The following is a 55,802-nucleotide window of genomic DNA, read 5'->3' as shown; positions in this document are numbered from 1 at the left end:
ATAATGAGTCTGCTTCTACACCTGCAAAGAAAGATATAAAAAGAACAAAACATACCGATAAGGTACAAACAACCAACGCATTGATACAATCATGGAAAAATACAGGGTGTTTAATAAGGGATGTATACAACATGGCAGCAACGAGTTCTGCTCTGCTCCACCCCGCCCCTCATATAGGGTAGTTCATTGTTATTGTTTTGAGGCGGGTTTTTCGCGCATGCGCGCCGGACTGGTAGGCAAAAGGCGAACACAATGGCGGACGCAAACAGAGAAACTGACGAGTTCTCCGCGTATTTTTCTTCTTTAGATAACGTACTACAAGATCGTTTTAAGAGTAAGTTGATGGTTGATGGTATCAGATTGCCAGATCCACACAGCAAAAGCCTGAAGGGATGGAGCGAGTCTGTGAAATGCTGCCAAGGGTTTCGTACCGCGACATATACAGCTGCCTTATAAACACGCACGCCAGTACAGACAGAGAGCACGAAAGCCATGAAACCACTGGACGGCTACAATTATTTTAAATCGGGAAAAAGGCTCCAGCAACGCCCGCGACGCCATGAGGGATTAATCGGTCAGAAAATGGATGGATGGATGGATGTTGTTCACACATGTTTGTGCAACAGCACAAAGCGGCGTCGGACACAGGCCGCGTCTCAGCAGAGGCCCGGTAGGTTAAAAAAAAAAAATTTCACTACGGATTATTTAGGTGTTTTTGTCTTGTTAAAATGGGTGGCGGTGTCGGCGACATTGCAGCGTAAACACAGAAGTACTAGCGCCGGGGCGTAATGGGGCGTAATGGCAGCAGCAGCTGCTGTAGCCCCTGCTGCTAGCTGCTGCTAGCCGCCCCGCCCCGGCCCGTGTAGCCGGCGGCGCCGGCCCGGCTACACGGGCCGGCGCCGCCGGCTACACGGGCCGGGGCGCCGGCTACACGGGGCGCCGGCCCGTGTAGCCGGCCCGTGTAGCCGGCGGCGCCGGCCCGTGTAGTGTTTACGCAGCAGCCGCTGGCTGCTGCCGCAGCCCGTGAACTGGCAGAGCAGCCGCTGCCTGCTCCGCCGCTGCTGCTTGGCTGCTGCTGCTACCGCTTCTCCGGGCCGTGTAGTGTTTACGCAGCAGCCATTGTCTGAAGCAGCAGCAGCCGTTGCTGCTTCAGACAACGGCTGCTGCTGCTACCGCTTCTCCGGCCCGTGTAGCGATCTGTGTACCCTCCGCCGCTATTTAAGTAGAACAATGACTAGAGCAGAATTAAGTTGTATTTACCGGAGATGAAGTGTAGACTGCATATTCTGTCGTGGTATGATCGCTCCCCCAGTCCATTGGGATTATCTGCCTGCGCTCTTTTCATTGAAAATATCCATTTCTTTCTTCGTCCTTCCTCCTTCGGTAAACGACAGAAACGTACATCCAACGATTTGGAATGCCTCTCTGTGCAACCGGGAGCACAACAAGTCGTAGGCATTGCTTAGATTCCATAAATAAACGAAGTAAAAGTACGCTCTAAATCACCCGTTTTGTCATGTAGTAGACGAGAACAGTACTGTTTTCTGCCTACCAGCAGGACCCGGATGTAGCGCTGACGTCACGCGGGACGTCACACGTGAACTACCCTATAGCGTGGTGCAATTCACTCGCCATACCAAGGCAGGTTATCCGTGGCACTATCCATCCACCATACCAAGGCAGGTTATCCGTGGCACTATCTACCCGGCATACTCCTAACAGCAAACTTGCCGCGTTGACGTCAGGCTGCGTGGGGGGGAGGATTTAGTTGACGCCGGAGGTACTTGGTTCCAGAAGGTAAAGCGAGCACAGCTTCGTTATAGTCACTTTTCACATGTATTTATTGACTTAAAGCGTAACTAATTTTGTCTCAAATTAGATTGACATATTTAAACATGAAAAATGTGACATTCTGGTTCATTTTTGTCCTAAAAAATGTTGGCTTTTAATATTTCGTTTTAGCTATTGGTTTTCCTTAGCTAACCTAGCTAGCTTATGTGATTACAAAGCAAGAACTTTGCTACAAGAATATAGCCATTAAAGGTACTTTGTACTAAGTAATTTCTATAAAAAAATTAAGAAAGTGAGATTTTTTACTTACATTTCGTCTGATTCATGACAAACTGGGGCTAGCTACCGACAGTTTAGCTAAGTCTGACTTTCAGATTTAAAGGAAGAAACAGCTTTCAGTAAATTAGGCAAAAATGACTCAAATGAAGTGTATTGTGACTAAAAAGATGGTTTGAAACCTAGAAGAGTAGATATTAAGACAGTTTATGGTTGGACATGGAGCTCATGTTGAAGCCCCTGCATTGCTATTGTATTAGTAATTTTAATTTGTCAATAGCTGTATGTGAAACTAAACTACAATAAAATAAATTTAAAATGATGTTAGGTTAGGATTTTGTATGTCGGTTTAAGATATGACATATATAAGATAACATAAGATATGTTTTCAATATGCCATAACATGTAACATTTGAAATTTTTGGAAAAGTACCAAATAACAAAACAAAAATACTCAGATAAAAAAAAAAAATACTATCATAACAAATAAAAAAAAGAAAAACAAAAAAAAAAAAACCTATATACTATATGCTGTTCTTATTGTTTAGGATAAATTAGCTTGTATAATCCTTTTAATCAGGCTAAAAATCAATGTTGTAGAATATTTCCATCAAAAATAGCAGCAAAGAATATTTTATAACAAAACAATTTGACGTTCATCTTTTTTTTTTTTTTTTTTAAATAAAACATTATGTTTAAATCCATAAATTGGATATAAATTATTTATATTTTCCGAATAGCAGGGCACGGCAGGCTTCAGTGATGCTCGGGTTAATAGTTCAGGTGAGACGTCGCAGACTCAACAAGAGGAAGTGTTGTGCAAACCCTAAGAGCATTTTTGCATTCCTGAAGATCAGGGAATATTCAGCATGAGCTCACATATCAAACCCATTGATTTTATTATATAGGTACTTAAAAATGTTATCTGGTAGATTTTAAGCAATTGTACTTATCTTTATGTAAATCAAGTATGGTTTAGTTAGACCAAAACTTCTGCAGTATAGCCGCCTTTGTGTTGCTAACAGGAGAAGAAAAAATAGTAATACATGATTCTGGATGTGTTGGATTATCGTCGGACGTTCCTAAAACTGGAGCTCAAAATAGGTGAATAAAAGCTGTTTAGAGGGGAAAACAGTCAGAAGCCAATCAAGTGACTGGAGAAGAAACGGCAGCCGTAGACTCGCCGACAGTAACGCACCAGTACTTTACTGATAAGGTATTATCAGAATAGTAGATTGGACAAAATGTCTATTATAGGGCTTTTAGCTATTCTGTTTGATCAACAGGAAACATTTTAAATGAATTACGGCACTGAATATTTCACCCTTATATTCTAAGTTAGTACCATGTTTTTCGGACTCTAAGGCACACCTAAAATCTTTAGATTTTGTCAAATAGTGATGGTGCACCTTATAATTCGGTGTGCCTTACATATGAGTACTGTACTTGTTGTGCTTACTGATTGATTTTATGTAGTACAATGCGCTCTAAAATCTGTTAAAATGTGTAAGTACAACTCTGGTTAGCAACAAAGCCGCTTTGCTCAATGAACATTCGCAGCATTACGGTACACTGTGTCACTACATAGACATCATATACGTAGACGCGTCGTTGGGCGGGTTCTGCCTCTGCTGCGATGCGTCAGAGCGTCTGCCATGTTAAATGTGGCAAATCTGCAGTTACTCAGTCACTTAAACAGCATCAGAGGCAAGGCAAGGCAATGCAAGGCAAGGCAAATTTATTTATATAGCACAATTCAGTACAAGACAATACAAAGTGCTTTACATGATTAAGATATACCAAAATAATAAAATGTAGATAGAAAATAGAATAAAAGCAAGTAGGGATAGAATGTAGTAACAAAAAAGAACATTAAAAACAGTAAAACTGTTTAACTAGAACAGTCAAAGGCAATTTTAAACAGATGTGTTTTTAATCTTGATTTAAAAGAACTCAGGCTTTCCACACTTTTACAGTTTTCTGGAAGTTTGTTCCAGATAAGCGGAGCATAGGAACTAAATGCTGCTTCTCCATGTTTAGTTCTGGTTCTGGTTCTGGTTCTGCAGAGCAGGCTGGAGCCAGAAGACCTTAGTGGTCTGGAGGGTTGATACACTGATAACAAGTCTGTGATGTATTTAGGTGCTAAGCCATTTAAGGATTTATAGACTAACAGAAGTATTTTAAAGTCTATTCTCTGAGATATAGGGAGCCAGTGTAAGGACTTTAGAACTGGGGTTATGTGCTCTACTTTCTTAGTCTTAGTGAGGACGCGGGCAGCAGCGTTCTGGATCAGCTGCAGCTGTCTGACCCACTTTTTAGGAAGTCCTGTGAAAACTCCGTTGCAGTAATCAATTCTACTAAATATAAACGCATGGATTAGTTTTTCCAGATCCTGCTGAGACATCAGTCCTTTAATCCTAGAAATTTTCTTCAGGTGATTAAAGGCTGACCTTGTAATTGTCTTTAGATGCTTTTGGAGGTCCAGGTCTGAGTCCATCACTGGACCCAGATTTCGGGCCTGATTAGTGGTTTTTAGTTGAAGCGACTGAAGCTGTGTGCTAACCTTTGATCTCTCCTCTATTGGTCCAAAAATTATTACTTCTGTTTTGTTTTTATTCAACTGAAGAAAATTTTGGCACATCCACGTATTGATTTCTTCTAGGCATTTACTCAGTGGCTGAATTGGTTCATAGTCACCTGGTGACATGGTGATGTAGAGCTGTGTGTCGTCTGCATAGTTATGGTAGCTGATGTTGTTATTTTTTATTATCTGAGCTAGAGGGAGCATGTAGATATTGAAGAGGAGGGGACCCAGGATGGACCCTTGGGGAACCCCACATGTGATTTTTGTCATCTCTGATGTAAAGTTACCTACTGATACAAAAAAGTCCCTGTCCTTTAAGTAGGATTTAAACCAGTGGAGAGCTGTAGCAGAGAGGCCGACCCAGTTCTCCAGGCGCTCTAACAGAATGGAGTGATGGACAGTATCAAATGCTGCACTGAGGTCCAATAGAACCAGCACGGTGGTTCTTCCACAGTCTCTATTTATTTGGATGTCATTAAACACCTTGATCAGGGCCGTCTCTGTACTGTGGTGAGCACGGAAACCTGACTGGAAAACATCAAAGCGGCTGGCCGTAGTTAAGAAGGTGTTTAATTGTTGAAATACAACTTTTTCAATGATCTTACTGATAAAGGGGAGGTTTGAGATGGGCCTGTAGTTCTGGAGTAGAAGTTTGTCTAAATTGTTCTTTTTCAGCAGTGGTTTGATAATTGCTGTTTTTAGGGACTGGGGGGAAAACACCTGACAGAAGAGACGCGTTTATTATCTGAGTCAAATCAGACGCTATGACAGGCAAAACTTTTTTAAAGAACGCTGCGGGGAGAACATCAAGGCAGCTTGAGGAGGAACTTAGCTGCTGAATGATCTGCTCTAAGCTTTTGGAGTTTATTTGGCTGAATTGGGACATTTGGTCAAAATTTGGTCAGAGGGACTTTAATCTCAGAATATACTTTGTATTCGTAATATTTTTTATTTTTGTAATATTACAAGTTTATTTTTGTAGCCCTTTAGCTTCATCCTCCTGAATTTATTCTCGTAAAGAATAAAAATAATTAAAAAAAAATTTCTAACCTGGCCCTATTACTCCAGGAGTGAAATAATTCTGCAAACTGCGACTATTCTGGAAATGTTCCCTCTTAATTCTCATAATATGACGTTTTTCTCATAACATTACCACTTTTTTTATTTTTTTTTACTTTATTGTCCTAGGTCTTTTTTTCTCATATTAGTAATTTTACCTCTTTAATACTCCCCCAAAAAATCTGTTCTTAAAGTTTCACATGTGACTTGGTTCTATGAAATAATGAAGACCACAATGTTTAGATTTAACAAATTGATCCTTATATTCATAACACATATACACACACACAGCGTGGCAACACTATGAAAAAGCTGTGCAAGAGGTATGTACGTATGTATGTATGTATGTATATATATATATATATATATATATATATTAGGGCTGGGCAAGTTAACGCGTTAATTTCGCGTTAATTCATTAGACTATTAACGGCGATATTTATTTTATCGCGCATTAACGCATGTTGCTCACATCATGCTTTCAGTCAGTGTCAGTCAGCACACGCGCTGACTGCAGCGCGCTGTCTCACGGCAGCACTCTCTCGCTCCCCCTCCCCTCTCGTACATGGCTCAGCGGCGCCAGCCAATCAGCACGCAGGCTCAGCCTGGCCCGCGCACTCAGCTCTCACACAAACTTAATACACAAACAGCTGAGAGAGACCGCAGCAGCGAAAAAACATGAACAGAGGAAGTAGCACCGTTCGGCTTTATTTTAATACCGTAAATGAAATCAAGCTGTATGTTTTGTAAAAAGCCGGTTCATTTAAGTGGAAACACAACAAATTTATCTAAGCACGTGAAAAAACATGAAAACGTCGAGCCACAGAAACGGAGAGAGGAGACGAAACTTCTCTCACTGCCCCGACAGACCCACAGACTGACGTCACTGACTGAGGCGTTTCAGTCCTCCAGGGAACATCCAGGTAGATCAGTGGATGGATGGATGGATGGATGGATGGATGGATGTTACTGGAGCCCACACATAACATGTAATTAAGACCTTGAAAGAACCCAGTACATATATTAAAAAGTGTTATTTAAGATAAGATAACATTAGTTAATCCTTTTTTTATCCCACGACGGGGAAATTTATAGGATTAAAGCAACAGGCAGGTGCATACAACACAGACAAAATTACATAAGGATTGAAATATATAAGAGGTGGATTAGCGAAAAAAACACTGAACATAACATTATTATTATTATTATTATTATTATTATTAAATTGTAATAATAAAATAAAAACCACAAAACCCAAAAGGTCAACAGTTTCATGATACATCAAGCTTAGGGACTGGCTAATATACAGCAGGTCAAAAAAGGCCATATTTTGGCTGCAGTGCTTGTTCTCTTATGAAGAAAAGATCAACTAGTGCACTAAATTCAATAGATGGGTTGAAAATATCCAGTATAAAATAAGTGGTACAAATGTTACAACACTTTTGTTCATATGGCAGCAGAACATTAAAATAAAAGTGCTCTTTACACTACTTTTGAATTCATTCTTGGAGTTTGTAAATACAATGCGATTAATCGCGATTAATCACGATTAATCAGGGCGATTAATCGCGATTAAATATTTTAATCGTTGCCCAGCCCTAATATATATATATATACATAAAAACATCTTGCACAGCTTTTTCATAGTGTTGCCACTCTGCAGCTTTATAATCTGTTGCGGCTTATGGTTCGAAAAATACGGCATTTCCATTTTTATTTTAAAATAATAACATTTCGATTTAATTTGCGCTTCACATAGCCTTCTCTATGTGAAGGCTATGTGAGACAAACAATATATTAATATCCGTTTTGTTGTTTTTGGAGGAAACACAAGTGGCTCATTATTAAGTTACTTTTCTTTGCCGTCTGATTTGTAGCATCAAAGCCTCTTTTCTTTATCTCACCGCAGCACAGAGGAGTTGGTGGGAAAAGTCACTTAAAGGTTTTTTTTTTTTTTTTTTTAGACATTATGTTGCTTTGCGAAAACGTTCCAGTTTAATGGCTAGAACTTATTTTCATTTGTCTTTTGTGGCTCGGCCATATTGCTTGATACCTGCTCAAGTGAGTCACGGGAAAAGCAAAAGCAAATAATAAAGACATTGTTTCCTCCTTGACTGGTCACACCGAGCAACTCACATTCGTGGGCACGCCGTGCACAACAGAAACATTGTACACCATCCCTTTCAAAGTCACTCCTTAGCCTAGGGTCACAGTGTCTTTTTATGGTAGCATCCAGTTCTATCAGGGATCATTTAATTCTGCAGCATGATTGATACCGGCGCAGGTTAAATGTGAGGGGGAAAAGGTCTGTTCTATTAGGAAATCAGTGGTTAGTGGAGACCTCCCACTTGAATATTATTTTCTACTTGGTGTGTGTTTGTGTGTATAAAGACTTGTTTGTGTCACTCATTTTTTTTTTTTTTTTTTTTGCGTGTGCTTATGTTCAGGTGATAGAAGCCGTTGCAGAGGACCATGCGCAGGCTGAATTAAATAACCTAGATAATTTAAAAAGCATTGACAGTGCAATTTGTCCATTCAGTGTTATTACTCTGACCCCTATTAGTGTCAATGGGCAGGTTCATTTTAGCCTAGATGGCATGTCGTGATGTTATCTCCCCAGTGCAGCGGAAGTGGTGTAAAACAAAGAAAGAAAGCCCCTTAATGGTAATTTCCAAGGCATTACGTTAGATTACGGTGACCGATGGGCATTATGAGGCAGTAATGCTTCACGCTATTATTCCCACAAAAATCATTTAGCAGTAAAAATTGCAGATGAGGAAGTAATTATAAACTGGTGAGTTAAAAAGGGGAGTGCCGCTGCATTAAAAATGTCCATTCTATTAACCTTTTTCAACAAAATGTTTTTAATCTCAGCTAACAGGCGGAGAGTGGCCCGGTGAGACCTTTCCTGCCTGGAAGCAGCTCGATGAATCCTAAAACAGACTGCGGGACTGCTCCCCCCTTCGCTGATGTAAGTTTCAACTTTTCACAGCACAGGATAAGAGAAATACCACTCTTAATCTGCAATGCTTTCCTTTTCTATTCAGATATTGTAAGAATTACTAGTCATTGTGATAATTGTGTTATGTATTTATTTATTTTATTTATGTATTTATTGGACCATGAGTCCGGAATAAAGTTATCTATCTATCTATCTATCTATCTATCTATCTATCTATCTATCTATCTATCTATCTATCTATCTATCTATCTGTCTGTCTGTCTGTCTGTCTGTCTGTCTGTCTGTCTGTCTGTCTGTCTGTCTGTCTGTCTGTCTGTCTGTCTGTCTGTCTGTCTGTCTGTCTGTCTGTCTGTCTATCTATCTATCTATCTATCTATCTATCTATCTATCTATCTATCTATCTATCTATCTATCTATCTATCTATCTATCTATCTATCTATCCATCCATCCATCCATCCATCCCTTCATCTGTCCATCCATTCATCCATCCATCCATCTATCTATCTATCTATCTATCTATCTATCTATCTATCTATCTATCTATCTATCTATCTATCTATCTATCTATCTATCTATCTATCTATCTATCTATCTATCTATCTATCTATCTATCTATCTATCTATCTATCTATCTATCCATCCATCCCTTCATCTGTCCATCCATTCATCCATCCATCCCTTCATCCATCCATCCATCCATCCATCTATCTATCTATCTATCTATCTATCTATCTATCTATCTATCTATCTATCTATCTATCTATCTATCTATCTATCTATCTATCTATCTATCTATCTATCTATCTATCTATCTATCTATCTATCCATTCATCCATCCATCCCTTCATCCATCCATCCCTCTATCTATCTATCTATCTATCTATCTATCTATCTATCTATCTATCTATCTATCTATCTATCTATCTATCTATCTATCTATCTATCTATCTATCTATCTATCTATCCATCCATCCATCCATCCATCCATCCATCCATTACTAAAATAAAACGTTATCAAAGATATTTATTCTCTGGAATCAGTTTCTGTGTACAGTTCTATTTCAAATCACTATTTATTTATTTATTTATTTTATTTTAAACGTTTTTTGGCCAATATTTGCGTATATGCCTGCGCATATCGGCCGATACCGATTCATTAACGTATTCAGCAGCCATGTGAAGCGCATACGTTACCACTCCATCCCTGGCAGAGAGTGGCTGGTAATATTGTAAGACTGGGTGACAACAACAACAACACATAAAGGTAATTACCAATCACTACATGTACAGCAACTAAATTTACATCACATAATGTTCGTACACTGCAGTGGTGGTCAGTCTTTTTTCTTCTACGTCTCCCCGTTGAAGTAAAGAAGCTCTTTTCTCGCTGCAACAAAAACCAGGTGCTGCCATAAGAGTCGTGACGCTATGTTTTCTGTGTACCTTTCAAACCGCGGTCTGAAGCTGATTGTTAATATTAGCTGGTTTAAAATCCAGTTTTGACACTTCTGTGACGTTTGTTATCATTTTCAGTTTTATCATGTAAAGGGAGGAAGAAACAAAAATATCGGCCTTAAGAATCGGCCCCAAAAAAAATCGTCAGCACATATTGGCTATTGGTTAGACTAAGGTCAGGATAATCTGTATCGACCTTTAAAATTCATATCTGTCAATCTCTATTTAATACCATAAGTTTCAGTCTCCACAGATTTATATATTTTTTTTCTTTTGCTTTGAGCTACCATGTTGCTGCTTTTATCAGTACATTTCTTGAACCTGAGGCTGATTTTAAAATATAAGAGCAAAACTGGTCAAGGGGAGGAAAAAAGAAAAAACGTCAGAACTAAAACACTAAAGGCACTTCTAAAATGTACTTCAAAGATTGAACTATTTCAGCTAATTCAAAAAGTGAAACAAATTATAAAGATTCATTACAAGCAGGCGTTTATCACTGCCCGTTTTGATAAGCCTGTCTTTCAGCTCACAGGGATCAAAATTGGGTTTCTCTGAAAATTAGAATGTTACATAAGAATAATAGGGGGGAAAATATTTCATTTCAGAAACTCAAGCCTCCTGAAAAGTGTGTCCCTGATATTTAGGCACGCTGCTTGGTCAGAGGGGGATTGTCATGAATTACGAGGTGGCATGGAGGCAACCCTGCTGAGGTGTTGAGAGTGGCCTTCTGCTTGTCTGCTTTGTTGGCTCTGTTGCTTTGTCATTAGTGTTAACAGGTTCCACGCCCTTTAGGAAAATCACATCTGCTGCTCCATAAAGCTTGTTGTCAGATGGAAGACTAAGGGGCTCTAAAATTTACTGTTAACACAAGTGTACTTACTTTGCAGCTGAGAAATTCAGTGGCCCAAAAGTAGTAGATGCCATGGACTAGAAGTAAGCAACTTGGATTTATTTTTTTTTATTTTTTTTGCCTATTCAGTCTTCTTCACAACTATAGAAATTTGATTTGTAAATGAAGGCATTGTTTACTACTTTCATTTGAAAAGCTCCGTGAACAGCCAGCTTCTTTATCGGTGACCTCTTGAAGCTCAACCTTGCTATGGCGGGTTGTCAGTGACTGCCTGCCGGACAACTGTGAAGGCAGGAGTGAGGTGAAGTCCCCGTGATGTATGTAGGCCATGTCCAAATGATTCCTTCCCTCAATGTTCGAAATATACCAGTGGGTGGGAAATAAATCTATGTATACAAGTTTCACATTTTGAATTAAGTTATAATATATTGAGGTGCACCAATATCTACTGATTGTAAAAGCTATGTGAGAATCAGTAAGTAACCGGGAAAAAACCCAACAAAGACCTGAGAGAAACATCATCCTTCATCTGATCATCTGAAGCACGTTTCAAACACAAGGCCCGCGGGCTGAATCTGGCCCATCGAGGCAATTTTCCCGGCCTTTAAGAGCCAAAAAAGGCATACTATGTCATAAAGTAGAGGCATATATCCCTTTAAATTGTATAAAGTAGCTGAAACCGTGCCTCCTGTAGCCAAAGTAGATTTTTTTTTACTGTGTAGTAACAGCATCCTGCCACTAGATGTCAGTTTTTCTACAACACAGTAAAACAATCCAGAAATGTCCAAAAAGACAAATAGAGAAGCAGAATTATGAGTTTACTGTGAAATGTTTTACATTTTTATGTGAACTGGAATGAAATTATGAAATCAAAAGTGTCATCTATACAGGTGCAACCGGCCCTTTTAATGACTACATATAGCCTTCTCTTTTTCTGGTTATTCTATAATCTGATGTGGAAAAAGACTTAGGACGTTTACACAAAATATTATTATTTGTTAATATATTACAAGACAAACAATATATTAATATCCGTTTTGTTGTTTTTGGAGGAAATAAAGTGGCTCATTATTGAGTTACTTTTCTTTGCCGTCTGATTTTCACGCATTGTAGGATCAAAGCCTCTTTTCTTTATCTCACCGCAGCGCAGAGGAGTTGGTGGGAAAAGTGGCGCAGTATAGAAATGAGTTCGACACCCCTGATCTAAACCTTAGTATAGTGCTTTATATGTACAAAGAAGTCAGTAAAAAGCTTAAAGATTTCACAGCCATACCTTATATTTGATCTATTTCTCCTATTTAGAAGTTCTCGTTAGTGAACATTTCTGACCTTGAATCTGTGTTAGTTTCTCTGGTGAAGCTTGACGACCCAGCAGTGGAGCAGGAGCTCTTTCTGTCCAGCTCTCGTAGTCAAACAGAAGGTGGAGCACCCATCTTGCTACAGCTGCTGGAGTTTAAAACTCATCTGCAGGAGGTCGTCGAGGAGCTGCATATTCGAAGGGTAACGTAGCCAACTGCAACCTTTGTTCACCGACGAAGAAAACGCTTTAAATCTTTCTGCTCAACTACTTTTTCCACTACATAACAATCTGCGACAAGTCTGACGGCTAATGGGTGACTGCAAAGACGCAAGCACATCCCTCGTTGTGCTCTTTCTTTTAATACTATGACAAAAATTCCCAACTGGATATGTCAATTACACAGGAAAAAAAAAAAAGTTTAAATGAATCTTTGAAACGTGCCTGTCTTTTTGAATGTACAATCTTAAAAAAACTGCTTATTTGGTTATTTGTTTTTCATCTAACCTTTATTTATACAGGTATTCTCATTGAGATCCAAGATCTAATTTTCAGGAGTTTATTAAAACAAAACATCAACGAAACTATACAAACACAGTAACAATACAAGCAAACAAAAAATGCAACTCAATTAAATGAGCTAATAAAATAGGATTACTGTTCACGAAGTAGTGGCGCAGCACCGAGGCTAAGATATTCAGGAAACTGGTTTCATATCATTCTTAAAGCAAATGCCTCTGGCTGTCTAAGAAGAGGCCAGTTGGGTTTCATACATTTAAAAACAGGATTGGGGTCACGTTTCGCCATTTAGCCCTTGACAACATATAGAGTAAATTTGCTTGTATAAAACATAAATAAAGCTTTCCCTCCCTTTGGCAAACACTTCCAACATAAGAGTACTTAAAGCTTAAAGGAGCAAAGATGGGATGTTGGTCATTTGTTGCCATTTGGATTTTATTGTTATTGTCCTGTTAACGCGGACAAAAACATTATTGCATCTTATCGTCCTCAGGCTAAATCACACTTTGTGGTGGAGCTGCTGAGGGCGGAGGTGGTGCAACATTCCTGAGCGGGTCAAATTCCAGGGAGCTTCTTGAGATGCTGTGCGATCCGCTGCTCTCTCACTACAAATAAAAAAAAAAAAACACAAAACAATTATTGTTGAGTTGCTTTTTAATGGTGATAGTTTGTGACAATAGGAAATTGCTTTGGAATATTTTTTTTTTTGCAAGAGTGAGATTGAAATGAAGACAGTGCTGTGATCCGTGTCCTGAGAAACATAAGGAGAAACTTTGGGATTTCTTACAACTAAACTTTAAAACGTACAAATATAAACGTTAGCTCTTCCTGTTTTATTGCCCACTAAAAAGCAACCAATTATAACAGCAATTACATAACAAAAAGGATTTATAATGCAGATAATGATGTAGATGGAAAATGATGCTGATCAGGTACTTTTTTGAGTTTTATGTTTGAATAAAAAATAAAGAGAATGAATAAATTGAACATAAATGAATTATATAATTTGGGTAAATAAAAAATATTTAAAGGTCACATTTTGATTTATGAGGATTGAGTCCAATGGCTTTATAAAACATTTCAGTTTGTTTTTCACAGTCTTTTTGCTTTTACTGTAATTATTCCCCATCCCCAAAAAATAACAGCTTTATATTCTGTGCTTTCCTATTGTTTTTTTTCTTCTTTTTACTGCAGTGCCATGCTGGTGGCATAGTTTAATAGGAACTTATAAACCAAATTTACAGAGCCAAGCAGCTCCCACATGCTCATAAAAAGTGCCGCATATATACAGAGAGCTATTGACTTCTACCTGCCTTCTCCTAAGGAAGAGGGAGGATAGGGATGGCGTTCCACAAATATAACCTCCCCTTTAATGCTCCTCTCTCACAGGGCGCTTCTACAAAAAGATACGCTGGGCTGAACCAGAGAAACTTTTGCAGTTTAACTCCAGAGAGTTATTAAGCCAAAGATCGGGAGAGAACACATACTTGTTTTATGCTTTGTCTGCATGGACTGCAGTCACCGAGCCTTAATCCCGTTTGAATTTACTAACCAGTCATCTAATTTAGTAGGTGCTTTCATTTAGTAAACCCGTATCCACAGAGCCAGTGAAATGGTTACATGCACTTGCCAGGGGCATGACTATCATATTAATATCTTGCCTTTAAAGATGCAGTAGAAAAAGAAAAAAAAAGAAAATCCGCAACAAATTCAAATTTGTGCTACCAATTTATTTATTTATTTTTTAAAATCACAGAAGCAGATTCTTGTTTAACCCTTCTACACTTAAAAAAGAGCAATCATGTATATTTAAAAATGTAAAATTAATAGAACTTTCATGCCTGTGATGAGTTCATGTAAAGAATCCAGCATCAGCAGAAGCAGCAAAACGGTAAATGGCAACCCGAGTTTGAATCCCGGTTCCGTCAGGAAGGCCTGCCAAGTCTGTGTGCAAGTTTTAATGACTTGCTGTGGCGACCCTTGAATAAGGGAGCAGCCGACTGGGCTCGCAGGGCCATAGATAATAAATAGCATGTGATATATGTGCATTGTGCCAATTCCAGATGGTGTGGGTTATTTAGCAAAGCACACACACATAGGATGTGAACTTTAACCCACAAAACGTGTCTTTTCGCAGGTCACTCCAAATGGCCTTGCAGGACCGTACATTTAGTCAAATCAAAGTGTAAACCTCGCAGTTCGAAGCCCAGGGTTTGAATTTCCACAGGCTAATATAACTATTAGAGAAGAAATCTGACCTGAGAATATTTAATACAAAATCTTAGTTTGTGCATCTTGAAGTTGCCCTGCAGAAACTAACTCTTAATCAAGTATTTCAGAGGTTGCTAAGTAATGTAAGAGAGGAAATATCATTTGACGTTTTCCTGAACTGCTTTTGTTTGCCGGGTAGATGTTGTCTCGAGCCTCTGACACTTGTTTTTCTAAACAGTTTTTTTTTTTTTTAGCATCAGGTTCAGTAACAAATATTGTTTTTAATGGTACAGGATGCAGAGACGCGGTTTGAGGATGAGATCAGTAAGCTTGTGCTGGAGAAACAGGAGCTGGAGTGGGAAAAGGTACAGTTTACGTCTAAAAAAAAAAAAAAAAAAAATACATCCGCTCTACACAGTTAGCTTTTAGAAGATTACATTGAATGATATGAAATGACATGATTCCACATAAATCAAGTTTCAAGTCTTTCCGTCTTTGTGCAACAGGAATCCCTTCAACATCAAATAGAGACCATGACAAAACAGCACACAGAATCACTCGGCTCTGTGAAGAAGACGGTCTGTGTTTTGTTTTTTTAAATCTGCACAGACCTTTATAATCACAATAACAATTCAAAACTCCCCTGAATGATTTCTCACTCTCCTTGTAGTTTCAAGTCAAATTACAGCACACTGAGGAGGAGAAGGTAGGACAAGCTTATTTTGTCTCTGAATCATTTTTGGGAGAGAAAGCGCATTTCATTCAGTTAATGCTAAAGTGGGGTAATAAATTCGCTTGTGTCAGGCACACAGTCTCGGTCCTTGGAGGGGATTCTTCCGTGCGGCGCTTTGGTATTTATTGCTGTTTTTGACATTCACAATAATAATATCACATTTCAGGGGAAATACCAGGTCAGTGCAGAGCTAAAGGACAAGGAGATTAACAATTTAAAGGAAGAGCTGAAGTCATTACAGGTATTAAGAAGTTCAACATTCTGTTTGTTCTTTCCTCCTCTTATTTTCATTCTGTAAGCAGAGGCCTCAATTTTCCTATTTCCTCTTTATTTGTATTAGAATAAAACATATTCATATTTAGCTCAACGGGACAAGTAAATAAAAAAAAAAAGTCATGCTTGATCAGATTCAAGGACAAAGGTCTGATTGGAGGGCAGTTTGTCTGCAGGGTTGACAACACGGAGGTGATATACGGCCATCCACACGGCCGGCTGCACCTTAACAACCCGGCTTTGTTACAGAGACAATACAGACTGTTTTTGATCTTCTGTCTGGGAGACGACGTAGTGGGATGTGGCCCGAATGATTGTTGCGCCCTGGTCCGATACATTTCTTTAATTTGAAACGTTCTCACACGGGTAACAAGCAGGAATTAGGGTACTTTAGTCGTGATGGAACGTAACCATGTGTGAATGTTTCAGTTTGCTCTAAATTATTCAACATTGTTGTTTTTTTCTTTAAATAGGCATACAGTAAAAATAAACAAATGACACTGGTATATCTACATCTAAAAGAATTTAGATTCATTCTTTTGGTACGTTATAAGTACCGGGGTAGACAGACTGATCTGAAACTTAAGAGAAGTTGAAATGACAACAAAAAACACAAAATTGGAGAGCAGTAGGAGAACTCAGCAGAGTGAGAGAAATAGACCCTGATGTCCTCCAGCAGCCTAAGCCTATAGCAGCATAACTATAGAGATAGCTCAGGGTAACATGAGCCACTCTTAACTATAAGATTTGTCAAAAAGGAAAGTTTTAAGCCTAGTCTTAAAAGTAGACGGGGTGTCTGCCTCACGGACAAAAACTGGGAGTTGGTTCCACAGGAGAGGAGCCTGAATTCTATTATTTGGGTTAAAAATCTATTTAACTGTAAGAAAACACGTCAAATGCAGTTGATCATATAATGCTATTTGATAAAACAATATCTAAGGAAGTGCACCCAATAGCGTAGATTAATTTATCTTGCAATATTTTCGTATCCCGAGCAAGAAGAAGCTCACAGGAACAGCTCCCCCTTAACATAAAGAAACCTAAAAGGCTTAGTATGAGCTGCAATTTGCCGCCACTGGTGGAGATTTAGAAGACAGGTGGAAGTCAAACACAGCAGCACTTTCTATGGTGGAGAAAAACAATTAATGGCAGCAGTAGGTCAATGGATAGTCTAATTCATGTGTAAAAGTGGAAAAGAGAGAGAGAAAGAAAGCAAACACTGGGTCAGTACTTTCCATGAAAACAAAACATCAGTCAATCATCAAAAGCAATGCAAAAAAGCAAACAGTTTATAGATTTTGTTTATGCGACCTAGATTAATCTATCCATCTCTGTATGATAAACACATACGGTAAATATCTTTTCTAGGTTTAGAACATACGCAAAATATTCAGTGGTTTGTAATCATTTTGGATTTAGTCTGACAGGTTTCTGCTCCCGAAACATCTGAGTGACTGTATTCGTTAAACTGAACCATTAGAGATATTATCCACAGTTAGAATAATTTTGGTCTGAAGCCTAGCAACAGTTTCAAGGATAGCATAGTTTACCAAATATACCCCTTAAAGTCCTATTTATATCCAAACGCTTCAGGTCATCATTTGAAGTTGCTGTAAATCACAGTATATGACTAATGCACTGATCCACCATGCCCCCTGTAACATGCATGGAGAAGGCAGTCTTTAAAGTTCACGTCCCATGTTTCCTGAAACTCTTAAAGTAGTTTTAATGCCTGAGCCAAACCACACCGTGAGGAGGAATGAAACTAGATATTAACATTTTCTAAGGCTATTTGTACTCTCATGCAGTCATGGGTTAAAACCTCAAAATGCAAACCTTTTTGTGTGTTTTGTGTTCTGCAAATGAATGACATTATCTTAATCTTTATCTTTTGAATACTTCTCACCGAAAGCAGTTTAAGGACCACTAATTTGACTCTTCCTCAAGCTCATTCATACTTCAGTTTTGCTCTAAAAGTTATTCTGTATCCTTTTTTTTTTTTTTTGTTAAAAAGACAAAGTTTAGTTTAATCCGCTCTCTTTTTCTTTTAACGCAGTTGCTGAAATACAACTTGGAGAAGAAATCGAGTGAGCTGGTAAGGAGGGATCCTCCATTTATACAAACTGTTGACAGGTGATTGTTGGGAGGGAGGAGAATTAAACGAGGAAGACGAGGGACCGGTGCTAAGGAGCCTCTGGTTCAGAGGGAGGAGTTCATCACAAGTAACAGAGAGGGAGTGTGCGACACTTTGAACCGCTACCACACCAGAGAAAATATCTCTATTAAAATATTTTATAACTGGTCCGCGCTCAGTTTAACCTCTTGGCAGCAGAATCAGAGGGAGTTCAGCAGAGCTGCTTGATTGGAGAGTTGGAGAGGGGGATGAAAGTGAAGGGAGGTAAAATGAGAAAGGCGAAAAGAAAAAAAAAAACTCAGCTTGATACAGACAATCAAAGTATGATGGCAGTTTGAAGAGCGATAAAGTGCTCTGAAGCATGTGCAGAGTTGATTCTTTCATGGCTCTGAAACCCTTAACCACTGGGTCTATTAAATGAGGATCATCGGAAATATTTGAAAGCTTCTTCTTCTGTTGGATTCTGCGTCTAACAGAATCAAGCACAATTTTTCCCCGTGTTTTTGTGCCTGCCTGAAAAAATCCCTTTACAGACTCAGACTTTGCTCTGAGAGCTTTTAATGCAGCTTAGAATGATCTAAAATACATCAGAAGATAAAAACCAAACAACTACCAAAGCATTAAAAATATAAAGTGATCAGAATTTTATATATTCAATTGTCTGTCCGTCCATATGTGGGTGGAACGGTATTTATATTTGAACATTTTACATACAGCACTTTCAGCTGAACAAATTCGACATTTCTTTAAACTTTCTTTAAACTTTCTTTAAACTTGTACACATTCCTAAACATCTGTAGTGCCATGCAGAAGTGTCCAGTTTGGATTTTTACCCATTTTGTTAGGTTCCAACCTGTAATTTTAATGTTTTTTAATCTCATTTTATGTTATAGATTTGTACAAAATTCACTTAGTTGGGGAAGTGAAATCAGAAAAATGCATATTAAAAATAAATATATTGAGCATGTACTATGAAGCCTCTAAAAAGCTCTGCCTCGGATTATAACCCACCCCGGATTATAAAGTGCATTACATATTCTTCCCAAGTGTGTAATATCACCCGTACGCAGCTCTCTCCTGAGAGGGAGACTATCCGTCTTCTTATTTAGACATTATATTCAGGCAGTCTTGTAGACAGCTCAGGGGTCCTATCAGATAGTGACACAGTGTACCGTGATGCTCTGAATATCCATTGAGCGAAACGGCTTCATTGCTACCACAGTCATACTTACACATTTTAATGTGTTGGTATGGCCTAGTCAAAGTCCAAACCTTAAGCCTATTGGAAATCTGTGGTTAGATTGCTGTTCACAAGTGAAAACCATATGACATGAAGGAGCTGGAGCGTTTTTTTCTTGAGGAATGGCGAGATGTGGCGAGCTCAAAGAGGCGTATCCACAGCCGCTTGCAGCTGGAAATGCTGCAAAATGTGTGTCTCTAAAATATTGACTTTGAAGTTGTGAACAGTTGCACACGCTGACGTTTTCTGTTGTTTGCTTCGGAAGAATAGGAACTAATCTTTCTTCAAAGCTGTAAGCGTGTTCAGTAAATTAAATGATGCAAGCTCTCAAACAGTCTACTGGATAGCTGCAGATGTGGAACCTGTCACCAGTTCTGGGTCCAGAGTAGTCCATCTGTCGGGAGATGTTCCCAACCAGCTGCTGTTTATGATGCATTCATGTACAACATGTGCGCTGTGTTGTCTATATTATTTTTTTTTCCAAGTAATTCCTTGGTTTTATAATGATTATATTGAAAAAAAAAACAATTTGTTAGTTTTATACTAGACACATTTTGAAAAATGCAAGAAGTTATTGATAAAATTGAATTATCAGAAAATGTTACCACCCCTTTTTCAATGTTGAGCTCAGTAAAATATATTTTGACATTTTTCTTTGTTTCTCTTGTCATAAATGCTCTGAAACTGTACAGAGTCATGTTTTAACATAAAGTCTTGATAAAGTATGGAAATTCAGATAATAAATTCTGTGCTTGTGAAAGGCAAATGTATATTTGCATCAAAGACTTGTCAGATGTGGATGTAGGAGTCCTCAAAACACAAAATTCCTACACCCTAAAAGGAGGCCAAAAATATTACAATGTATCAAGCAATAATTAAAAAAATTGAGTAAAAATACATTTTTATTACAATTTTAGTGTTTTTAGTGATTAACCAACTTTAAGCTGTTGCTGATTAAGTCTCCCCACTACTGAGGGAAACAATGTGCAGAAACTAGAAAAGGTTTCATATTTCTTTTGTTTCTTTTTTGCATCATGTGAGCCTCTTTATTCCCTCTGGCATTTTTTTTTTTCAAACTTTGGGTCCTTCACAGGAACAGAAGCTGGCCCTGCAGAGTCGGACAAAGGACAACCACCTGAAACAACTGGCAGAGGTGGAGAAAAGGTTCAGCGCCCTGTCCAAACAGTGCGCCATGGTCAAGCAGGCTCATGATAAACTGGAGCAGAATGGTAACAGATAACTGGATGAAAATAGATGCAAGACAGTATTAATATTATTATTGAATTGAGGTCCATAAATGTCATTATTGAATGTTTGAATTGGTGCTTTAATTATTGGCCAGTGGTCATTTTGTGGAAGATTTCAGGTAAAAAATTGTTACCCATTTTGAACATATTTCTCTTGTCATTTAAAAAATGCAGTTCCAGCATTTATTATAACCTGGAGCTGTCAACTTATTGGAGCTAAAGCATCCTAGAGGATGTAAATAAACATGTTATGTTTTATTTTCCATTATAATAGCGGCTGACGAGGTCTTTTTTATTAACAGACTGGTGATGTGTATCATACATGCTAAATAAATTAGTAGGGCTGGGCAATATATCGAGATTTTAAAGAGATATAAGATGAGATTATATTGTTTATGTTGAGATGGTCTATGCCGCGTTAGCATTATGCTTTTATGTATTTCAGCAGCTAATTTTTCAGCCTTTTCTCAGATATATCTACCACTGTTTTTTTTTTAAATGTGCCTGTGTTACATTTAGGATGAAGCTTTCACTCAGATGCCTTTTTATAATTACTTTATAAAAAGAAAAACATATTGAGTTTATATATCGGCATTCAGCCTAAAAATATCGAGATTTTTTTTATCGCCCAGCCCTATAAATTAGGTTGTAAAATTAAATGCAGGATGAGTTGGCTTGAGACAATCAGCCCCACATTAGAGCTACAGCTGGACTCTATAGTAATTAATCTGTGCACTGTTTGATAAAGTGCTGAAATAAAGCACAGAGATGTTGAAAGTACATGATGACCAGAAGATGGGGTTTTATTTGGCTCGATGGTATTCCAGCAGCACACTGATTTCCACACAAGTTTTCTGACTCGCCATTCTTTATACTTAATCTACATCATTATTTCACAATTTAGGTTATAAGCAGAGGTCATTGTCAAGCTTGTTTAAATGCTCCTTTGGGAATATTTTGAGAACCTGGGAAATATTCCCTCTGTTTGGCAGCAATGTTTAACACATGTAACCCGAGCAGGAATTCCCACTCTGCTGAAACCAGATAAGACTGATCCGTCACATCATTTTCCTGCCCTTTAACGATCCTTCTCTACTCACATTTATATGGTATATCTTTCAGTTAGTCTATTTTGACAAGTTATGTCCTATGATATTAGAAGTTTTATGTTTTCTCTTAGCATTAATACACATATAAGTCCACAAGGCAGGTTGTGATCTCCAAAGAAGCACTTTTACAATCCCTTTCTATAAATGATAACCTATGTGCTCCTTAGCATATTGTCTCTTCTTCTTGTCCTAATTCAGTGTTGCCAGACTGCTTGCCTGTGTCCTGCAGTCAGGTTTGACGTTGATCTAATATTTTGTTTCTTAAAGTTGATGAAGCTATGAAGATAAATAACAAGTTGACGTCTGCCTGTCAAAAACAAGAAGAGATGGTTGTTTCACTTAAGAAGGTATGGAGACAAGAAGGTAAATATTTAAATTTACATTTAAAGCGTATTCTATTTTTACAACCAAACTGCCTTACAATGACAGTTTAATTTAGTTTGGTTTATTTATATAGCAGTAGTTTACAACGAATGTCAAGAGGCACTTTATGAGAAAGACAGGCCCAATTTTAATGCAAATCAATCCATTAAAACCAATCCAAACTTATAATTAGATTCTGATGCAACAAAACATAGTCCAGTTCAATTTTCATTATAATTAGAATACCTTAATTACATTACACTTCCTTTGAACTCAGTAGATCATACCATGTTTCTTATAATAAGAAACATGGTAAAAAGTTACTTCCCTAATGAAGCAAATTGTTTCAAAATCATTGACATTGCAACAACCCCTCTGAGCAAGCATGTGGCGACAGTGGAAAGCAGTGCCTCCTCTTTAAACAGGAAGAAACCTCCAACAGAACCAGACTACCTGTCACAGCCGAGAGGCCGAGAGGTCAGAGCAGGGACATAAAAAAAAAAACACAAGTTGTACTTTTCCAGGAATACTCTCTATCTATGTGTAAGAAAAGCTAAACATAATGTCTCAACCCTGGAAAAAACATAATTAAATGCAGCAGAAGCAGGCCAGGTGTACCTTTTAGTGTAAAGAGACTGGACACCAAATAGAAATCCATCCATGTCTGAGAAAATGTCTTAAAAAGCTATTTCAACTGTTTGTAAAAATATTTTTGCAGCAGGACATTTGAATAATTTGTTTGCTTTGTCTGGTACTTTCTCAGGAGTTGGAGGAAGTCAGAAACAAGCTCATCAAGGAAAAGATGAAATCAGTCAGACATGAAAAGACCCAAAGTCCTTTAGGGAGGGAACAGCACGTACAGGAGCTGCAACAAAAACTCAACGCGGTAAAATGGTCATCAATAAAGCTGCGATTTTAATAATCAAACACAAATTTGACAAAGATGTTTTGTTGAAAACTTTGAGCTTATCCTTGTTTTTGTTTTTATTTATTTTATTAGGAGACTGAAATAAACAAAAAACTCAGAGAGGAGTATGTTGCTGAACGAGCAGAAAAGCAGGTAAGAAAGAATAAACATTACAAACCTATTTTCTGTTTTGACAAACTGGAAAATGTTGTCAAACAAATAAAAAATAATGAAAAAAAGCAGAAAATCAAATTTCTTTGCTGATAGTATTAATCAGACATTTCCTGTTTCGTTTTATACACTTAAATTAATTTATCAATACATGTTTTCATTACCATTCAGTGCTAAAGGTGAGTGGAGCCCAGGCACTTTAGTTGAGTTTATCTACAAAAAGCCTAGTCAAGAAAAAAATCAAGCAGATGTGCTCAAGTTTTGGACAAATTTCTAAAAAAAAAAAAAAGAAAAAAAAGTAACAAAAACACCAAACATGAAAAAACAACAACACTAGAATGACTCAAAATACTTACACAAAATGTGAAAACAAAAGTAAAAAAAATTAGCAACAGGAAAGCAGGAAGTAAACTGAACTCTGGTCACAAAAAGAACAAGACGTCAACATTAAAACAGTAACTAAGGTCTACCTTAATGCCAGTTTGCTTAATTAGTAAAACAGTGTTAAATAATGCCGAATCAAGCCTGACCCACTGCAATACCTCGCAGTAAAGCAGCAGCTTGGCGTAATCTGAGATCAACCGTTAATTAAATAAAACATTCTACAGCAACTTTAAGAGTCTCATATCATAACTCTGTGGTCATATCAAAGCAATCGGCAGGTTTAGTGTCCGCTTCAGTGAACAACAATGTTCACACTGTATTCCCAGTGACGTTCCGGTCTATTCCCTCTTGGAATCATATTTTTTCGTGCTTTTATTTTCACTGGATCTTGGGCCTTTCTTCATTGGGAGATGCTAATAGCCGTTAGCCACTTCCTTGTTTTATCCTCTGCTGCGCATGCGCAGTACATACTTCTGTTAAAATAAATAAATAAATGCGAAAGGCGTTACTTACTTACAAATTGAGCAAAAACAGCATTAAACACCAAAATAACAACTAATACTAAAGTAATACTAATAGGATGTGATAATGTTTCATAAAAACTTTGTATGCAACCAGAGTGAGCTACTAATGCACCTTTAAAGTTTACTAAATAGAACAAATGCTGCCCTGAAACGTCACAGAAGACTTTTATCAACAAATAAAGTTCATTTGATGAGACAAAACACTAAGTATGTTGAGGCCATATAAAAAACATCACCGTTTTATGTGTCCCAAAGTTGCTCTGATTTAGGTTTCTGGAATCTGTTGCCATGTTTTGTGTCTCTGTGTTTAGAGGTTCATGAGGTCCCTGCAGCACAACCAGCAGCTGCTGCTGAGTCAGACGCAGACAGTGAGGAGAATCGAGCAGCAGCTAGAGAGTCAAACGATGGTATTTCAGGTTAGACCTTTACAGTTTGCTCTGGTTTATATGTTTTATTTATATTAAACATTTATTTACACAAGATGTGAATAATTTCATTTCAGACTTCCTTGATATTAAATACTGCCTATTGACATACAGGCTTAGATCCCAATGGTTCATGTAATCATATAGATTTGAATAATGGTTTTGTCAAATGTGGAGGGGGGTAAACCTGCATTTAAATTATTCTAATGTATATATATATATATATATATATATATATATATATATATATAATCAGTCTCAGGAACAACACAGAGATGGCGTGTGACGTCATACCATACTCAGTCTAAAAAGATACCTTTAGTTCTTCACATTGATATTTTTTTGTTCTTTCTTTTAGGGCTGGACAATATAGAAGAAAAGCATATCGATAAAGTAGAAATCATATTGATCGATATCGATAATTATCAACAAATTCAAAACATATATTTTAAGAGCAGCCATGGCCATTTTATGCTGTTGCTTAGCAACCTATTTTTAGATACAGAACAGACAAACACTGAATTCAAACTCAACCCTTAATTAAACCAACATTTTACCAAAACTGCAAGTATTTAAAAAATGAAAAAAGAACGCTTGCTCTATGAACTCTTTGAAGGGGCTTGGGGGCAGAGCGTTCCTGGGTCTGCGTTTGTGATTGGTTGGGAGGATGTAATGACTGTAATATTAACCTACATGATAGGCTAGAATGTAAAATGAAGGAAAACTGTTATTCTATTGAACCTTTTATTGACACTTTTTTTTTTCTATCATTGATATATATGTCAATCGATCGATAGATTATTGTTATTGAATTATCGTCCAGCCCTACTTTCTATCTAAAAATATGAAATTTTGCTTACTGCTCCTTTAAGCACCACGAGGATTTGGTCCTGATATGAAACTAATTTGGTCCAGATATGATCTCCAAATGACATCCAACAATTTGGGAGCTTAAAATGCAAATAAAAGTCAAACCAATCTTTTATTTATTTATTTTTAATAATGTATAAATAAAAGTGAGATAATAATTGAGATTGTGATTTAATGGTAAACCATAATAAAATGCACAACTATCTTCAGCTGTTATTAAGATGCAACTTTCTAGAAAGAGTTGCAAATTCTAGCTATATTTTTTTGGATGAAAAGACAAGTGCAAATTTTAGGATTTACCTTCTTATTCTCTGATTCAAGCATTTGTTGAACATAAAAAAAATATATTTAAAAATCAACACAGACAGAAATACACTTTTTTTTGAGTGACGGAAACAAGTTTGTTCTTTCCTGGAAAGCCTGCACCTTATTCTGTGCTGCACATGGAAAACATTCTTCAGGATCTGTTTAAATTACTATGAAAACACTTGTACACAGACAGAAATAAATGCCAACCACCGTTCCATCTCATAAATTTGCTGAATATGCTGCAATATATCACAAGTGTACATTTGTGAATAAAATCCCCCCTCCCCGCAGCTGAATGATAGTATGTTTTCTCCATTTATGGCCTCGCAGTTTATTGTTCTCTCTTCTTTACTCTGCACTGCCCCACCTCCCTCCATTTTATTCTCTCATTCATTAATTTATTAAAATGACACAAGAAACCTGATTTGTATTAGCTAGAAGTCCCATCTCTTTCTGTCTCTCTCCCTTGGCCCCTTTTTAAAACCTTCTGTTCACGTTAAATAAACTCGTAAAAATTTAGTATTGCATTAAAATCCTATGGGTAATTAATTTTACGGCAGGCCCTTAAGGAAGAACATGAAGTGATGCGAGAGAATAGAAAGGCAATCCAAGACAAAGTGGCAGAACTGACCGAGAGCCACGCTGCTTCCAAGGCGAGCTGGGACAAAGAGGTAAAACAAAATCCGCTCTGTGGTGAAGGTGATGTGACGACTCTAGGCTTTTTTCAAAGCAAAAACTTTAAACTCTTGTTTGCTTTGTTTTTTTGTGTTTTTTTTTTTTTCTTGGTCAAACAGAGGGCAACATTTCTGAATCAGATCCAGAGTGAGCAATCAGACCTCCAGGATGTGAAAGAGGCTTATAAAGACCTTCAACAGAAATGCTCAGAGCTGACCTTGCAGGCCAACTCTGAGCCACAGCGAACTGAAAAACCGGAGGTAATAAAAAGCTTTTTAGTTACACCCTTACAGGGATCTTTACTGGAACGACATCAGCTGCTGCCTCACTTATGTCCCGATTAAAACACGATTCTAATAAACATTTACTATTTAAATGTTTCTTCCTGAAAGAAAGTAAGTCACTAATTTGAGCCAAGTGAAAGGTTAAGTGTTGCAAGATCTCCTAATTTATGCGTTCCAAATAACATGGCCATTACAAAGTTTACTTTCCAAAATAAGTTACATAGCAAACATTTCTTTTATTGATCTTGCTGGGTAGAGACGGCAAATATTGACAAACGAGGATACGGCACGCTCACTAATGCTTACAACTGAATGCATCCCAATTCATCTGACCCTCGAGGGCAACTTAAGCTTTTCAACATTCCTAAATTAAAAGTAGAAAGTTCAGGGATTAGATTGTCAAAGTTTTTAACTCTGACCTTTAAATACTTTTAGTTCAGTTTCTCATTAACGCTTTATCAAAAATCTGGTAAACACTGTTAGTTTTGAAGGTTTTAACTGTTTATTAGCTTCTGTAGGTGTCTTGATTTTTATCTTTTGCAGATGAAAGACAACGGTCAGAGTCCTTTTGTTCCGACCCGGCTGTACTCCTCAGTCTCGGATGGCGTTGCAGCTGAGGAAACTCCTAATGACCCAAACTCCAGCTCCGGGCTGTCTGACCTCGACTTTCTGCCGCTCACCGTTTCCTCTCAGGACAAAATCCCTGATTGCCTGAAGGACACAGGAGCTGCTTCAAAGCTGGCTGCTACTGGAGCAAGTGGAGGTTAGCCTTCTAAATATAAACAGGAGATAACGATATTTGTGGAACTTAAAATGTATTTGTTTTATGGAAATATACCTCCTACATTGCAAGACAATGTAAAGTTTTTTAAGTACAACAATAAATTCTCTTTTTTCTACATGTATGTCTTTCTTTCCTAGATCAAGACAATTCACATCATCAGCAAAACATTATTAAAAATAGTTCAAATCTCACAAGCAGTGTCCCTGATAACTCGGAAAAAGCCACAGAAAGCTCTGATATGAGTGATTTAATTGGACTTGGTGAGAGTTACCTGAGCAACTCTACCTGCCTTAGCACGCCAATCCCTGGGTGTGGTTCCCTGAATGGATCTACAGAAATATTAGATAGTGAAACATATGAAGAGAAGAACGTTGGAAAGAATGAGAAAGAGCAGGGAGGGGAGGACAGCAAACAGGAAACCAGCAACACGGACCAGGAGAGAAAAAAGGTATTTCAAGCAGATGATGTGAAAAGTGGTAGCAATGCTGGAGAAAAAGTGACAAGCCCGGTTCAAACAGCAGATAGAGCAGAAATCCACAGGGGTCCCGAGGGGTCTGCAAAGGCAGCAGAGAGGATCAGTGATCCAGAAGCAGAAACAAGAGATAGAGGAGAGGGAGAAGTAACAGATGGAGTGAAAGAGAGAGGACAGACAGCAGAGCGTGAATCAGGAACTCCAGAAACGCAGATACCAGCTCTCACAGCTGCTGATACGACTGAAGCGCGCCTCACTGAGCAGGTCAACGACTTCATGGTTACTGAGCCGCCGACAGCCGTCTGTGAACCCCTAAACTCCACAAGAAGCGTTCCTCAGAAAGTCACAGCAGAGGACGTAAATCTAAACGACGACTTCAGTGTCAACACAAAAGATGAACAGCCAAGCGTCAGCGCTGAAGATGCGCTTCATAACAATCAGTCGACCCCACTTTGTCCGATTCCAGGAGGCGAGAACCCATCCAGGGAAACATCGGGTGCTTTTCCCGCTGAATACGTCCAGGAGCTGCAAACAGAAACTAAAAGATGTAATCCCTCACGCGCCGATGTGGCCCAAACAGATGAAAATACCGATGCACCTGCGAGTAAAGAGCCCGAATTAACGAGAGAACCACCGCAGGAAATCTCAGCAAAGCAGAGTGTGCCGCTGACATCCGCTGTGGCTAATGGTGAAGAGGAGGCACAAACGAGGAAGGAAAGTCAGCTAAACGTAAACACACGTGAAACTTCACATATACTTTCCTCAGCATCCAGTTTAAAAGATGCATCCGTGGAGGCTATCCTTCTACCAGGTGTTTCAACAGGAAACATTCTGGGGAGCACAGAAACCAACGTACTGAAAGATGTACGAGACACGGAAATCGCCGGAAACAGAGGCGATTTGAAGCTCTCTGTTCAGCCAAGTCGTGGCAACAATGAATCATCACAGACTGAGTGTTTGCAACTTTTCCCGAAAGCGCCAAAGGAGAAGAGAGCTGAAGCTTCGTTCGATTTGTCCCTGATGAGCAGAAAGACGTCCAGGCCTCTGTTTGATTGGGGGTCGGCTCAGAGGGGGCCCTTCAGCTCCAGGCTAAAGTCAGACGGCTCCGTGCTCCACAGGTTAACCCAGGTATAATAAGATTAAAAAAGGAAAAAGATGACAAGTTTTCTCAACCTTATAGTATATAACAATTGATTTAAGAAATATAATAAATAGTGACTATTAAAAAGAGATTTCAGAAGCCTTAGTGGCAATCTGCAGAGTTCAAACCGGGTGCGTGTGATCTTCTCAGAGCACGTACTCAGTCCACGTTTGCCTCTTTTACATTAATAAAGTGTAAAAGAGGCAAATGTGTGACCTGTAAAAAACTATTTGTGTTAGATTTTAGATTTTTCCAGAAGAAATTGGAGCAATTTTTGTTTTTGTAACAGGCTGCTGGCAACAGAATTTAAAGGTCCATTTTAAAATGTGTTCTTTGCTCAGTATGTCTTGGGAGTTGATATTATTATATCTTTCCAGTTGAAGCATTCAAGCAGCATATCAGCATGTTCACAAAGAGGCATTGTGCCGTATATGTTCACATGCAAGTTTGTCTTTATTTATTAGGGTTAGCAGATTAGAAATTGGCCCTAAGACCACTGAGGATCAGTAAGTGGAAAAAGGTGGTAAGAAAGAAACTTTTCATTAAGAATGTGATAAAAGGGGATTAAAAAAAAGTCTGAATAGTCAACAGAAAGACAGAAATCACCAGAAGCAGAACATTTTAGAAGTTTTCTTAGACATTTTCTATTAAATGTTTAATAAAACAATTAGACAAACGCTCCCTTTTGCACCGACAAGGTGCCATTAAAACAATACAGAAATAAAGAAAGCAACAGAGAAACCACCGTTTTCTAAAATGTAGTAAATATAAATGTAGCCATAAATAAAGCGTGTGTATAAAATCCCTGGTTGCTTTAATAAAGCGCTGTTTTTTTCAGGGAACAAATATGTCTGGGCTAGATACCGGAGGACACCCCCAAAGCACAACTCACACCCTCAGCGAAAGCAGACAAAACAAAGGTGATGGCTGAAATCATTCCTTGTGTTGTCTCATTACAGCAACTGACTTTATGACATAGTCAAGTTATTGTGCATCTGCTGCATAAACCGAACCCTCAGTAATAATGACACTTTACAACTTTATTATCATTCTAAGATAGTCGTCTTCCCTCATTGTTTTCAGTCCCCTTGCTCATAACAAGAGCATCAGATCTGTTCAGTGCTGGAAGCGTTTCTGGAGCTGCGGCCTGTTTGACGAGTCAACAAAAGGAAGAGCCCTGCAGAGTGGCAGCAGAAACGGTACGTTGTTACGCCCACTACATACTCTGAGAGTAGCCAGACATTTCTTTTTGTTTTCGAGGTGGCAAAACATAAAGTTAATTTTAACTCTGAATATATATAATTAACAAAAACGTCAACACAACACCAGAGAGGGAAGAGAGTAGAGATTGACTGATACAGGTTTTTAAAATTTTGACATCAGTCTAGCCAATACCCGATATTTGCTGACGATTGTCTCGGGCCGATTCTTCAACTTCTGACCGCAGTTTGAAAGGTACACAAAAAAAAAAAACATGTCACGACTGTTATGGCAGCGTGTTGCTCGCACTTAATGAACGTGTCACAGCGAGAAAATAACTTCTTTAGTTCAGTGGGGAGAAGGAGAAAAAACTCTGACCACCGTTAGTTAGATGCAGGACCTGTAGTGATTGGTACTTCTTTTATTTTGGATAAATTTTTTTCCATGGGAACGAACACACACACACACACAGCTGTGGCAGCTCGCCAGCTGGAGATCAGACGTAGGTGTTTAGGTAATGGAACGGCGAACGGATGCACATATCGGCCGACGGCGATACAGGGGGGGAAAAAAATTAAATATCGTCCCAAAATATCGACCGGCCGATGTATCAGTCGACCTCTAGAAGAGAGGGCAGTATTTAAATTGATGAAGGAAGAGTAGGAGGAGAAAAAAATATTTGAAGCAGAAGAGGAAGAAGATTCCTTGTCGTTATTTGAAAATATCTGAAAAAATGTGGAAAATAAGTGAATGCAGGTGACATGTTATACCGCTCAATACCACCAGAGTTGAACAGGGCAAATTACTTCAACAGATGGGTGAGATGGACTATGAAAGATATTTTTCATGCTGGAGGAAGTCAGCCAGTCTATTTCCATCCAAATCTTGTCCACAACAGTTGTTGCACACCCTTGAAAATAAAGGTTCTTCCCAGCTGATATGCTCAGAACAAGCACCCCAAAATCTGAATAAAATCACTTGATTCTGTTCTTGCAGCTGAGGGAGGGAGATCAAGTCTCTCGCTTGTGGTGGAGCATGTTGCAGCCTTTATGGAGGAACAATCAACTAAGATGAGAGAAAGCATGTCAACACATTAAATACAACGATGATGAATTGAGGAATTGGTCTGAAAAACCAAGTCCAGCATGTTAAAGTAAATGATTTCCCTGTGCTGCAAAACAAATCCATTGATTGACTGATCCTCAATAGTTTTAGTTTAAGTCTCCAAAGCACGTTACGTGATGTCAGCAATGAGCTCAGAGAAGCAATTGTTGACTATAAATCAGGAAAGGGTGGTACGGCCGCTATTCAAACAATCAAGTCATTCAGTAACATAAAATACTATTTTGAAGTGGAAAACATTTAGGATGGCCGTCGGTCTTCAGAGGAGTGAACATAACAGCAGACACAATGCAAGGTAATACGTTGTACAGCTCAGAGAAACTGCGCAAAACCCAAAAGCAACATCTAAGATTTCACAGGTCTCAGTTTGCTTGTTAAAATGCAACGTTTGACAAGACAGTTGGAAAAATAATAAAACTATTATACTATATTTTTGTGTCAACGGGAATATGGTTGAACGACTAATTTACATCTGGATTAACCACAAGACTTCATTAAATATGTAAGATATGAGACCAAATTGCACGATGGCGGAGTGAGGATGATGGGGGCTTTTTTTTCTTTTTCTTTTAAAGCCACGGGACCTGGCAGGCCATTGGCAGTCGCTGAGTTGAAAATGAATGCAGAGTAGTCTAAGATGAGATGTCGAACAGCTGAAGCTTGGCCCAAACCAGGCCAGCAGCAAAAATGTACCTAATAAAAAGCTGTGATGGCAAAGTGGCGAAGACAGGAGCGTCTGCTAACCTTTGTAAACCCAAACGTTGTAAACAAAGTTGCGATAGACCGGTAACATCATTCAGAAAAAGACTGCTGCGAAAGATGAATCCAGAAGCAGCCGAGTCACGGGATGGACTCAGTTTTCCACACGCTGCTTCTTTAATTGAACCTTTTTTTTAATTAAAATAGCATGACCAAAAACGTTATGTTCTGTTGCTACTCTAGAGCAAACATTGTGTCTATTCATAAATCAATGCGGTGATTTTTCATTTTAAGCTATAGAGGTATGTGTCCAAGTGAATGACATTAACGTGATGCTGAACAGGAAAGGAATGTGCCCCGTTTGGACGTAAAAATATGGCGGGCCTCAGAGGAGAAAAGATACTGGAAATATGTAAAATGCTTAAAGGTCATTTTTTTTTCCCATTCTTACACTCTGAGCTTATCCATTTTGTGTAATGTCTCTAAATACACTTCAGGGAAAGTTGTACTTTAGCTCAGTGAATGGTTGGTACAACCAGCTCACCCAAAAAGGGCTTTTTAACATTTCTTTTCACAATCTCTAAATATAGAATCCAATTTATTTGTTCCTCCAAACCAGCTGCAATGCTCAAAAAAAAAAAAAGTTACATTTCAAAGTCTCTTTTTGGGGGATCCTGTTGAGTCGGGTGTTGAGTGAAACAACTTGAATGACCTCATAGACGTTCTCAAACAGCCAGCCAGACAGAACGAATGACCTGTGGAAGAAAACCTAGCTAATGATCCTCGGGTACCTCTTCTTTCTCACTCACTCCATCTTTATCTCTCTCACTTCATCATTTGTCTCTCACTCACTTTCCGCTCTCTTGCTGTTTTCCTCTGTTTTTTTTATTATTTTTACTCTCATTCTTTGTTTTTTGTCACCAACTTTGCTCTGTCATTCTGGGTTTTATAAAATCCAGGTGCTGGCAGTCAACGGAGATAAAGCACTGGGGGGGGAAGAAAAAAATCAAGTTTAATGAATGACAGCGACATCCCAAGCCGTCTATTTTGCATGCAGACTGGAAACGCTGGGAGCATCAAGCAGAGTTCAGTCTGAGCCTGGCTTTTTTCTCTGAGTTGGATTCTCTTTCATGTCATTTGCTACTGCTTAATATTTGATTCACATCTATTTATGAGTTAGGGTTGCGTTTCCACTGAGAATGAATCAAACATTTGTCTTTTTTTGGACATGATGTGAGGATAAGACACCAAAAGGTCAAATTGTTTGATTAATTGTTTGTTTCTTGTTGTCTTCTTTATACAGAACAAGAGACCTTCTTTGTCCCTCAGTTCTTTTCCAGTCACCTCGTCCTCTAACACAAGCAGCAAAAGCTCATGGCAGAACAACCCGGAGTAAGTATGTTTATGAAGGTGTCATAGGAATTAATGTGACAAAATCTGTGTAGATTCCTAAGGTGTCATAGGAATTAATGATCAGAAAAATACATTTCCCACAGAGTTCAGAACTGTTTTTTTTATCCAATTGTGAAGCCTCAAATGTGCAAAAACTACCAATGCAGTGGATTATCTGAATAAACATTCAGAACAAATTAAAAATGTTGTTTGTATCTTGAAAACGTATATTAGGAAACATGTTTTCCTATTGAAAATAATGGAAATTTGAATAATTTCCACCAACCCCTGACTCACATCCTTGCCAAAACATGTGCAGCTCTCACAATAATTTAGGTCATTTTTAGCATAATAGGAAATTAAATGAACATTTAGAATGTTGCCACGAGAAAACAAAGATGAAACGGTAAGAAATATGGCTCATGAACATGGTTTCTCTGGGAAAGTGTATTTATTAGATTTTCAAGGCTCTTTACAAAGTCAAATTCCATCAGATCCTCCAGATTGGTCAAAAAGTTTCCTCTCTAAGGAAACCCAGCAGAATGCATCAAGTCTCTCCAAGCAGCATTCACTCCTCCTGAAAGAGCGTAGAGCCACAGTGGACAGTCGTCTGCATTGTTGGTGGCTTTGCAGCAATCCCTCATCCTGAGCATGCATGAAGCGACAGTGGAGAGAAAAACTCCCCTTTAACAGGGAGGAAAACCTCCAGCAGAACCAGAACCAGGCTCAGTGTGAACGATCATCTGCCTCGACCCGCTGGGGCTTAGAGAAGACAGAGCAGAGACACAGAAAGCACCAAAGCACACATTGACCTAGGAGTACTTTCTATGTTAGAGGTAAGGGCGGATGATTTGTCTCCCCTGGATGATTTCACAGCTAACAGAAAGTCAGACCAGGTGAACCTACTATGAAGAGAAAAATGATAGAGAACAAAAAGTTAAACACCAAATTGGAGAACAGTAGGAGAACTCAGCAGAGTGAGAAAAATAGGCCCTGATGTCCTCCAGTAGCCTAAGCCTATAGCAGCATAACTATAGAGATAGCTCAGGGTAACATGAGCCACTCTAACTATAAGCTTTGTCAAAAAGGAAAGTTTTAAGATTAGTCTTAAAAGTAGACGGGGTGTCTGCCTCACAGACCTAAACTGGGAGTTGGTTCCACAGGAGAGGAGCCTGATAGCTAAAGGATCTGCCTCCCATTCTACTTTTAGAGACTGTATATGTATATATAATTTTATTTTTTATTTGTGTGCCAGTATGGGCGGAAAAAGACGGAAAGAAGACAACATGTCCAAAGGCCAGGATCTGAACCCTAGATGGCTGCAATTGAGGACTAAGAGTCTCTGTTTATGGGCCGCCCGTTCTACCTACACACCACACGTCACCACACAAGTGTTTTTATATTTTTACATTAATTTTTGATAGACAAACAGTTTCCGTTGTGTCTTAAGGAAAGTCTTCTCTATTCTACAGCATTCTGCATTGGGCCCCATACGCATCACAACATTTACAGATTTTGGCATTACATCCAAACAGCCTAGAAGCATCACGTCTATCCCTGGGCCTGAAATTAAAAAGAAATCGGTTTATAGAGATCTGCATGCAAAATGCTGCCCGGGACACATGTTTCTGTGTTAATTAGAACACACCATAACCTGTGTTATAATTAGCTTCCAATATATTTACAGCTAAACGGGGTAATGGAGGGGGTGCACTGATTTGTTTTGTTGCTTCACTGTTTATTAGCCCTCCGAACAGTCCTGTAATTAACATATTACTACATTGTTTCGTACCACATGTTGTGCCATTACACGTGTTTTAAAGTTATTTAATGTTTATTAAGTATCTCTCGGTCGGTTAGGTATTGTCCGGTGAATATCAGCCCAAACAGCTGATATTAGGACAATAGTTGAAAGGGTGATTCGAGCACTGGTGATCTATTAACAGCAAACTTTGCACACATATGGAATAAATGTGCGACCACTTCTCTTCAGGCATAAGAATTTATTAACAGAAATACAATAAAGATCCAGTGAACACCATTATACAATGTTGCTTATCTGAATTAACACTATATTTTAATCAACAAACCCCCCCCTACTCAGCTAGTGAAACTTAACTGAACTACTAAGCAAAAGTAAGACAAAAGAAACTAAGGAACTATGTACACTAGGGCTGGATGATATAGAAAATAAGCATGTCGATAAAATAAAACTCTTATTGATCGATATCGATAATTATCAACAAATTCAAAGCATATATTTTAAGTGGAGCCCTTACCCTTTTATGCTGTTGCTTAGCAATCTGTTTTTAGATAGAGAACACACAAACACTGAATTCAAACTCAAGCCTTTATTCAACCAACTTTTTACCAAAACTGTGCGTTTTTAAAAAAGAAAAAAGAACACGTGCCCTCTGAACTCTTTGAAGGGGGCGGAGCTTAGTTGCTGAGTCTGCTTTGTGATTGGTTGGGAGAAAGTAACAATTAATGATGTAACATTAACCTACATGGCTAGAATGCAAAAGAAAGGAAAAATGTTATTCTATTTTTTTTACCCTTTTTTCTATCATTGATATACGTCTATCTGTCGATGTATATTGTTATTGAATTATCGTCCAGCTCTATCAGTTTATATAAATTTTTATGCAAATTATATTGATTATATAAAAATATCAGTTAACCTTACATCCCTGCCGTCCTCTGTCACTGCATGAAAGCTGCAAGTCAGTGTCTCCATGCAGTCTGCTGGGTTTACCTTAGATGCAACCAACTGCTTTTAGGAGGTAACTATTTAGCAAATGGAGTCCACCTGTGAGACTATTTTTAACCAAACCTTATAGTTGGATCTGGTGTTTATGGAGGGAAGTCAAGCAGACTCCCCACTGTTGAAAGAATGACATTTGAAATCCCATTTGCTGTAAGTCATGTAGGGAACAGAGCAAAAGCCAAATGTGTGGCTGAGAAGTAAAACTGCACATCACCCTGAACGCACAATCCCCACCATGAAACATGGTAGTGGCAGCATCAGGCTGTGTGTGTGTGTGTGTTTAATTTATTTCTTTTTCCAGAAGGGAGAGGAGAGCTTAGTTTGGTAATATTAATATGTGTTAAAATTGCTCGTTCACAGTCCAGGCTAAAGAATAAAAAATCTTAAAATGCCATGATGTCACAGATTCTCAATCCAATATGATAAAATGTAAGTTATTTTGCAGATTAGGGCTGCAGACATTTCAGTCACTAAATGTGCAAAGTTGGTCGAGACAAACATAAAGATGCTAATTGCAGTAAAAGGTTTTCCAAAGTATTTATTCTGATGACTGAATGCAAATAAAAGCCATGCTTATTTATTTATTATTTGTAACATATTTAAAAAAAAAACATGTATCATTTCAATTTCTCTTCACAATTATGCACCACTTTGTGTTGGGTCTATTAATAAAAAATAAAATGCATGGAAGTTAACAGATAGGGAAAAAGGTCAAGAAGAGAAAGGCACAGTGCACTGTAAATAAATAAGCAGTTAACTGCATTTAACCAGGATATACATTTTTTATTTTCTACAAGGGATTTATGTGTTTGCTGTTACTAACTCTAATTTCTGTTCAACCCAGGGGCGGCAAAGCTCCAAGCCCAACTTCAGCTCCTGGTTCTGACTGGGAACCGGACTGGGAGCCCTCCTGTTCCCAGGAGAGGGAAACCCAGCAGTCGTCTTTCAGAGCTCAGGTCTCTAAGATCGAACAGTTTCTGAACAGTGAGAGGCTGCGTTTACCCAAAAGATGCCGAACCGACGAATGAATGTGTCCTTTTTTTGCTAGACGAAAAAAACCTTTTAATAAGTTTGTTAATTTTTAGCAACTTATGTTTAAATGTTTCAGACATTTCCTTGTTATAAAAAGACACTGTAAGCACAATTTCGGTTCTATTTGGATGAAAGTTTAGTGTATAGATATACATGAGTTAACTCATTTCTGCCATAAAACTTTACACACTAATTTGAATGTTTAAGAAAAGCATGTTTTTACGCTAAACTGCTTATTTATTGTTGTCAGATTTGTGCAGCTGTTTCAGGTGGAAAGCATTTTTTGTTTAAGTAGATGTCAAAACTAATGTTTGGATATGGTTTTATGCTTTTATGAGTGGGAATCAATATAAAGCTTAGAACTTTGTATGTCATTTTCTCTTTTCTATTCAAGAACATTCATAATACAATTATAGCAGTGTTTTTTTGTTTTGTTTTTTTGGTTATAAATACCTTTTTACAGGCTTTCTGACATCATGATATTCAATATTTCTTCAATATAATTAATATCATATTTTTAGTTTTTACTCTATGGCATTTGACTTAATTAATCTTAATTATTTCACAGCTAACAGCCCTGTCATATTAATGCAGAACAGGAGTGCTGTTAGAAGAGACTGGGACCAATTAACACGTTAATTAAGATGGTAATTAACATTACCCTCATGGTCTCAGAGGGGTGTTAAATGTGAAGGAACCTTTGGTCTAAACCAGAGCAGTTGTTGTTCTTCGAAGAGAAATTAGATGTTGGAACACAACTGGTAACACCTATTAATGCTAATTAAGCGACATAACAATCAAGGTAACAATTAGCGTGGAATACATTAACCCTAATTAACAGAAATCAATTAGTGAACAGGCAAACCAATTAGCTCACCTTAATTAGCATCTCGTTAACTTAATGTTCCCACTGTGAAACATAAAGAGCAGCTGACCAAAGACACCTGGCTTCTCTTTGGGCTAATCACGCTTTACCTCATCGCCTCACCCTAGTCAGGTGACCAAGTAAACAACTCATAGCAAACAATAGACTCTGGTGACCCTGGGGAGGGACTGGCGGGTCGTCGAGCTGCTTCTGATTTGGGATGCTCCTAGGAAGATTGGCCTCCATGTGCGTATATAGCAGCAGTTCTCAAACTCCAGGTTGCTCAACAGCGAGCCTCCAGAATTAACAGAGACTCCAGGATAGGTGTTGAAACATATTCACAAAAACCAAGAGAAAGTTTAGTTGCACTTCACATTAAGTTGTCTTTGGTAGGAGTCTATTTAATTTCATAGGTTGCATTTCCAATATTTATCCACTCAGCTGTGCGAAGGTTCTTCAAATCCATCACATTTTGCAGATCTACACAGATTTTGTCACATTTAGTTCTGGACTCTCGCTCGGCTATTCCAGTGATTCAATTTTCCTCCCATGAAGTTATTCGCATGTTAATTTGGGTGTTTGCCCAGACTGTTATACCAAAATATAAAGATTGTGGGTCAAACATTGTCTGGTATTTGGAGCTGCTCCTAATTTCATTTACATTATTAAAACCCCAAACTCACACTCGCCCATAATGAATATACTTGAATGTTAATGACCTCATAAAGAAACCTGGAGCGTTCTGACAACTGAGCCCATTGCTGCTGACCCTTATCCTTTCAGGGACGGAGGGGTGGGCGGTGTGGGAGGCGTGCAATATAAAGGTCTTCATTTTAATACACTCACAGCCGCATTTCCTCTCAGTTTCGGTTTCTTGGCTCGTTTTATTGCACAGGCGTACACAGTCTTTGGTTATGAAAGCGCTTTGAAACGGTCAATTACCTTCTGGATAGGGAGGATACCTGCTGTTAATTACTGCCCATGGTTTTATATGAAGAGTAAATAAAGAGACCGCTGACATTCACATTCCATCAATGCATCCCACAGTACATGCTGTGTTGTAGAGTTTTGTTTAAAGTGAAAATAAACCCCCAAGAGGTGGGAACAACATTTTTGTATTGATCCTGTATTCATGAACACTAATAATTAAACAATCCAAGCACAAAATTGGTCAGTTTTACAGCAATTCATTTTTAAATTAATAAAAAAAAAATTTATAGTTTTACTGGTCAAAAACACAAGGGCTAGTGTGATTTACCACTTTTTGTATTTGCTCAAGTTGTCTTTGTTTGATGATCTTAAATATTTAAGTGTAACAAAAAAAAGCAAAAAGAGACATTCATTTATAGAGGACAAACATTTTTTCACAGCAGTGTGTGACTTGCATTAGACTTATTGTAGTATAGAGAAATATGTTAGAAAAAAATTGTATACATCAGTATATGTTTGCCCGGTCTACCTCTAACATTTTCTATAACTAAAGAATTCAAATCAGTTCAAATTTTAGGCTTTAGCAGATGTAATGTTTCCAAATTATCTTTTTTCAAAACATTTAATTCGATATTGCACCCCCCCCCCCCCCCCCCCAAAAAAAAAAAAAGTTGTTGAATTTGCAGCCAAGGGGCTGCTATCTGTCTTTTTGACTCTAACATGAATTTTATTGTATTCTAAGGACTATTTGCAAGCTTTAAGCTCCTCAGGAAATGTTGTTAGTGCAATAAAAACACAGAAAACATCATGTTTAGTGGTGTCTCTGTGTTATATGTAATCTCTGTACATTCTGAACCCGTGTCTCACCAGAATTTCATTATAGTAACACATATCAAGATTCTTGATTTTAAAGGGGACTCATCTTAAATACATTTTGTCTACTTGGAGCCTGTAAGTGTGCAGAAAAGCTGAATTTAGTCTCTAGCTACTCTAGCTAGATATCCTTATGTTCTATTCGGGTCATATTTTTCAAGTTGTTCAGTTTTCTCTATTCACTAAATTTTTTGAACAATGACGTTGCAGTATTTGCTGCAGAACTGCTAAACATAGGCTTCTGGCTTCCCTGTTTAGCAAATGCTGCATTTTTATTTATCGGATCGATTTTTGCAGTCTAAGCTCAAGGATGCAGAAGCTACAAGCGGGTAAGATAAATGTTTTGGTGTTGGGTGTATTAACCTACACAACTCATTACACCGTCCCCCAGCGTACTACAAAAATGGCCGAACTAGGTGGAGTGGAACGCTCTGCGACCTGAAGGGGGGCGGAAAGTGAAGTGCCTCCTTTGCATTTAAAGAGACAGCACCAAAATGAGTTGCTCTCAGAAGAATCTCACAACAAGGGCAAAAGAGGGGCTGTGAGTCATAAATAAAAAGGAAATCGGACCAAAGAATTGCAGTTCCAATTTACATTGACCATGACTGAATGATTTTAATATGAACATTCTGGCATTAAAAGGCATGATATGTCCCCTATAAGAATTGGAGAAATCTATAAATGTGTAGATTTTTTAAATTAAAAAATATAGAAACTTTGTATGAATATGAAATGTCCCCAATGTAATGCAGCTTTCTGACCAGCTATTAGCCTTCGTCTTACCAATTAACCTCTGTGTCTCCAAAAACCCAATGAAATGGAAGTTGCACGTAAGATACTGACTATAAATAACTACTTCATTGAACCCTGCTTCAGAACATTTTACCTCCTGCTCCATACAAAGTTGTAGTTAGTAACCGGGGATTTTTAATGACATCCCATCTCATCCTTCTTTACTAACATAAATTCGATGTCCCTTAGAGGGCGCTGTCACTTTAGCCATGAGAACCAGTTAAAAACATGTATATATGTAGGGGGAAGAGTTCCTATTAAATGACAAAAGCAATATTCTCAAAGAATCTTAGCTTTAATACAAATAAAATGCAAGAGCGCAGAGAGGGGAACACATCCTGTCTACAGTAAATGTAGAGGCCCGTGCAGTACAGTAACAAAAAAAAAAAAAAAAACACGAGTTTGAACCTAACCCTGATTTACTGCTGCATTTTATTGAGGTTCTGTACATGAGAAGGGAGGAAAGCAATATATTTGCCAATCCTCTGGCTAAATGGGTCTTACCACCTCAAAACACGGTCGAACATCCTGAGGTTATGGGGCCATGTTTTTGTCATATTATACCTCTTTGCCTCAAAAGCCATCACAGTAAATCGAGCTGGGAAGTCGTATTAAACGGTGCAGAAGATGTGTGCTGAGACCGAGGCTGAGTGCAATCCTGGCACTCTGAGTGTACTCTGCAGTCTTAAAGTGAAGACGTGCAGCTGCTCCTTTGTCCTGTAAAAATACTTCAACAACCAGATGATTATACAGCGAATGGATTATGGTGCTCTTAAGCGACACTACACTGTAAAGTAGTATTTTCTGGTCATAGCCACTCATTCATTATAGTGTTTTGACATCACTTAGGGATAAATCTTTGGTGAATCTTATTCCTGAAAGAGGCAGAGGACTTTGTTAAAGGTTTTAACCTCTGTTCATGACTTATCATCCCCTTTATTTTATTTTTTTGGTTTTTGAAAAAGTGTTACCAGATTTACTTTTCATACTTCTGTTTGAATTATTTGAATTCCTCTGGGAAATATTAGAACTTTTTACGGATTGACATTCAATATTAAGTTGCAAAGGACTAAAAAGGGGTTCTCATCATCAACACTTAATAACATCCATTGTCTTCTGCTTATCCAAGATCGTGTCACTGATCCTGATTAGATCCCTGAAACATCTCAACTGACTCCCTTCGATGTGGAGAAGCAGCGGCTCTACTTTAGCTCCCTATGGATGATATCGCTCCTCATCTTATCTGTAAGACTGAGTCCAGCCACCCTCTGGTTGGAGCGCGTTTCGGCTGCTTGTATCCGGGTCTCGTTCTTTTGGTAACGATCCAGACCTCTTCACCATAGCTGAGGGTCGAATGTAGGCGGACCGGTAAATTGAGAACTTTGCTCTTTGGCTCAGTTTCACCACAACACTTAATAACAATTTTAAATGCGTCTCAGTAAATAAAAGATAACTGTTGAAGCGTTTAGATTTTTGTAAGTGAATACAAAAAATATAATTACATTATATAGTTATTACACACAGGATATATTTTTTTGAGTGTTTATTTTAGTTAATTTATTGATGATGGCTTACAGCTAATGAAATTCCTAAGTTCAGTTTTCCAGAACTTTCAAGTATTACATGAGACCAATAACAATAACATTCTCAGTTATCAGCAAACGGGCTTAAATCGGGGGCAACTGGACTTTCGTTCAGTTCTTTCTGAAAACGTTTCAACACCTGCCCAGAAGTCTTTATCAGTTCTGGTGGCTCGCACTTGAGAAACCTGCAGTTGGAGGCCCATCCTCCGAGGCGCATTCTAAGTCAGAATTATGATTTTAATTCCCCAAATTTCCCCATTGCGGGACAATAAAGGAATTAGGCGACTGCCATGCAAATGCATGGGCAGTGCCTATTACTATCCACCTAATAAGGGTTTTCACCCTTAATACAGCCCGAACCGTAGGGTCTATCCCCACAAAATACAGTGAATGTAATTCCCAAACCTGCATGTCAGCTCTTCTCATCTGTTGAAGTTCCTGCATCCTTTCATAATCCGATGATTAGGTGATCTTTACCACAGATCCTGGAGCTCCCCCTCCCTCTCCCCCTGGCTCTGCCTCTTCCTCTCCCTGTTTCAATGGGTGAATTTGGCCTTGTCTTTTAAGTAACTTCATGACTTCTCAATCCGCTGGTCCAAACTGGTCTGCTATCAGATTCCAAAACACGAAGGGAGACTTTTTAATTTTGCGACAATGTTGCAATGTTGCAAGTGGCCTTCAGGGAAAATTACAAGTCTAGTCCCCCTAGTGGCTAAATGTTATACTGCGCTGCAGTCATAGACGCAGTAGTGTGAAGGGGCTCCTCCTAGCTACGGAGAAAGAGAAACTTTGCAGGCTGGTAGATGTTGCCAGTTAAAGAGTTGTTTGGAAAGGAGGTGTGTGTGTGTGTGTGTGTGTGTGTGTGTGTGTGTGTGTGTGTGTGTGTGTGTGTGCATTAGTCTGAATGACATGGTGAACCTGGACATCTGTGACGCAGCACATTGCAATGCAGATAACATTTTTCACAGAAATTACTTTGCCTGGTTCTCAGCAAGATGAACCACAGTGTATCAAGAAGTGGTAAAGCTTTACCTCTTTAAAACATTTGGAGGTTTATTATGTGTAGCTTTATCTTTCTGTTTAATATTAACATGTAATGTAGTATCCCCGCAGCACCATAGGAAGTTACCAGACATTTTTGGGGGCAGGTGTTCAAGCGAAGAAAAGGGCAACTTTCACCAAATGTATTCATAAAATTTAAAAAAAGACAGGAGGATATATTTAACTTCCATATTTATTTTTGTTAATGCAATTATTACACGTCTATTCAAATTGGCTAGCTAAAATTATTAAATTGAATAAAAAATAATATCAGGCAAAATCAGACAGAACAGGGCCATAGTGTGCATGCTTTCTAATAACTAAAAAAACTATGGAATAAACATAAATACCTAATATAAAATGCAAGATAAGATAAGAATTCTTTTGTTGTCCCGCAGTGGGGAAATTCAGTTGTGACAGTGGCAAACACAGAGTTATACACAATTATCAGCAATGAACAAGAAGAAAAAGAAAAAACTAATCTAAAATTAGCTCTAGAGAAACACTAAGAGTAGAAGATAAAATAGTAAATACCAGAGTAAATAAATATTGCACAGTGGAAAACATTACCTCTTTATTTGTTATTTGGGACTCGCGAAGGACAACTAGATCATACAAACTTTTGAATCTTCATCTTTTTGATTTTTTTTAATCTTTTGAACGCTATAATGAGGGGGGAAAACCCTGTAACCGTTGTTAATTGCACAATAGTGCAGCAGCATCCCGAGGTAGCTAATGCATGTGCATGTGTTACCTCAGCATCTGGGGAACAGTGTAAATTGTTAGTGATTGGATCAGCGCCTGTGCAACCGTTAGCATGATGTTAACAGTTATTGAGTCTGTTGGGAACAGCAGAGATTATAAAGTCTAACTGCAGCTGGTAGAAACGACCTACGGAAACGTTCCTTAGGGGAAAAAAAACAAATAGCTAAGTAACATTTTTATATGTATTCATAATTTTTAGTATGCTGCTCTAGAGCGCTGTATTTGGCCCTCTGTGTAGATTAGTTTGTAATCTTGATTAATTAGCAAAGTGATTCAATTGTTGAGATATAAAGGCTCGCATGAAGAGAGCTCCTTGACCAAAGGTGACTCTTCCTGCACAGAACAGTTTATTTGCCAGGATGTTATAATTATAAAGCAGTGTATGTTTCTATTTCATTCAATTTGTTGTGAGAACTGCTTGAAATTGTCCTGCAAAATGTTTGTGGTCTTGCTTTCCACCCCTCCCCCCCTACGGGCTGTCGCATCAAAATAATAATGTTTTTAAATGAAAAAGCTACTGAACCAGTCTAATCTGTAGCGCAGTCAAACTTTCTTCATCTCTTTGTCTGCTGCAGCCGTCCCGGTTTCTCCCCCTCAGTCTTTTCATTAAACCGGACAAACGTCTCAGTAAACAACTGGGCGAGGCTTTGAAATCCTGGATTTCATGAGTACAAAATGTGTTGGCATCGGATAGAGACGTTGGGTCTGAAGCCACATATTGTTTTCGGTTTTGCGGTTAACTTTGCACCAGACAGCGTCAGGGTTTCCACAAACAATGCCATTACATTATTTGTTGCTGTGGATCAGAGAAGAGGTGTGGCGGCTGCAGCGGATCAGCACGGCGCTCAGCACTGCGTATTGGCTAAGGAAAAAAAAGGGCTCTAGCAGAGAGGACTCTTTTCTCAACCAGGGCAAAAGGGCAAGTGCTTGAGCACCACTAGGGGTCTATCTGTACACGTGCCTGAAGATTACAACACATTTCTGGTTCGCCTCTAACTTGAGTTTGCGTCCATTCATTTCTGTTGACATTGTTCTCTTGTCACACATGAAGCGCCAGAACGATCAGCTTTAAAAAGTGTTTCCTTAGGAAGACATTTTTGTTTTCAGAGAGAAGAGGCGGGTTGAAAAAGTATTCCTCTTAAACCAAAGTTGGTGGTGATTTCATATGTTTGTACAAACAATAAATCAATTCACTTTCCCGTTAAGTAATTAAACACCCATTGGAATAAAAGAAAAACAAGGAGCACTTTAACTAAAACCTCAGCTTTGTCTTTCTTGCAATATTTCTTATTCTTAGCTTTGATATATAGTTTGTATTTAAGGCTTTGTATCTGCACATTTTTTTGCCGCGGTGAAACCTCACGACACTGATAAATAACAGACCTCACCTTTTCTTTGCAGGGTTTAACATGACTGACTGCTCTCCCGGTCGCTCTGAGACCGCGTCCTCAGCTGTGAATCAACCGCGCACACAAAACCTCTCGGCTTTCAGTCCGCGAGGAGAGCAGAGGAGATTATCTCTGAAACGCTGCCCTGCTGTTAGGGGTTAGCAGAGTTGAAAGGTTGCCCTGTGCATCATTTATAGTCTCTTAAATAAGCCCGGACCTCACGTTGCAGCCAACTCTCCCTTTCGAACAGTTATCAGACTCTACAAATTACGAGTTATCTTTCACATTCATGAGTCCATATGGGGCCAGCAGGGGAGGGGAAGAGATGAGCAGTTAGATGAGTCTTTGACTTTTGCCTTTTACCTCAGTGGTTTGTTTTCGAAGCAACTGTACTTTCTTACAATGTTCTTAAGAGGTGTTGATCCATAGTTTGCCAATTTTTGCAAAAGGTCTTTCTACGTTTTTCTTAATGCTCCGTCTGCGTCTTCACTCATTTTCTATACCTAGATTCTTACAATTGTACTTAAGCCGCTAAAGCTCGGACCTGTGATTCATTCAGACATGAAGCAGCTTGTTTTTATGAGTTGGCTCTGAGGAAAGTCTCCAAATCCGTCCCCGCTACTGACCTGGAGAAGCACGAGATTTGGACCTAGAAGTTCGGGGTCTGGAATACGAGTATAGAAAAATAGGGAATTGTAGATGAATATTTGTGTTTCAAGAACATATTCCCTGCCCCATTGTCTACATGATGAATACAATTTTTATTTTTGAATAAGTTGTTCTAGTGAGACATCCAGCCAGCCATTTATTGTACACAGACTCTTTGACCAATCTGTCTCTATGAGTTGATTGAAATTGACTTTGCCTATTTTTGGCATTTTATTAAATTTTATACAATAGATGCTCATTCATTCATCAGTCGACGTATAGAGGGAGCCATTCATCCTTCCATCAATAAATCCATTAGTTTGTTCATCTAACAATCCATCAGTCTGTTCATCCATTGATCAGTCAGTCTTGCCCTCTTATCAGTCCATCTTGGCTGTTGTCCATCCATCCATTCATCTCTGGTTCTGTCCATCTAAGATGGATGGATTGATGGACGAACACAGCAATTTAAGATACTGTCATCTATGTTACTAATGATTATGTGGTTTTCAACTCACAGGGTTCCCCCATTATTACCTATTCTAGCCTCTGAGCAGGAGTTGACCACGGTTTTTCTTTCCATCAGTAGCTCAGACACTTCTAGCCATAACTTACACTGGTAAACTTGTGACTTCATCAGGTAGACGAAGAACAAAGCTATTATTATGGTACCTACGTACATATTTAGCATAAAACCAACATTTAAACCAGACTAGATGAACAAACATTTTTTTATTTTAACATAAGTTTATTGGTTAATATATAAAAACGTTTACAATACAATTAAGGGTTAAAAGTGTAGATGGTTAAAGTAATAAAAAAACAAGAGCCAGCAATAAATTCACAGTGATGTTTTCCAGTTGAAGAGAAATATGTATTCATTAAAAAGCATTGTTAACATTAGACTCTGCTTTAATTTAAATGTAAATGATTAAAATCCCTGTTTTAGAACAAGTCTACAGAAGTAGACTTATTATTTTTTTAATAATTTTATACACTGATATCATCACTTGTAATATCAGTGTAATCTTTCGCTACTGACTCCCTATGGGTATTTCAGTTTTTCAAACAAAAATAAATAGTTTATAAAAAAAAAAAAAAAAGAATAGTGATGATTGCCTGACAGTTTTCTCTTCCGTAGGTGATGCTGCCAAAACGTAGGGCTAAGTTCAGCATGTGGAAATAAAGTAAGGCCCAAACAGAGGTAAAGATAAACTAATTTCAGAGATATGCAGTACAGGTCTGTAGTACTGTGCGCACTGCACCTCTAACTGAATTATCCTCTCTAAAGGACCACCCTGGTGGCAAACATACGTTTCTGGTTTCCTGGTAACCAAAGGCTTTAACTTCTTATGGGTACATGGTCCTCCCACAGACCAGCAGTGTCACTGATGCCTATATATCTGCAGGAATGTGTTCGGCTGCAGCGCACCGAGACGATCTGTTATTGATGGAGCAAAGACCCTAATCGTGGGTCTGGGGCACACATATACACATGCATAAATGCACACTATATCTGTTGGCCTGTAAGTCTTATCCTCAGCAGGATACTCTCGCATGAGTCGATGGGAGATCACATAAACCTGCCACAGCTGCAATCTACGTCTCTTTGTCTCTCCGGCTAGTTCAAGAAGTTCAACAATCTTTACGATCCCCTAAGGACAACACACTCGTTAAAAACTAAAAACATATAACAACCATTTGCTAAAAATCACGACAACTTATTTAAAAGATGTAGGAAAAAAAATGACATTGTCAGCCTAGTAGTCCTAAATCTTGGCAGCAGATACACGTATGTTCGGCCCGGACGTAAGCAGCTTGAACTCGTGGTGCAGCGGCTCGTCTGGATCCGCCGGGATCGTTACGGCTTTTCTGACTAGCCTCACCTTGTACAGTTCAGTCCAGTTGTTTAAGGCAGCAGCAGCAATTTTCCAACAGCGTGCTCTTGCAAGTTAAAAGGCCAAACCGGAAAATGAAGTTGAAAGTTTATACAGACTTAATGAAAACATTACATAAAAATAGAGTCCAAATCAAAAACCCAAAGCATTTGATAAAAACATATTTGTGATGAGGCTACACATATGCCCCCATTCCCTGCTTTTTAAACCCCAGTTCCTGACCATTTATGAGGTACTGTTTCTTTTTGTATGATTCTGAGTTAAATACATCTATGTTACTCTAAATCAAAGCGTACAGCAACCTGTCAAGCTCCACGCTGGTATGATCGCATTTCCTTACCAAATCCAAACTGCTGGAAATGCGGCAGACTACCTGGTGTTTATGTCTTGTTTAGTTCTGTTTGTCTTGACCCGAATCCATGGCTTTTACTCATGCATAACTGCTACAGTGTTTGACCTTGTTTTCTTAGCTTTTGTTTCAGACAGCTGAGACAGATGGCGTTGTGGAACACCTGATTTGTGTGAAGTCTTGAAACTGAGAAATGCTCCTGAAATTTAATCAAGCACATGCAGCCTAGACGTATTAAAACTGCAGTAAAACTGTGGAGCTTCAGGGCATTAACAAGAAAAAAACGAAAGGTTTATGGTGGATATATACTACTATAATAATACTGTATCAGAATGAATTTATCTCTCCCAAGTATGGAGGGCAAAATGTGCCCAAAAAGAACTCTTTAGAATAATAAGAGTAAAAGTCATAATACCAAGACTGCAGCTAGATCTCATAGTCCTTATTTAGACCTGCAGTGCATTGACAATATAAGCTGCAAGTCATTTTTGGGTATGTTTCTACCTGATTTGCACTTTTAGAGACCAATATCTGTGTTATTGTTCTTCGTAAAAGGGCTTTCAAATAGGATAAAGGGTATCTGAACAACTTTCAAATCTTGTCACTGGTTCTTGGTTTAACTTTCTGTCTGGACTTTAACCGTTAATCTGTTGCTCTGGCTGTCGTCCTGCTTGAAGGTCTCCTCTCCTTTGTGGCCTCAGACAGGTTTTCTTGCAGGATTGCCCCGTGTTTAGCTCTATTTGTCATCCTATGAACTCTAATCTGTCACCCGCTTCTTGTGCAAAGCAAAATGTTGTCACCACTATGTTTTAGCACAGTGATGGTGTGCAGTGTTAGTCCACCACATACGGTGTATTTCTTGTTTGTTGTTGGCCAAAGAAAATCTGATTTTGGTCTCATCCAACAAGTGCACACACACTTCACCCTACATGGCTTGTGGCAAACTGCATTACTCAACTGCTTTCTTCTTACCACCCTCTCATAAAGCCCAGACATGTGGAGCACATTAATAATAGTATACCGACAGATGTTCCCATTTGAGCAGGGAATCTCTGCAGCTCCTCCAGAGTTACCATGGGTTTCTTCTTTACTCTCTCCCCGTACAGAAGATGGATGGAGCCATTTTCTGTGAGATGCTCAAAGCTTAGGACGCTGTTTTATAATGTACCCCTGCAACCTTATTACTGACCTGTCTAATGTTTCTCATGGTCTTCCTGATACTTTTTGGTCACTTGTGTTTTCTAGAAACCTCTGAGGGCTTCACAGAACACCTGGATTGATACTAACAAACGCAGGTGCACTCTGTTATCTAACAGGTTTTTTTTTTCTTTTTTATTGAGGAATATCAGGTAAAAGGAAGAGGGGCTTAACGGCGGCTACAAGTGTTTAAAAAAACATGTGGATCCTACAGCTTTACAATTATGCTACATGGCTTTGGTCTATTAAATTGCATCCCACATTTAAGTTAGTGGCTGTAACGAGTCAAAATGTGAAAAAGTTATATATATATATATATATATATATATATATATATATATATATATATACAGTATGTCGCTTTAGATAGTTGAATTCAGTTTTAATTATATAGCGCGGATTCACCACACAGGTCTTCTCAAGGCACTTTACTAAGTCAATTCAGTTAAACCATACAGACAGCTGTGTGACCAACCAATTTTTGACCAATCAGCCAGATTGGTCAAAAAGTTTCTCTAAAGAAACCCACCAGATTCCATCATAAGCAATTTTCTATGAAGGTGCTCCAAACTTTGGATCCTGATTCCCAGCTGTATACCAGAACTAAAATAACCAAAAAACGTCTGATTAACACAGCACTCTAGGTCTCTATCATTAGATTATTACTGCATAGATGAGTTCTCCATTTACTTTTTTCTCAGTTCTTTTCCACTTTGAGGCTTCTTTCCATGCACTTTGAGGCTTATTACTCTCCGTTGGGATCGTTAAAGTTCTGTTTTGTTTTTGTTTGGTTTTGTCTTTTTATTCACTCTTCATCTCCTGAGCCCTGGCCCCCAGGCATACCACTGGGTCACCCAGATGTGTCCAGTTGGGAAAAGGCCCAATTTGGTCAAACAGGCAGTCAATCGTTGACCTGACCAGTGCACAGAAACCCAGCAAAGGCCATGGGCCGCAGAGAATGAGAAAGCGACACTGCCTCTGCTAATGGAATCATAATAGTTAAGGACATTTATCTGTGTTCCAGCTCTGCTATCCAAACAAACACGACGGAGATGTGTCATAGTGGTTAATGGGCCAGTCAGAGGGATTATTTGAGCATTTTTAATCCTGACGGTGCTCGACTGCGCGCTCCTCTCCACAAACACCGCTGAAGTGAGACCCTTGTCAATCAGTCTTTGGACGTACGGCACCAGGGAATCTCAGAAAAGGTCAAGTTCAGCGTCGCACACACAGACGGGTAACATCCTAAACAGAGCAGTGTACTGTCAGCCATCAGTTTCAGGATATTAACGGTAGTACCACTAGACGCTTACCTTTTTAGATTACTTTGTTGGAGCCTAGTGTGACTCAACGTACTGGCAACCCCAAAGCTAAAAAAACAAAACAATTGAGGTTTTTTTTTTTTACAACGCAGACCAGCATTAGTCGGTAAACAAAACGGTTGAAAATTAGACTTATAAATATTGTAATTACTGTTTATTGATTCAATTTATCTCCATTGGAGAAAAGAAATCGCTGCATACAAAGCTCTATTAATACCAAGATTAATCAGAGAAAATTTTAAAACAATTGGTCTCTCTGAAAAGCTTTCCATTCAGCTGGAAAGCCGCGGAAACACTGCAAAATGCTCACCAATCCTCACACAAAATGCTTGTCATAAAGTTTGCATCTGACTATTTTGTACCTGAACCATCCTGTTTCACTTATTCTAAGAGACCCAGAATCGTTTAAATGGTCATCATACTGTATTGCAAGTAGGGTTGTACGGTAATATAGTAACAAGGTAATTCTGAGGTATCCAAAAGTATTGATGGCATTGCTTTTGAATATTACCTCAATAGTGCTTCAAGTGTATTCAAGTGGTCCCTCTGCTATGATGACCCAACAGCTTACTCTGCTCATTGGTAAATCTATTATCTTGGAAACTGACCAACCAGAGGGGTTTTAGGGGCATTGAAGATGTCAACTTTACTTGAAAGACAAAAGACATTTTTCATTTCATTGTTCAAATAAATCACCCTCAGACTCACACTGTGGGTTGTTATAGCTACGTATTACTCACCACAACACTCCTCGTTTAGCAATGGGGAGCCTTTGTGGTATGTTAAAAAATAAATGCTTCTCAACCCTAAAAAGCGAGCGGCCTGATATGTTCAAAATGTGCTCTTGACACAATTTATGTGTTTTCTGTATATATCAAACAACAAGCTGACCCCAAAGGTAACCGTAAGCAAACAACTCTTCAGGAAGCCGGTCTGCGGATGGAGTCGAGAGATGTGCAGCAGTCGTGTCGTAGAAATCTGTGTCCCTACAGCTTTTGACTCAGTGCTTTAAAGGCAAAGTTTATTTTGCTATTTTTATTTTTAGGGCCGACATTCAGATTTTGCTGAGCAGTAATTTTAGAAGCAACTCTTGCGGCTGATTTACTGATGCACGCGGGTCAGAGCTCTGATTTACTCACTTCCTGTTGCGACTGTTGTCTGCACTCATGTTTTCTCTGTCTCTGTTAAACCGTTTTTGTTTTTAGATGACTGCTTTTTATAGCGTCAACCTAATGATGAAAGAAGGGTTCTAACTTTTAAATAATCACGTGGAGGGAAATAATAACGAGAGCTGATGTCGATCTGTGAGCTGTTGATTGATTATGTTCGGTGCGGCCTTTAATGACCTGTCAAATGTTGGGGGGGAAAAAATGAGGTCAGAGGTCCTTAGATTCTGATCAACGGAGCCTCGGCCGCCGCCGCTTGGTTCTCGTCTCCGATAGAGACGAGCTGTGTTTGTTTTTCTCGTGGGGTTCTTGATGTCGGAAGTGAAGTCGGGCCGTTCTCCAAGAACAACATGTACAACCGCAAACGGACGACTTGAGATCTGCTGGGGAGTTGTGATGGAAGGAAAACTGAAGATAGAAACGTCAGGGGAACGGCGGGCAAGCAGAGGACCGGATCTTCTACCGGGCTTCATGAGCGGCTGCTCTGTGCGTATTCAATAGAAAACAAAAAAAAAAAAAGTTACTCTGGCTTCCTGTTATCAAATCTTACTCACAGCGTGATGTACTTTCAGACCTCTCTGAAAATAATCTATCATTAAGCCTGGTGACTGAACCCATACCACACCATCATCATTCCCTGTCAGCCCATTTGTTATTAAAGGGCAGGAATGTGTCTGGTACTCCATCATAGCGAGCGGCGCTGAGCGGTCGCTCTGCTGCAGGAGGCCTCAGGACTGAGCTGAATGCACGACACCTTTATACTTCACGACAAAAGCAGTGTTTAACTTTCAAATACATTTTCTGCAACAAAGCCTCAGGTAAGGGGTAACTGGGGCAAATAGAGTGTGCAAAAGTTTGTACCCCTTTAAACTTTACCACGTTTTGTTGCGATGCAATGCGTTTTGGGGGGGGGGGGGGATACCAAAGTAATACTTTGGTATAATTTTTTGCAAATAAGGAAATACTAAATCTTTTTAGCTCATCAGCATCAAATCATCTCATGACCCCCCGAAGAGGTGTCTCGCCACCCACAGGGGGGTCCCGACACTCACTTCGGGAACCCCTTTGACAGGCCAATACAAAGTGGTGCATAACTTTAAGGTGGGGAGGAAAATAATGATTTATTTCTTTTTTTTACAAATGAAAACCTGAAAATGTGGCTTACATATATTTTCACAGCCTACTACTCTGATACATCTGAATAAAATGCAGTTATTGCCTTCAGAAGTGTAATTTAGGCCACTCTCCCACCTGTTAGACTCGGTATGACTGAGGACTAAGTTTTATCCTGCAGGTCCTAGTTTGCTTTCAGAATACAGTTTGTCAAAGAAACTGAACCTCTGAAAATGCCAAGAATGTCTAATTCTTTATACCAAGGATGCATGTACTATTTTTCCAGAATTGTCCCCTCTGTTAAGCATGTCACATATCTTCATAAGTCAATAGTAGCATTTTAGATGTTTGTGGGGTACTGCATAAGGTCCAGAGGAATCCCACAGCCTCCATACAATGGTCTGGTCAAGCTGACACCAGTTTTGTGGCAGTACGTCACCCTTTATGTTCTCAGGCACTCTCCATCTAATCTGACTGACCTTGAGCTATTTTTTCAAAAAGCAAATCGGCTAAAGTTTCAGTGTCCAGAGTTGCAAAATATGTGGTTCTTTCAAAGTCTAAATATGGCGCTGAATATGAATATGATTTAAGGATTTCGGATCAACAGCACACGGATCGCCTCAACATAGAAAGTCAGATGTCGCAGGGCAGCTCCAACTTCCCCATCCAATATGCCTGCTGCCAGGCCCGTATTAAGACAGTGTGGTGCCCCTGGGCACTATACCTCAAAGTCCCCCCCCCCCCTTACCCGTGCTGTCCTCCGGTCAAAAACATCAGACATAATCAAGGGAATTTCTGTAATGTAATTTACTATTTATTAACTTACACAGCTACATGTAGGGATATGAGCTGTGAGCAATATTCAAATATCTAATTTTTAAATGTTGAAATAAAAAAAATCTTGATTTATTTATCATTTATTATTATTGTGACATCAGTGTTCACAAAACGAATAATGCATGGTCTTTCAACAATTTCAAGTAAATAATATAACAATTTATGAAAATATATTTTTAAAGCATGTGTCATGTGGTGCCCCCCCATGGTTGGGGCCCCTGGGCACTGGCCCACTGGCCCTTATGGATAATCCGGCCCTGCTGCTGCACATATGAAACAGAAAATTTCAGGTACAAACTTCTGATGGTTAGCATCTTTAAAACCAGTGGTACACATTGCACTGAACAGGAAAAATCTAATAGGCTTTAATTTTTTTAGATTGAAATTGTTATAAATGTTGTCTTTGGATAGCTGCAATTCTGATTGAAGCGTTTTCCTTCCTCCCGCAGATTGGCATTATCCATTTATATTCCACCCTACTTAAACGTTTTCACAGAGCTTGGAGGAACAGTCTGTGTCTTTTAAGGTATAGCCACTATGAAACAATCTGTGATTAAAACTTATTTCACCGCTCCGGGATCGGAGCGTCACTCCTGCAGGAGGAGGAGCCGCTGTGTCAGGAGGTCAATCTACATAAACCACTTGGTAAAGTGAAAACTCACACATAAACAGCCTAGAAGATAAAACGATTCCAAGAGGTTAAGTTCCTGGGAAAAACAAACATTCAGGACCTGATAGTTGAAACGTGCCTTTAGGTCCAACTCACGGCTTGAATTACAGTACATAACAACACTGTAAGGGTTTCTGCTTCCGATCCAGTTATAATGTTTTTAAGGCACGATATAAGTACATTTTCAAGTAAATCTTTGAACTAGCTTAAAACAGATTAAATTCTTACCAAAAATGTGATTCTGTTGCTTTTAATGAAGATGTTACAGGAAGTATTATTACTTTTTTTTTGCTCATGTGTCATATTCTTATATCGTTCTCATTAAAAAAGTAGTAGTGTTCCCTATTGTGTATTTAAGGAAGCAAAAACCAACTGGTTCTAATATTAATTCAATAAAAGGCCCAAGTCAAGTTTTGACTAAGGGCAAACAATACGTGAGTATCAGCCTATTTATTTATCCTATTTATAGGCTCTGTTTTACCAGTAGATTATACTTATCAGACTTGAGTCAACTTGTTTAAAAGAACTTTGTTTTTGTTCGGGAGAAAGAGAAGCCTACCCGCTGAACTTCCTTTGACCTGACCAAACTCCAGATAGTACCTGCGTAAATCCTCCATTTTAATTATCTTGATCTTCATTATATAGATGGCGCATAGTTAACATCATATTTTACAAGACACTGATGAATTACGCTTTCTGTCCAGGCTGTTTCACAATCAGACAGTTTCGAGTTATATGGCGAGTTAAATCAAAGCGTCTCAGGGAGGTCAGATGTTTGGATCTATTTTCAGTCTATGTGTGTTAACTCATGTCTGCAGCTTCAGATTTTGTCGGTGCAGACTTGGCTAGATTTTAAAAACAGAGTAGTGATTTGTTGCTCCAATATTTCATGCTGAAATAAATATATATATATATATATGTATATGTATATGTATATATATATATATATATATATATATATATATATATATATATATATATATATATATATATATATATATATATATATATATATATGCAACAGCATGAACATGACTTCTCACACAGCTGATGGCAGCCCAGCATATTTGTGGCTCTCTGTCTGTCCCATCGTTCAGGCTTAC

At 38.6% G+C, this 55,802-nt stretch overlaps 1 protein-coding gene and 1 long non-coding RNA gene across 2 annotated transcripts; both read left to right on the top strand.

Moving 5' to 3' along the window:
• Positions 1-1,690: 1,690 nt before the first annotated feature.
• LOC105929603 (coiled-coil domain-containing protein 73) lies at positions 1,691-29,981 on the top strand. Its single transcript, XM_036145112.1, has 18 exons — positions 1,691-1,797; positions 8,585-8,681; positions 12,338-12,478; positions 15,299-15,370; positions 15,512-15,583; positions 15,676-15,711; positions 15,905-15,979; positions 18,068-18,106; positions 20,479-20,614; positions 22,009-22,088; positions 22,868-22,990; positions 23,105-23,164; positions 24,402-24,506; positions 26,255-26,365; positions 26,489-26,629; positions 27,197-27,416; positions 27,575-29,037; positions 29,889-29,981. The coding sequence occupies exons 2-18, from the start codon at positions 8,637-8,639 to the stop codon at positions 29,979-29,981; spliced, it is 3,012 nt and encodes a 1,003-aa protein (XP_036001005.1). The 5' UTR covers positions 1,691-1,797; positions 8,585-8,636.
• A 150-nt stretch (positions 29,982-30,131) lies between these two features.
• Positions 30,132-37,791, top strand: LOC118567316. Its single transcript, XR_004933601.1, has 3 exons — positions 30,132-30,249; positions 33,375-33,463; positions 37,075-37,791. It is a non-coding gene; the product is annotated as an uncharacterized LOC118567316 (long non-coding RNA).
• The last annotated feature ends 18,011 nt before the right edge of the window (positions 37,792-55,802 follow it).

The sequence above is a fragment of the Fundulus heteroclitus genome, chromosome 2, assembly GCF_011125445.2.
Source record: "Fundulus heteroclitus isolate FHET01 chromosome 2, MU-UCD_Fhet_4.1, whole genome shotgun sequence".
Lineage (NCBI taxonomy): Eukaryota > Metazoa > Chordata > Actinopteri > Cyprinodontiformes > Fundulidae > Fundulus > Fundulus heteroclitus.
The sequence above is the reverse complement of the archived record's forward strand: the minus strand, read 5'-3'. Positions and strand labels throughout refer to the sequence as shown.

Excerpts from the sequence above, each read along its gene's own strand:
- LOC105929603 (XM_036145112.1), top strand. The coding sequence starts at position 8,637 with ATGAATCCTAAAACAGACTGCGGGACTGCTCCCCCCTTCGCTGAT. Across the intron at positions 12,479-15,298 it reads AGGAGCTGCATATTCGAAGG|GATGCAGAGACGCGGTTTGA; the intron begins GTAACGTAGCCA and ends TTAATGGTACAG. Across the intron at positions 22,089-22,867 it reads TGGTTGTTTCACTTAAGAAG|GAGTTGGAGGAAGTCAGAAA; the intron begins GTATGGAGACAA and ends GTACTTTCTCAG.